Source organism: Cetorhinus maximus, chromosome 20, assembly GCF_964194155.1.
Source record: "Cetorhinus maximus chromosome 20, sCetMax3.hap1.1, whole genome shotgun sequence".
Taxonomy (NCBI): Eukaryota; Metazoa; Chordata; class Chondrichthyes; order Lamniformes; family Cetorhinidae; genus Cetorhinus; species Cetorhinus maximus.
Genome location: NC_135898.1, coordinates 60,612,869 through 60,684,957, shown reverse-complemented (window position 1 = coordinate 60,684,957; position 72,089 = coordinate 60,612,869). Strand labels below are relative to the sequence as shown.

General features: G+C 40.1%; 3 protein-coding genes across 4 annotated transcripts in view; all 3 read right to left on the bottom strand.

The window, feature by feature from the left end:
- Positions 1-19,460: 19,460 nt before the first annotated feature.
- On the bottom strand, positions 19,461-55,867 carry bub3 (BUB3 mitotic checkpoint protein). Of its 2 annotated transcripts, none has more exons than XM_078564821.1 (7): positions 55,732-55,867; positions 51,781-51,975; positions 49,159-49,228; positions 47,337-47,488; positions 33,301-33,459; positions 31,025-31,202; positions 19,461-20,411 (listed from the first exon to the last, which is right to left on the bottom strand). In XM_078564821.1, exons 2-7 carry the CDS (start codon positions 51,973-51,975, stop codon positions 20,191-20,193), a joined length of 975 nt encoding a protein of 324 aa, XP_078420947.1. In that variant the 5' UTR covers positions 55,732-55,867; the 3' UTR covers positions 19,461-20,190. The 2 variants fall into 2 exon arrangements, with proteins under 2 accessions (XP_078420947.1, XP_078420948.1); XM_078564822.1 differs by lacking the exon at positions 55,732-55,867 and adding an exon at positions 54,949-55,722.
- Positions 55,868-59,109: 3,242 nt separating this feature from the next.
- hmx2 (H6 family homeobox 2) lies at positions 59,110-61,326 on the bottom strand. The gene is given in 2 exon segments (XM_078565267.1): positions 59,110-59,744; positions 60,876-61,326. Coding segments are annotated over 2 exon segments (993 nt in total). The 3' UTR covers positions 59,110-59,202.
- A 9,252-nt stretch (positions 61,327-70,578) lies between these two features.
- Positions 70,579-72,089, bottom strand: part of hmx3b (H6 family homeobox 3b) — a 1,955-nt gene continuing 444 nt past the window's right edge. The window contains exons 1-2 of the mRNA XM_078565266.1: positions 72,064-72,089; positions 70,579-71,965 (exon numbers count right to left, since the gene is read on the bottom strand). The exon at positions 72,064-72,089 is cut by the window's right edge and continues 444 nt beyond it. Of these exons, the coding sequence (XP_078421392.1) occupies positions 71,361-71,965; positions 72,064-72,089 (631 nt within the window). The 3' untranslated portion in view covers positions 70,579-71,360. The remainder of the gene's footprint in view (positions 71,966-72,063) is intronic.

The following is a 72,089-nucleotide window of genomic DNA, read 5'->3' as shown; positions in this document are numbered from 1 at the left end:
TCTTTCATCTATGCATATTAGCCTAATAATCGTTTCCTCTTCATTGCTAAGAATTCACAAACTAAGTATTTTTCAAAGTACATTCAACTCACTTCCCAGATGAATTAGCTTATTCTGAGTGTTTATTCAAAAAAGTACTAATATGCGCTGAATTAAATTGTTCTTCATGTGGATTCAGCTCAGTCACAACTCCAAGGCCTGAATTTTTGCTCCCAGGTTGGGAGCGCAGAATTGGAAGAATTCCCAGCTCCGCAAACCCAACTGAAAAACTGCGTCGGATGTTCCGATTTTGGTTCCGAAAGTGGCAGGGGCGGGATGGGGGACGTGGAATGTAATGGGTGTCTGGCCCGCATGAGGGGACGTGTTTTATAACTTTTTTTTGGAAAACTCCCCAAATCCCTGAGGCAGCTCCGTGCCTCAAAGATTCTCAAGCGCGCACTCACGAGCATAAGCGAAGTTCTCGCTCCCCACCACCCCCCACACAGGCAGTGATGAGTGCTGCCATTCACATTTCACGCTGGGCAGGCCTTAATTGGCTCACTAGACTTTCACCTTCCGGTCTCAATCGCGGGCTGCGGTCAGCTTCCCGACCGCTATCGCCCGCCCCCGCTGAACCCGCCACTGAGGTCAAAATTATGCCCTTAGAAACAGTGTGAACATTGAGGAGGATAGCATAAAACTTCAAAAGCACATAGACAGATTGGTAGAATGGGCAGATAAGTGACCGATATAATTTAATGCAGAGAAGCATGAAGTGATTCATTTAGTAGGAAGAATGTGAAGAGACAATATAAAATAAAGGGTACCATTCTAAAGAGGGTACAGGAGCAGGGGGACTGGGGTGTCTATGTCTATAAGTCATTGAAGGTGGCAGGACAGGTTGAGAGAACTGTTAATAAAGCATACAGCATCCTAGACTTTAGTTATAAGGGCATAGAGTACAAGAGCAAGGAGGTTATGTTAAACTTGTACAGAACACTGGCTCGGCCTCAACTACAGTATTCAGTCCAGTTCTGGGCACTGCATTTTAGGAAAGATGTGAAGACATTAGAGAGAGTGCAGAAAAGATTGGTCCCAGAGATGGGAAACTTCAGTTATGTAGGTAGATTGGAGAGTTTGGGACTGTTTTCCTTGGAGAAGGTTGAGAGAAGATTTGATAGAGGCATACAAAATCATGAGGGGGCTGGAATGAATAGATTGGGAAAACCTGTTCCCATTAGTGAAAGGATAAAGAACAAGAGGGCACGGATTAAAGATAATTGATAAAAGAAGCAATGGAGACACGAGGAAAAACCTTTTCACGCAGTGACTGGTTGGGATCTGGAATGCACTGCCTGAGAATCTTTGGTATTACAACAAAAATATCAGTATAGCTAACCAAACATTTGTTCTTCCAATCCTGGAGTATACAAGTTGCGTGTAGGATCTTTATATGACGAGAGATATCATTAAGATTGAAGCGATTCAAAGGTGTGCTGCATGATTTTGCATGAATTAGTATTGGAAATACACCAGTATCACTTCCTTGGTTAAAGATTTGGAATGGGAATCACTCCAGCAAAGGAGGGAAAAAAATAAACTGACTGTGTTCTGTAAAGTACGGAATGGACTGATGAGAATTGACAGAAACAAGTATCTTGTGCCCTCCAGCAATGATAAAATGCGAGGTCGTCATCCACACAAACTACAAAGACCGTTTGTTTCCAAGACTGTTTATCAACAATCTTTCTTCCCAAGGACAATTCCATAATGGAACAAGATGCCAAAGGAAATAGTCACAGCGCCATTACTTGAAATCTTCAAGACCCATCTTCAGATTAGTTCACTTTATAAGTTTTCATTATCAGGACTACCGTTTCAGCAGGTCATGGCTGCTTTGGCTAGTGTTGCCCATATAAATGCTGGCGGAATATGGATATTAATCTGTGATGCCAACACAGCTAAAGCAGAAGCGGAAGCATGTGGTGGAGGCAAGTTCAATCAAGACATTTAACAGGAGAAGGCCGGGTAGTGCCACTAGGTAAATTACTCCTTTGGAGAGCCAGTCCAGACATGACAGGCCAAATGGTTGTAACCATTCTGTGATTCTCTTCAACATTCTATTAGCTTTGTTGACTGCTGCTCTGCATTGACTGAAGATGTTAAGTGTCAACAAATGAAAATGTAATTTTCATGTGGCATGGCAGGTCATTCAGCATCTGGGGAGAGGACAAGTCAAAGCTTTAGGTACAGGCACTTCTTAGTTGGCTTGTTTGCTTCTCTCTGCAGATGCTGACTGACCTGTTGAAATGTTTCCAACCCAAATTTTCAAGATGCAAGTAGAAAGTAGATGATCAGTATCCAGGTTCTTTCAACACCATCACATGCAGTGGATTTGTCGCCCAATTTTCCGTCCTATATACACCAAATTACACCTGCTATTCTTTTGTCCACTTACATATTTTTCCAACTCATTCTGCATTTTCTGAACTGCTTGTTTGTTATAATTGGTTACAATTGCTGGCAGTGCTTTCAGTTGCCTAAACCCCAAGCCCTGAAATTCCCTCCCTACACCTCTTTACCTCTCTGCCTCACTTTCCTCCTTTAAGACACTTCTTAAAACCTACCCCTTTGGCCAAGCTTTTGGTCATCTGAACTAATATCTCCTTATGTGGCTCAATGTCATACTTAATTTTATAATGCTCCTGTGAAGTGCCTTGGGATGTTTTATATTGTTAAAGATGCTGAATAGGTTTTGTGATCTCCAAATTTGACTATTTTGTATTAAGTTTCTAAATTCAAGTAACTGATATAAATTAGAAACAGTAGTGGCCCTTACACCGAGTCCTGGGACACCCAACGAATACCTCTCTCCCAACCTAACTCCTCTCTCAATTTGTTTTCTACATTTCAGGTGTAAGTAAACTTGCTGCCATGTTTTCCTACTTTATAACAATATCTATATTGAAGTGCAAGAACAGTTCATTGGCTATGAAACAATTTGGCTCATCCTGAGGTTGTGAAAGGTGTAATATAAAAGCAAGTTCTTTCAAATGTGGTTTCATGAAGCTCTCCATCGGTGACATCAAAAATTAGGAAAGCTGCCCACAGCTTTTCATTTGCATTCACAGTGCAACATTAGCAAAGTTCTACACAAAACATTTATTTCCAGGTTGGCTCTAGATAGCGTTTTTTAGAATACTAGAACAACAGAAAATTGAAAGGTACTTTTCCTTTTTGATATTTAGGTTTAATACAATGATTTCAGTAAGATTCACTTCTCTTTAATGATTTTTTTATGGTGCTGTGAAATGAAAGAGAAGTAAGATGGACAGATCCTACATTAATTAAATTAGATAATCCCATTGCTAGCCACTCTATAAATTCACCAGTCCAACAGGCCTCAGTAGAAAGGAAACTAGTACAAATCCGACCAATTACTGCCCCTTCAGTCGCCACCCCATCATCAGTAAAATGGTGATAGTGCTATCAAGTGGCACATATTCACCAATAACTGTTCACTGATTCTCAGTTTGGGTTCTGTCAGGACCACTTGGTGACAGACCTCATTACAACCTTGGTCCAAACATGAACAAAAGAGCTGAACTACAGATGTCAAGTGAGAGTGATTGTCCTTGACATCAAGGCAGCATTTGATGGAGTGTGGTATCAGAGAGCCCTAGAAAAATTGAAGTCAATGGAAATCAAGGGGAAAATTCTCCACTGGCTGAAGTCTTATCTAACACAAAGGAAAACAGTTGTGGTCATTGGAGGCCAATCATCACAGCCCCAGGATATCACTACAGGTGTTCGTCAGGGCAGTGTCCTAGGCATAACCATCTTCAGCTGCTTCACCAACAATAAGGTCAGAAGTGGGGACGTCACACTGTTCAGTTCCATTCGCAACTCCTCAGATAATAAAGCAGTCCGTACCCGGGTGCAACAAAACCTGGATAACTTTCAGGTTTGGACTGATAAGTAACATTTCCACCACACAAGTGCCACATAATGACAACCTCCAACAACAGAGTCTATCTTCCTTTCACCCCCCTGTCAGCATTCTGTAGGGACCATTCCCTCCAGGACACCCTGGTCCACTCCTCCATCGCCCCCTACACTTCAACCCCCTCCCACTGCACCTTCCCATGCAACCGCAGAAGGTGCAACAGCTGCCCCTTTACTTCCCCCCTCCTCAACATCCAAGGGCCCAAACACTCCTTTCAAGTGAAGCAGCATTTCACTTGCATTTCCCTCAATTTAGCCTACTGCCTTTGCTGCTCCCAATGTGGTCTCCTTTACATTGGAGAGACCAAACGCAGACTGGGTGACTGCTTTACGGAACACCTTCAGTCTGTCTGCAAGCATGACCCAGACCTTCCTGTCGCTTGCCATTTCAACACACCACCCTGCTCTCATGTCCACATGTCCGTCCTTGGCCTGCTGCAATGTTCCAGTGAAGCTCAACGCAAACTGGAAGAACAGCACCTCATCTTCCAATTAGGCACTTTACAGCCTTCTGGACTTAATATTGAGTTCAACAATGTCAGATCATGAACTCTCTCCTCCATCCTCACCCCCTTTTTGATCCCCTTTTTTCTAATAATTATTTTTTTATATATATTTTTTTTCTTTTCCCACCTATTTCTATTATTATTTTTTAAATTTATTTCCATCTATTGTTTTATCTCCACCTTTTAGCCTATTTCGATCCCTTCCCCCTACCCCAGCCCCACTAGGGCCATCTGTCACTTGCTCATCCTGCTTTCTACCCTTATTGTCACAATTAGCACATCCTTTAGCTAATATCACCACCATCAACACCCCTTTGACCTTTTGTTTATGACATCTTTGGCAATCTCTCCTTTGCCTCCACCTATCACTGGCCTTCTATCCAGCTCCACCTGTCCCATCCCCTCTTAAACAGCTTATATTTCACATTTTTATTTCTCTTTAGTTCTGATGAAGTGTCATACAGACTCGAAACATTAACTCTGTCTTCCTCTCCTCAGATGCTGTCAGACCTGCTGAGTTTTTCCAGCAATTTTTGTTTTTGTTTCAGAGTCTAACCTTCCTTTGACAGTCAATGGCATTACAGTCACTAAAATCCTCAACATCAACATCCTTGAGGGTCACCATTGACCAGAAACTTAACTGTAAGAGCAGGTCAAAAGTTGGATATTCTGCAGCAAGTGACTCATTTGATTCTTCAAAGCCTTTTCTACCATTTACAAGGCACAAGTCAGGAGTGTGGTGGAATCCTATTCACCTGCCTGGATGAATGCTGCTCCAACATCACTTAAGAAGTTTGACACCATTCAGAACAAAGAAGCTCTCTTGATTGGCACCCATCCATTACCTTAAACATTTATTTGTTCCACCATTGTGCACAGTGGCAGCAGTGTGAACCATCTACAAGATGCACTGCAGCAACTCAAAAGGTTTCTTTGACAGAAGCTCCAAAACTTGCAACCTCTACCACCTAGGTAGAGGAATAATGGAATAGGCACATGGAAAACCACTACCGTCAAGTTTCACTCCAAGTTGTGCACCACCTTAACTTGGAAATATATCATCATTCCTTTATTGCTGCTGAGTCAAAATCCTGGAATTCCTTACTTTACAGCACAGTACGAGTACCTTCACCATATAAACTGCAGTGGTTCACTTTCTCAAGGGCAATTAGGGGCAGGCAACAAATATTAGCCTTGCCTTTGACACCCTTATCCTATGAATGAATAAAAACTTCAGTATGAGGAGCTTAGTTCATAGAATATGGATTATTCTACTAGAATAATTTATTGTTTAAATTTTTAGATCCTCTACAATTTATGGGCTATTTAATATAGTGAGGGGATAATTAACTAAAGACAAAACTGGCCACCACACACTGGATCTCTGTAAGGTGAATGAAACGGGTCATGATTAATAAGTGAAAACTGCTGCTTTATAAATGTCCAAAGCTACAAAGAAGCTAATCAATGAAGTGGCTATTGTCCTTTCAACAACCTCTGCTGGATATCTCCCCTAAACTGTAAATCAGACAACACCCATCAGAAACATATGTGGTCCTACTTCAGAAATTTGCAAGAATGACTACCTGCTGCTGCTTTACATAGATCACCCAGTCTTACAGGCTAGTCAGTATCCCAAATGGTTGTCACCACTCCTGTGAAATGGTCTTTCATATGGTCAAAAAGATCTTTTCCTTTCAACAGGTGCAATATAGAATAGTTGTATATTTATTTACCAATGAGCTAATCCTTACTTAATTAAGTATTTCTTTATCAAAGGACAGTGAGGAAATCAGAAAATCTTTAGACTCATCATTCTGTACAGTTGCAGAAAACATTCCTTATAAGCTGCATAATAAAACCACCACCTTCAGGTTTGTATAAACAAAACAAAATTAGAATTCAGTAATCTCCTAGATTAGTTGAAACCCAAAATTGCACTTGAGCTAAGAAATTGGAATGGTGATGAAAGCAATTGTTTTCTCTGTGCAATATAAGGTATGGGTGGTCTATGATCAGTCAGCAGCTCACATACTCTTTAAGGTAATATCATAAGTACATCACTTATCTTTGTCCAGAGTGGCCGCAGATTCAGAAAGTGGATAGAAAAGTTTAGACAATGGAAGGCTGAAGTCTTTACATGGAGGCATTCATTTGATAGGTAGCAGAGTTTTTGTGTCCCTCAGAAAAATTAGCTGCTTATGATCTATAAATGGAGAATATGTGCTCTGATAGATAAGGGGCTAGAAGTCTGCTCTGACAGCTGCTGAAAATAGCATGTCACTTTGTTTTGCCACATAGAGCTATTTTTCCTGTTCTGATATTAGAAAATAAAAAAATTATAATTGTATTATAAAATCTTCAGGTGGGAGGTTGCTTCACAGTTATGCTTGTATTAATAAGCTTGGCAAATCCTTATTAATTTATACTTGAGTGATTATTACTGCAAGACATTCAGTTACAATGGTTTCATAGGCAGCGTAACATCTGGGAATTACAAAGATGGCGGTGGCTTCTAGTCTAAAACCCTGGCCTAAACTATTGCTATCTACAACTGTCCAGTCCAAGCTTCACTAGATTCTTATGGATATACTGAAACTGTTGAATGAGGATTCACTTGTTGTGAGACTAAAGGGTATCAAGTTTCATAAAGTCTGTACAGATAGCATTTGCGTGGAGACAACATGAACTGAGAGGAAGAATCCATTTATATTGTCGGTGTTTTCATGTCTCTTGAGAGCCAGCTATTTCAAGGCAGTTAATCACATGCCAATTGGTCTGCAGTATGACACAAGACCTTAAAGTACTACAAACATAAATTATTCTAAATCATGCATTCATCATTTACTCTGATATTAAATTTACTTGTAGCAGAGATACATATGTCAACATGCATTAAGTAGCAACTGATACCCAGGATCAAACAATATTCATAAACAGCAAATCTCATCAACTTTATATTTTGATCCTTAAAAATATTTCATCTTAGACAATCAAAATAATCACATTTTATGATCGTCTCAGAAAGAAGCAGATGTTAACTTCAGGTGTTTTTTTTTATACAAAATAAATTGCTGTACTGCAACAATGATTTGAATCTGCAAAAAAAAAAAATCCAAACTGAAATAAACTGAGTTGACAAGAACAGCATAGGCAATTTCCTGTTTCAGAATTCTGCAAAGTGCTATCTGAATTTCAAAGACGTACAATCTCCAAGTATAGGAATACTGCATGTATTGTTGTTGATATTGGGAAAAAAGTTTTCTAGAGACTGTTTACCCTACCCTTGCAAGGAGAAGCAAAAAGAATTTCATAGAAGATTTTCTTTTAGATATACATATTATATTTTAGCATTTTTTTTGTTTCATATTTACAGTCTCCATCAGAAAATACACACAAGAAGAGCAGTAATAAATATCTTTGTGCACATTTGTCTAGAATTATGCTGGCAGAAGAAGCCAAAGTGGGGGTTTTAATGCTCACTTACCACCTTGCAGAAAATCCCACTCTGAAAGAAAGAACTACAGCTGCGTCAATAGTGTCTGTGTGGCAAACTAATTGCTCAATACTACCGTCTCCAGTGACAAGTCATATAAATTACAAATTATAATTTTTACAAAAAATAGCATGCCTGTGGCTTGATGAGTATATGTGCAGCTTGCTGACACACTGAGCCATTCAGTCTAGAAGATCCCAAGTTCAGTGTCCTGTATTTTGCTGAGTTAGCTGATCTATGATCTAAGATTGTGTGGTGTAAATGCCAGACAGCTGATGATAACTCCTTATCAATTGCCATTCTCTAAATTAGAAGGCAATGGCTTATCTAAAGCCTCCTTTTGCTAGGCAAGGGTAAATGGAGTTCAGATGGAGTTAGGGTACAGATCAGCCATGACCTAATTGAATGGCAGAATAGGTTCGAGAGACTGAATGGCCTACTCCTGTTCCTATATGCCTAAGGGCAATCTATCAGTGACTGAAGATGACATCAACTGACAAGGAAAGATTGGACAGGCTAGGCTTGTATCCCCTGGTGTTTAGAAGAGTGAGACACGACTTGATTGAAACATAAAAGACCCTGGGAGGTCTTGACAAGGTGGATGTGGAAAGGACATTTCCTCTTGTGGGAGAATCTGGAACTAGGGGGTCACTGTTTAAAAATAAGGGGTCGCCAATTTAAGGCAGAGATGAGGAGAATTCTTTTCTCTCACCGGATCGTGAATCTTTGGAATTATCTTCCTCAAAAGGATGTGGAAGCAGAGTCTTTGAATGTTTTTAAGGCAGAGGCAGATAGACTTGATAAATAAGGGGTGAATGGTTATTGGTGAATGGTTATTGGTGAATGGTTATTGGGGGTAGGCAGGAATGTGGAGTTGCAGTTACAATCAAATCAGCCATGATCTTATTGAATGTTTGAGCAGGCTTAAAGGGCCAAGTGGCCTACTCCTACATTATTGAGGAAAGCTGAATCAGGGCATTTGTCAATGCTGGTCTTAAGAGATGTGCAGGTTGGATCAAAAGAGCAATGTGGTACAGCAAATTCTTAGAAATACCTATCATTGAAACAAATTATTCTATAAGACTTCATAGCAGTAAGATCACATTTATAAATATTTGCAAAACCACGGTAGAGATGCTGATTTAAGTTTTATGAACCTCAGTGGGCAACATAAGCCCTAATGTCAGAGGGTCCTGATTTGGCTGATAGCCTTTACACCAAGGTGCTGGGCAGAATAACTTTAAAGCAGGTCTCAGATAGCATTTATGCTCTTGCTCAATGGCAACAGAGCCTGCTCAATGTCTTCCAAGACAAGACTTTAGATCATGAACTGGATAAAGGCTGCTAAGATATCTTAATTGCCTGATGTTTTCTGCCTACTTGCACAAAGTTTCATTGTGGTTGCTTCAGTGTTCTCATAATAGACCCTTGCATGAACAACTACAATGCTAACTAGTGAATCCCTCTCTGACTTAAAATGTTAGTCAAACTTGGGCTGCTAACCCGATTCAAAAGGATTGGCTAATATCCAAAAATATGCAACATTTAAGTTTTTTCTTGAGATCTGGAATATTAGAAGCAAGTTTCAATTCTTCAGTTATACGTTAAATAAAAATACCAGCCTAAGTATATTTGCAAATGCAATTAGGACACTTGACAGAAGGCTACTTTTCATAAGTCCAATTTTGAAAATTGGGTTGGATCTGGTTCTCTGTATAACCTTCCTTAAATACATATATTTTGTCACCCAAGCCATGATGCAACAAAAAGGACTTATCATTAATTATTGAGCAATTACATTCAATTCTTGGGTTTAGGGTATTTAAGTTAGTTGCTGGAAACTCCTAACCCATAAAATTAATTTTTAGTTTGTTCATTAGATTCAGTTAAGTAAAAATTGTCCAAGTCGACATTTGCTCTAATGCAATGCAATTAACATTAAAAAAAATTATAAATAAGTGGTTTAACTCTGCTTTTGGCTGAGTATTACGCAGTTGCAGACTTTCCACTGGGACCAATTGTTTGCCAATAGCCAATTGCTTCCAGTCACGAAATGATGCCACAATTACTATTAATGGCTTTATTTTTGTTACCTAATCAAATTAAAATCTCAGCAATTCCCAGGAGACCAACCTTAACCATACTGCTCTGGAACAACCCAGGAAATTGCAAGCCATCTGCTACATAGTAAAGTAGCCACTTGCAAAATATGACCGTGCATCTGTAGACTAACCTTCTCAAGATGGTATTTTGCTTTCACTAGCTAATTACCAACAGCAAATATATGATCATCTTTTACAGTTAATTCCAAATCATCCCTGTGTCCTTTACCAGAAGACTCCAGCTAGGAAATAAAGACTGTGTCAAATCTGCTGAAAGTGACTAACATTCAATTTGGAAATTAAAGCACATTGCAGCTTAGCACCTCGGCCTAATTCAGGTCAAAATCTATGGGTTGCAATTGCGCTTATGTTCAGATATTAAAATGAAAATTTTATGCATGGCAAAAACAAGGTCTCAATTACTTATAGAGGCAAAACAATAGGTGACACTAAATAGTTCTAATTAGTATCTCATCTAGGTTTTGTGCATGCCAAAGTTTGAAAACTTACTGTTTCACAGAGGATGGCAAAAAGGTGTCCAACAGCTGCATATTATTTTATTTTTCAGAATCAGAAGACTGTCTTCCTCTCCATAGATGCTGTCAGACCTGCTGAGTTTTTCCAGCAATTTTTGTTTTTAAGTTATGTTGTTTGGGGGATAAATATTGGCCAAAACACCAGGGTGAACAGCACCACTCTTCTAATAGTGCCATGAAATCTTTTGCATTGACCTGAAAGGGCAGTCATTGCTTCAGTTTAACAACTCATCCAAAAGAAGGCACCTCTGACAATGCATTACTCCCTCAGTATTGCACCAAAGCTATCCCAGATTATGTGCTCAAGTTTCTGGAACCTTCTGACTCAAGTGAGCGTGACCAGCCAAGCAGAGCAAGGAGCATTTTTCATTGAAGTATATTGCCATACGCCACTAACTGGAATTCTACAGAAAACCAAACAAACACAGCACGTCAACTTCTGCACACTGCTGCAGCAAAGCATCATATAGAAAGTTCCTTTAATAGAAGCATGGAGAATATGCCCACCAATACCTGCATAATATTACCCTACAAATATCTGGACGATGTGCCAATAAATGTATGTCCCAACTTTTCATGTCAATTCATTTATTCATTCATGCCCTTGGCTCATTGTCTGCTGATGCTTCATTCCAAGCCTCTTTCTTGACCGTTTTTGTTAGTGATGGTTTGCCATTGTTTTCCACTCTCACAGGCAGGGCAAGGAGGCAGATCCCAAGTCTTTCCGTTCTATCTGACGTATCAATCCCACACTTTTGGCGTTATTTTGAACCTCACACTAGCCATCTAGCCTTGGGGGCTCTTCGCAGCTTATGCAACCATAGTCCCACTACAGTACCATACTTTGGTTGCTGGTCATGCATCCATAGCTCTGCACAGTTTTAAACAATATAATTCAATGAAGTCAGGTAGGCCACATTGAGGTACATTCAAGATAACAGAAGCTTTCTATTTATGGGTGAATTTATCACCCTTCTGTGGCACAATAAGACCAAGTTCCAAGACAGCACACCATTCTTACTTACACAAGCTGATCCTAAAAAAAATGTATATTGTGAAGTTCCCACTCAGCGCTCTCCAGATTTTGTTCCCCAGGGCTGTTTCTATGCTCTAATGAAACTACAAGAAAGTGCAATGTCTCCACGGCTTGCTCCTCTAACCAACCCAGAATTATTATTTTTTAAATGAAGCTCAACATGAAGCATGTTTTTCCATCTTGAAAGTATGCCAATCCCTATTTACATTTTGTTTCTGGACGTTGGTCCTCAAATGGAAATTACAATATGACTAAAATTGGCACCAGCTGCTTTTTAAATAGAAAATTGATTCATAAAAGCAACCTATAGGCAATTAAATATAGTAACCTAGTACCTTAGTTTATATGGTGTCTCAAAATTGCAGCTGACCAGATTTATCCATTAGTAGATATCATTATAAAGCTGCAATATTGCTACTCTCGTATCTATTGAGACTCTGGCATTTTCCTTTCTATTTGTATCTTTACTTGCATTCTCTCCCCTCCTTAACTATTGAAGCTACTCCTATGTTATTTAGTAACAGACTTGTATCCACATTCTTTTGTGTAACTCAGAATGCTCTGTCCAGATGCAGACCAAGGTTTCAAAAAGACATTTATAATTATGGCACTTGTTTTTCCAAAATTTTAGTTGTCTGAATGCTCAGCCATGAACATAACAGATGTAGCAACACATGTAGCAATCCATCATGTTTAATCTGCAAATCAAGCAAATGGAAAGTTTACAGATGCATTTCCTGCTCAAATGATAAAAAGTTCACTTCCCCCACCCAACACCACACTCCTCCAAACAGGTTCACAGCCCAGTTATCCAAGTGCAGAAAATCTAGCTGCAAACTGGCAACAGCAAAGACTCAGAATTCCTAAGTCTGTGCAAGCTTATTAGTGGTGTTTTCCAATTAAAACTGTAGTTTACCAGCAGAGACCACAGGTAAACTTATTGTATCCAACTAAGACTATCTTTCATGCATTGGCTTAAAGGATCAGTTGGAGCTAAGTGGGAAGTATCCTATGCCCAGGGAAAGACTACTCCTCTGGGTTCCATTAAAGAGCTGGGCAGCCAGGTACATAATCTTCAACAGTGCACTAAGCACCACGCAACCTACCTGGCTCGTGTTAGATTAAGTCTGCCAGAGGAATGACTTGGTTCCAATCTTCCAGCAATAGGCATATCATATTGGAGCTGATCAAAATCCAGTGAGACTCCACTTACCTCCCTCTTCACCTTCCCTTCCTCCACAACAAAGTCAATAGTTGGTCTTTGACAGATCTAGGCCAAGGAGTCCTCAAGCAGGAGTCGACATGAAAGTTTCAAGGGATCTACCCAAAACAGGCAGGAAGTAATATTTTCCCCGGTGGGGTGGAAGCAGAGAAATTTATAATAAGTATATGTGTGCTCTGCCCGAAGGTAGGTCCTTGACTCATCGTCTGCTGATACTTCACCCTGAGCCATTTCCTTGGTAGTTTGTCAGTAGTGATTTGCAATTGCCTTCCACTGTCATGAGCAGGGCAAGGAGGCAAATCCCAAGACTACCTCAGCTGGAATGAGAAGCTATCCAGTGCTGTTGGCATTATTCTGAACCACATGCTAGCCACCTAGCCAACTGAGCTAACTGGTCCCTACTTACAATTAATAACAAACACAAAACTGAGGAACTGGAGTTGGAAGCAGGAAAAACAAAAAAAGTTATGATTTAGCAAAAATTTGAAAAAGAAAGCAGGGTACAGTTGGAAATGGCAATTATTCACACATGTTTGAACTTTGAAAGAAACAAATCGGTGAAAAGTTTCGGAATTGATTGTTCTGGATAGGTGAGAAACCAGCTTTTAGCAGGTAGGGCTGCAATGCATCAAATCCATGAGTTGCCCAGCTTCGAGCAGCAAAGCAAGGAGGTATAGACGCAGCACTGACACCCAATCAAGCTCATGCATGTAGAGCTTCTTTAAAACTCTTTTACAAAGAGAATTCTCATCAGTTTCATCAACTGAAATCAACCAGCAGGGTTTTTATGGGAAGAGTTCTATTTGCCATCGCAGTCCAATCTCAGTTTGTTGAGTGGCAGCCAAGGTTCAGTTGCCTCCCAGCTACAAAGTTCTCGGGACAAGTCCCACTCAAGGCTCAAGCACAAAAATCTACGCTGACACTCCAGTGCAGTGCTGTGGAGCTATAGAGATGCTGTCTTTCCAATGAGGCTTTAAATTCAGGACATAATGTAAAACATCCATGGCAATTTTTTTTGAAGAGCAGGGTAGTATTCCCCAGTGCCCTAGCCAATATTTATCCCTCAATTAACATCACAAAAACAGATTATCTGGTCATTATCACATTGCTCTGTGGGAGTTGCTGTATGCATATGGGCTGCCACATCTCCTATATTACAACAGAGAGTCTACTTCAAAATAACTTCATTGAGTGTATGGCATTTTCAGATGTCCAGTAGCCATGAAAAGTGCCAGTTTTTAATTATTTTTTTGGTTGGTTGAGTTTGAATGAAATTAAGGGGAATGTTAATTACAATTTCATGCCTCATTTGCAAACCCACTCCTCTGAGGCAGGGAACAATTCAATCCAGGTCTGAAGGAGGATGGGGGAGGGGGAGGTGGAGGTGGGGGTGTGAAAATCAGTGTATTGATTTGGCATATTAGTTATGCCCAAAGCTGATTAATGGAGCCAGCCTGATCTGGTAACTCACACCTTGGGGGAAGACAGCGGGGTAGTGGTAATGACGCTGGGCCAGTAGTCCAGAGACCCAGGCTAATGTGCTCTAGGGACATGGGTTCAAATTCCACCACAGCAGCCGGTGGAAGTTGAATTCAATTAATGATAAAGGACAGAATTGAAAGCTAGTCTCAGTAATGGTGACCATCAAACTATCGATTGTCATAAAAGCCCATCTGATTCACTAATGCCCTTTGAGGAAGAAAATCCGCCATCCTTGCCTGGTCTGGCCTACATGTGACTCCAGACTCTTAACTGCCACCTGAAATGGCCTAGTTCAAGGGCAATTAGGAATGGGCAACAAATGCTGGCCTTGTCAGCAACACCCATATGCCAAAGAATAAAAGAAAACTGTTTGACGAATTTGAGAGGGTTAACAATAGGTATATTAGGACTGGGGAAATGAACTATTCGGTATTCCCTAGTCAGAAATAGTACACCAATAAGCTCACTTGTCTTCCCCAACATCAGGAGAAAACCCATCACTCAACAATTTATATTTATACTCAACAATATTCATTTTCTGGAACTCACAACAGAACAATCTGATGCACACCTGTAGGCTACAAACCTCTTTAGTGAGAATACTGAAACTAAACTGTCACCCTCTGTCCATAAGACATAGGAGCAGAAATTAGGCCATTTGGCCTATCGAGTCTGCTCTGCCATTCAATCATGGCTGATAAGTTTCTCAACCCCATTCTCTTGCCTTCTCCCCGTAACCTTTGATCCCCCTACCAATCAAGAACCTATCTATCTCGGTCTTAAATACACTCAATGACCTGACCTCCACAGCCTTCTGTGGCAATGAATTCCATAGATTCACCACTCTCTGGCTAAAGAAGTTTCTCCTCATCTCTGTTTTAAAAGGTCTTCCCTTTACTCTGAGACTGTGCCCTCGGGTCCTAGTCTCTCCTGCCAATGGAAACATCTTCCCTACGTCCACTCTATCCAGGCCTTTCAGTATTCTGTAAGTTTCAATCAGAACCCCCCTCATCCTTCTAAACTCCAGAGTATAGACCCAGAGTCCTCAAACGTTCCTCATATGTTAAGCCTTTCATTCCCAGGATCGTTCTCGTGAACCTCCTCTGGACCCTCTCCAGGGCCAGCACATCCTTCCTGAGATATGGGGCCCAAAATTGTTCACAATATTCTAAATGTGGTCTCACCAGAGCCTTATAAAGCCTCAGCAGCACATCCCTGCTTTTATATTCTAGTCCTCTCGAAATAAATGCCAACATTGCATTTGCCTTCCTAACTACCGACTCAACCTGCAAGTTAACCTTAAGAGAATCCAGGACTAGGACTCCCAAGTCCCTTTGCACTCCAGATTTCTGAATTCTCTCCCCATTTAGAAAATAGTCTATGCCTCTATTCTTCCTACCAAAGTGCATGACCTCACACTTCCCCACGTTGTATTCTATCTGCCACTTCTTTGCCCATTCTCCTAACCTGTCCAAATCCTTCTGTAGCTTCCCCGCCTCCTCAATACTACCTGTCCTTCCACATATCTTTGTTTCATCTGCAAACTTAGCCAGAATGCCCTCAGTTCCTTTATCTAGATATTAATGTATAGAGTGAAAAGTTGTGGTCCCAACACTGACCCCTGCGGAACTCCACTAGTCACCAGCCGCCATCCTGAGAAGGACCCCCTTATCCCCACTCTGCCTCCTGCCAGACAGCCATTCTTCTATCCATGCTAGTACCTTGCCTCTAAAACCATGGGCTCTTACCCTACTGAGCAGCCTCCTGTGTGGCACCTTGTCAAAGGCCTTCTGGAAGTCCAAGTAGATAACATCCATTGGCTCTCCTTTGTCTAACCTACTCGTTACCTCCTCAAAGAATTCTAACAGATTTGTCAGACATGACCTCCCCTTGATGAAACCATGCTGACTTTGCCCTATTTTACCATGCACTTCCAAGTATTCTGAAATCTCATCCTTAATAATGGACTCTTAAAATCTTACCAACGACCGAGGTCAGGCTAATCAGCCTGTAATTTCCTGTCTTTTGCCTCACTCCCTTCTTAAACAGGAGGGTTACATTCGCAATTTTCCAGTCCTCTGGGACCCTCCCTGACTCCAGTGATTCCTGAAAGATCACCACTAACGCCTCCACTATCTCTTCAGCTATCTCCTTCAGAACTCTGGGATGTAATTCATCTGGTTCAAGTGATTTATCTACCTTCAGACCTTTCAGTTTTCCTAGCACCTTCTCCTTGGTAATGGCCACCATACTCACCTCTGCCACCCTGACTCTCTTGAACTTTGGGGATGTTACCCGTGCCTACCACCGTGAAGACTGACGCAAAGTACCTATTCAGTTCCTCCGCCATTTCTTTGTTCCCCACTACTACTTCTCCAGTGTCATTTTCCAGCGGCCCAATGTCCACTTTTGCCTCTCTCTTACCCTTTATATATCTAAAAAAAACTCTTGCAATCTTCTTTTATATTACTGGCTAGTTTACCCTCATATTTAATCTTCTTCATCCTGATTTCTTTTTTAGTTGTCCTCTATTGGTCTTTGAGGGCTTTCCAATCCCCTGGTTTCCCAACTGCTCTTCACCACATTGTATGCTTTCTCTTTAGCTTTTATGCTGTCCCTGACTTCCCTTGTCAGCCATGGTTGCCTCATCCTCCCTTTAGTATGCTTTTTCTTCCTAGGGATGAATTTTTGCTGTGTCTCCCAAATTACTCCCAGAAACTCCTGCCATTGCTGTTCCACTGCCTTTCCTGCTAGGCACATCTCCCAGTCAATTCTGGCCAGCTCCTCCCTCATGCCTCTGTAGTTGCCTTTATTCAACTGTAATAACGTTACATCTGATTCCAGCTTTTTCCTCTCAAATTGAAGGGTAAATTCTATCATATTATGGTCACTTCCTCCTAAGGGTTCCTTCACCTTAAGCTCCCTTACCAAATCTGCCTCATTACACATCACTAAATCTAGAATTGCCTGTTCCCTAGTGGGCTCCACTACAAGCTGCTCCAAAAAGCCATCTCGTAGACATTCCACAAATTCCTTTTCTTGGGATCCATTACCAACCTGATTTTCCCAGTCTACCTGCATATTGAAATCCCCCATGATCACTGTAACCTTGCCCTTCTTACACACCTTTTCTATCCCCTGGTGTATCTTGTGCCCCACATCCTGACTACCGTTCTGAGGCCTGTACATAATTCCCATTATGGTTTTTTTTACCTTTGCGGTTCCTTAACTCTACCCACATAGATTCTACATCATCTGACCCTACGTCATTTCTTGCTATCAATTTAATTTCATTTCTTACGAACAAAGCAACCCTACCCCCTCTGCCAACCTGCCTATCTTTTCAATAGGATGTATATCCTTGGATATTTAGCTCCCAGTCCTGATCCCCTTGCAGCCATGTCTCCGTGATGCCCACCACATACCTGCCAATTTCAATCTGCGCCACAAGCTCATTTACCTTATTTCGTATACTGCGTGCATTCAGATACAACACCTTCAGTCCTGTATTTCCCGTCCCCTTTCTCATTGTCGTCCCTTTATCTGATGTGCTTGAAGTTAGATTCCCAGCCCTTTCCAAACACTCTGTCCTATTTTGTGTTCTGGAGACTTTAATAGCCTCTCCTGGGCTCTCCTTTCTTTTCAGTTTTTTCATAATTTTCCATGAAGTTGAATCCACCCCCCACCCCCCCCAACACGCTAACCTGCTGCTTTGTTTCCCATTAGTCATACTTCTTGGAGTTTTACCCTTCCCTCACCCCCCCCACTTTCTAGTTTAAAGTCCTGTTGACCACCCTATTTACCCTTTTCGCTAGAACATTGGTCCCAGATTGGTTCAGGTGGAGACCGTCCCAACGGTACAGATCCCTCCTGTTCCAATACTGATGCCAGTGCCCCACGAAATGGAACCCCTTTTTCCCGCACCACTCCTTTAGCCACGTGTTTACTTCCCTTATTCTGGCGTCCCTATGCCAATTTGCACGTGGTTCCCAAAGCTCATTGACATTTTATCAAGACAGCTCCCTCAGAACCAAGTTCATTGAAATGCCATTGGAGAGATTTTGGTGTGAACACTTGGATGAATACAGTGTTGCTTTTTCTGCAGCACTGAAAGTGATGGTCTCATTTAGTACAACCTAATGTGAAGCTGTTCTCATTGTTATTGAAAATCTAAAGTGCCAAGCCAAGATGGACATTAACCATGACACGCATGTGCTTGCCAAAGGTACATGTCTTGACAGAATTGTTGCTCAGTACAGCAACAAATTTCATATTAAATAGAACAAAATAATAAATATATGTTTAATTGTATAGCTAATCTTTATACAGAAAAGAATACTTGGGTTCCAGGGAGTCTGTATAATTTTTATAATATGGGAGGGGAACCTCAATCAAAAGCTTTGAAAACCCCTGACCAAAAGCATCAAGGTGGACTGGGATATTGAAAATTGTCCTATGCACGTCCTTCTACCTTTTGATGAGAGTGCTCAGGCTGGCCACGGCAGTTACTGAAGTTGTTACTTACAGGCAAAACGACACTCATGATTGGATTGCGGAAACACATGCAGTTGCTTCTGAAGCTATACATTTCCAAATAGTGGATCCGCCAATCAGTGGGTACAGAAGACAGGAGCAATACATTTACACATTTTGTTAGCTGAGTGGTTAAGCATCCTGCTCATGAGCAACTTCAGGTATCTGTCCACCAATAAATAAATTTTGAAATTCCAACACTGCAGACAATTTTGTCATTTCCCCCTCCTTTGTCTGCCAATTTTTTCCCCTACCCTCTGCTCCTCAAGATACCAACTCTTAATGGAGGAGTTCCATGGATGCCACTAATGATACTGGCCCAACTGGCCATTCTTCACAAGAACCCAGACAGTTAATATCACAAGTGACTACTGACCTCCACTTGTGCACTTTCCAGCAGCATAGAGCAGCTGAGCAAGATCCCTGCCCAATTTCCATCATTCTTTGTCCCAGCTGAAATCTGCACAAACTAGAAATCAAACCTGGAACCTCAAAACTCACCATATGACCCGTTACAGGAGCTGTAGCTACTTAATATTAACAAAAAAAAAACAAGATCACAATTTTTATTAATACCTTTATTGAATTTAAATCAAAAACCTGTAACGAAGTTTCAGAACATGTAAATGTATTTGACGATGATTACAATGAGCTTCAATGGAAAACAAAATATAAGTTTACCTATCAAATAACTAGAAACTGGTTATTTACAAATTGTGGTTAAAAATCCTTTGCTGATGGCAGATAGCCATATGCTATCTTTTCAATCCTCTGCCAATGCCAATTCAGATGGGAAGTTAACTGAACCAGTCAATTATGCTAAGAATCAGTATATCTAAGCCAATTAAATAGTTCACAGAACAGCTATCATATTAGTGGCAACTTATAACAAAGGAAGCAAGATCATGGCTGTTTGCAGTTTGCACAGTTATTCGCAAAATGTATTTACATATTTTCATAATCAAATATTGTTACACAGAAGAAATAAAAAAATTCTATTTGGTGAAAATAGTTTTAATATAAAGGATCAATCACTGATCCAAGCTCCATTGTATAGAAAAAAGAGTGACACTATTTGACATGCTGCCTCAGAAAACAAGTAGGCACATTTTTATCAATGTGACGTCTATCATCCAACGGATATTGAAAGCTTGGGAGAACAAGATAAAATCAATACTGGCTCTGCTGGGAACTGTGTTATCTACTCAACATCAATAATTTCTTTCATGAAATTAGGAAAATTAATAAATGTTTGGACAAATGATAAAGGATAAAACCCTGCTGCTGAGAAACTCACTTGGGCTTTGTTTCCGCATCTGTCACTTGTCGAATATAGATACTGTCTTCAGGGTGTTCAATTTCACCTTTCTCATACATGTATGATGATGCTATAGCAATTGCAGAGCCATCATTGCTGAAGGCAAGCGATGCAATACTGGTTGGGTACCGGTGGAACTGGCACAATCTTTTCTTGTTGAAGGGGTCCCAGATATTCACAAATCCATCAGAGCCACCTAAATTTAAATACCAAAAAAGGAGTTTACTGTAACTTGCCTGCTATATTTGTCTTTAAGGTAAAATAATTTCTATATTTTTGCCAATAAATCTGTTGGTTTCATGTGAAATTCACTAAAAGATAACATTTTAATACATTTATCAAAAAGTCAAATAAACTCAAGTTATGCATTTGAAGTCCATACAAATCTTCATTTACATGCATGTGCTTCAGACAAATGGAGTTTTTAAAATGGTAACAGATCAACATGCAAGTGATGAAGGACGACACTTTTCATAGATTTAAAATTTTCAAATCAACCCTTCAGTTTAGTACGTTTCAAAGTAAACAAAATACTTACTGCTTTCTATACATTAACAATCTTGCTTCTTTTCATTTCTGACTAACTACTACATTACAGAAGTAATACAAATCTATGTCAAAAGGATGAGTGCAAAGTGTACGGCAAAACCATCACTTATAAACCAAGAAAGTAGCCCAACATGACTTCCTCAAGGGTAACTAGGGGTGAGCAATCATTTCAACAACAGCCACATCCTGAGAATTTAAATAAACTAAATAGTGGCAATATTGTCTGCTATGAAGCCATTTGGGAAGTCCTTCTAACCCTTCCCTCCTCCCTACCCACCATCTCCCCCAAATCTATACTTCTTACAGGAGATTAGCATCAGGAGTCACTGTCCTTAAAATTTAAACACAAAATACTGCTTTCCAAGTCAAGGGTCTTCTGTATACATTTCAGGTGATCAATCCTCACAGTAGCAGAAACATTTTTGTCTACTTGTCCAGACAGGCAAGTTTTCAGCTTAAGCAATGAAACAGGGGCCATGTTTCCACTATGGCCTAATTGGCAAGCCAGGCACAAATCGCACTGGTTTTCAGATGTGCTTTTCACTCAAGTTTCATCTCAAAACTCATATGCATTATTGCCAGCGAAAAATTTGCCAAGTACCAGCACGATCAGGCAGTGCTTTTGTAATATAATTTTCTTAAATTTTGCTTTAAAAATATTCCCTGATAAGTTAGAGAATGGTAATTTAGTGCAGTTTTATTAACACAGCTGAAAATGGGTTTATCACAAAAAACGGCATTTTTAATCAGAATGTCTAATCCATTTGTGGGAAATAGGACTTTAAAAATTACATTCAAAAGCTTTTAAACTGTGCCCGTTAGTGTCCCTGCACCCAGAAGAACCCACTTAAATTTAAGAGCCTTCTCAAAGGTGTACAAATGGACACAACTGGTGGAAAATTGAAAAGGTAATTAGCTAGTTTTGTGGGCATGACCAGTTTATACCACAATCTTTTTTATAATCAAATCAGCCATGATCTTATCAAATGGCGGAGTAAGCTCGAGGGGCTGAATGGCTTACTCCTGCTCCTAATTTGCATTTTCATATAGATAGATTCTTGATTGACAAGGGAATCAAAGGGTATGGGGGTAGTCAGGAAAGGGGAGTTAGGGCCACAATCAGATCAGCCACAAACTTATCAAATGGCAGAGCAGGCTTAAGGGGCCAAATGACCTACCCCTACTCTTAATTCATATGCTTGCACAGCACATAAGAATTTAGAAACTCAATTTGCACTGGAAGTAATTTGGGTTTGAAATTCCACAATCCTTTGTTCCAAATGATTAATGGGATTTTGATCTGCCAGAAAACTAACGTAAAAGACTTGCACAGTCGATCTGGCAGGATCCCCATTCCTGCTACAAAAAATGTATCAAACATGGTCAAGATTCTGAACAAGTGTATTTACTGCTACATTGTTGTCAGAACTAAAATTCTGTAGTACAGAAAGAAACTTATTGTAACAAAATATACTTTTCATAAAAACCAGATCACTATTACAACATTTTTTAAAAAAAAGATGCTATTACAGCAATTTGGTTTTTACTAGATTCGTGTAATGGATCAATGAGTTAAATAACCCAGTGCTGTTTATTACTCTGCTCCAAAGCAGTCTAGTTGAAGAGCCTGACTGACTTAAATAGAGCTAAATTCTCCTTTTATATTCAATCCCTTGCAGAAATTGGAGTTACCTTCAGGTATATTTTGAAGACTCCCAGCTCAACTCCAATTGTTCTGCTTCCAAATACCACCTTCAAGATTCAAGGTTCCATTATCGCCCTGCCTCCCCCCTCTTCCTGGCTTCAATCTACTATTCTGTTTCTCACCAGTTGTTTCCTGGCGCTAACTTGATTCCAGCACCCATCTACAATTCCATACATATATTAGTTGCTCTTTTTCTGTATACCATTCTGGAAAGCAGAAACAAGTCTAAGCTTCTTTTCTTCACCAAAATGTTTGCTCCAACATGACAGCCATCAGCTTCATCTTAAGGCATCCAATGTCCAATTGTGAGGAATTCAATTTATGCCCAAAATAAAACCAGCTGTACATTTGCCTTTGGCAGCTCCCATCCAGCCCCTTTAACACCCAATCCCCCCTCCATCTGACAAGCTTGCATCTGACCCCAAGTCCTAACAACCCAACTACTTCAGAGCCCATGTTATCCTCAGTCTTCAGCACCTCCAAGATCAATGATACAACCCATTCTTCAAAAAAGATCCTCACACCCAAGCCCCACTATCTCTCACTACTTTTCCTTTCTCTCCAAAATCCTGTAACATTGTTTTATCCTGATATCCTGTCGGACATCCTTCAATCCAGCTTCTACTGAGCCCTCAAATAGCACTGGACGGATTCAAAAATGGCACTTTGTGACTAACAATGGTTCAGTTTCCTCATTCTCCTTCCACCTTTTCACACCGACAATCCATCCTTCTTTAAGGTTTCTCAGCAGTCTGCTTCCATGATGCATTCTTGTATCTATACATATTTAGTGCAATGTAATATCACCTCTAATAGTTTCTTCGCCCATAATCACATCCACACCTCTGGGATATTTCATAGCTCCACCTGTTCTATATACGTCATACTCTCAAGTTTATCATTCAAAGAACAAGATCAACTTCCAAACGCAAATCAACAAAACAACATGCTCAAATATATACCACTCAGATTCTTTATAAAAGGAGATAAATAGGTGAAAGGACAAACTATAGCAGAAATTAGGGTAAAACTAAAAATGACTTCACTTAACAGATGGTCACTAGCAGAGAAGAGGCACTTGGGAAAGTGCTGAGAGAGTGGCACCAAGGAAGCTAAAGATTCTACAACTAATGGTGCGGCAAAAGAAGGGGGAACAGATTCAAAGGGCCCAAGAACATAGAATGAGTTTGCAGAAATGGGAGGTAGTGGAAAGATTTAGAGGGAGATTCTAAAATGGGCTGGAGGACAAGGAGTCAATGTAAGTAAATGGATTTGCGTAATTGATGATTATGACTTTGTTAGGATAGAATCTGGGTTGCTGCATTTTGGCCGCCAGTACCAGGTTTGCCTCTGCACTGATCCAAAGGATGTTGCTACACTGGGCTGAGCCAAAATTTCTTCCAGTTTAATGCCAGCAACACTTACATCCTGACTTTCCCTTAATTAACCCAGCAGCTGCTACTTTACGTCCACAGGTTTTGAAGCATAGGAACATTAGAAATAGCAGGAATAGGCCATTGAGTCCATCGAGCCTGCCCCACCATTCAACTGGATCATAACTAATCTTCTACCTCAATGCCATTTTCCTGCACTCTCTTTTCCCTTAGTATCTTTAAATAACTAGAAATCTATCCATCTCTGTTTTGAACGTACTCAATGACTGAGCCTCCACAACCCTCTGGGATAGAGATTTCCAAAGATTCACCACCCTCTGAATGAAAAAATACCTCCTTATCTCAGTCCTAAATGGCATACCTCTTCTGAGACTATGTCTCCTGGTTCTAGATTCCACCCCACCACCCCAAGCTAGCAGAAACATCCGTCCCACATCTATCCTGTCGAACCCTGTAAGAGTTTTGTACGCTTAAATTAGATCACCTCTCATTCTTCTAAACTCTGGAAGAATATAGGCCCAGTCTCCTCAATCTCTCCTCATACAATATTCCCACCACCCCAGAGATCAGTCTGGTGAACCTTCTTTGGACTCCCTCTATGGCAAGTTTATCCTTCCTTAGGTAAGGAGAGTAAAGTTGTACACAATACTATAGGTGCAGTCTCACCAAGGTTCCATACAATTGCAGCAAGACTTTACTCCAGCAAATCCTCTTGCAATAAATGCCATCATACCATTTGCCTTCCTAATTGCTTGCTGCACCTGCATGGTCAGCTTTCAGTGACATACGAAAAAGGTCATCAACACTTCCCAATCTCTCACCATTTAAGAAATACACTGCATTTATGTTTTTCCTACCAAAGCAGACCTCACATTTTTCACGTTATATTCCATCTGCCATGTTCTTACCCATTCACTTAGCCTAAAATTCCTTTGAAGCCTCTCTGCATCTTCCTCACATTCTCACCTAGTTTCGTCATCAGCAAAATTGGAAATTGGTCCCCACATCCAAATTACTGACATAGATTGTGAACAGCTGTAGCCCAAGCACTGATCCTTGCGGTATCCCACTAGTCATGGCCTGCCAACCTGAAAATTATTCCTACTCCACTTTCTGTCCGTTAACTAATTCACAATCCATGCCAGTATATTACCCCCAATCCCACGTGCTCTAATTTTGCTTTCTAATCTCCTGTGTGGAACCTTATCGAAAGCCTTATGAAAATCCAAATACGCCACACCCACTGGTTCCCCCTTATCTATTCTGCTAGTAACATCCTCAAAATAATTCCAACAGGTTTGTCAATCGCTATTTCCTTTTCATAAATCGGCCTAATCCTACCAGCATTTTCCATGTGTCCAGTTATCACATCCTTTATAATAGATTCTAACATTTTCCCTACTACAGATGTCAGGCTAACATGTCTCTAGGTCCCCGTTTCTCTCTCCCTTTCTTAAATAGTGGGGTTACACTTACTACCTTCCAATCTGCAGGCACCATTCCAGAATCTATAGAATTTTGGAAGATGACCACCAACACATCCAATATTTCTACAGGCACCTCTTTCAACACTCTGGGATATAGACCATCAGGTCTAGGGAATTTATCAACTTTCAGTTCCATTAATTTCTCAATTCTACATTTTCACTGATACTAATTTCTTTCAGTTCTTCATTCTCACTAGCCCCTTGGTCCTCTAGTATTACTGGGGGGTTTTGTGCATCTTCTCCTGTGAAGGCAGACACAAAGGGCAAAATTTCTCATTCTGGAGTCTAAGTCTATGGCGGGCAGGAAAGTCAGCGGTGAACATACGTGATATTCCATTTTTCAGCTCATTAATTATGCATCTGCAAGCAGCTCAGCGAATTTCATGGTGGGTGTGGACAGAAAGTCACCCCCCATGCCATTACCTCATGAGGTCAAGGCCCTGGCACCATATTTAAAGGACACCCGGACGGATATTCACTCAATGCAGGGCAGGAGCTCCACACTATTCACTCAGAGTCCTTGTGACAGCAGCTCATACTGGAGAAGCTCGCAGATGTGTAAGCAATCATATCCCAGGACATGGCGGGCACCTCCAGCATTGCTTTTCGCTCATCTCTAGATAAAAGCACCAGCTGCGACACATCTATGGTCAGACCAATGCTTGCTATTGCAGTGTTCCACATTCACCAGCATCTTGACATTCTAGAGGCCCTGCTGTCTCTTGCTGCTCAGGCCTTTGCTGCTCCTGGCCCTGTGCCAAGCTGCAATGGGTCCTCCTTCTCCTCATCTGGATGAGCGCCATTACCAAGGCAGGTTGACTGCAGCATTGACGCCTCAGTGGATGTGTGAATGAATTGAAGTGATACATTTAGTGAACATCCCCTTTACCAGTTTCCCTCCATCTCAAAGCCAACAGGCAACCTTTCACCTGGCCTCTGCATCCCCATCCCACCCCTTGCAGGTAAAGGACGTCCTGGGGACCAGGGATAGGTGTTCCTCCCATTCACAAGTAAATGCGTATGGAGACATTGCTCTTTGACCAAGGTAATGAGAGCCACATGCAAGAAGCCTCAAGCGGATACTTATCCTCTCATCTCCATTACCCTCGAAACTCTTGAGACCACTGCCGTGGCATCATAGAAAGGCCAACTGGATGAACCATTCACCTGGGAAGACAGAGGTTTGGAGTCACGAGTTGGCTGCCCACCACCCCCACCTCCCTCCCTCTGACTGCTGCCAAAGACAAATGACACAGAATGAATGTCAGTTCCACACTTTGCTGGATCTCAATGTTATAAGGCCCAAGAGTTGGGAACAAACATATTGCAATGCGGGTTTAACCATAGATAGGAGAACACAAGTGAGCATCTTTGATATCCAGTTGCCTCATCATTATTAAAGGTGCTCCTTTAGTTGGCCACATGTGCTGACCTTGAACTCCACCCACCTGAAAAGACCCTCCTCCCACCTCGAGGGATCTCACTGACTAACTGCCTGGTCAAGTCAGTTTGGAAAAATGATGCGTGAGACCTTTCAAACTCGCTCCACAATCTTCTACCCTTCCCTCTCACCCTCCAACTTGCCCCCCTCATTGCCACCCCACCCAATATCACCTTTTATCTCCCTTCTGTCACCCATGAAGCTCTCCCCGCCCCCAGCCACCGACCCCATCACACATTACCCTGGACCTTATCACGATCCACCTCCACATCCCTTTCCTTCTCTTGGAGCTGACACCCATTTCGCCTCATGCCCACCCTAACCCTGCCCCCTCCCATTAACCAAGCCACCTGTCTTGTCCCCCTCCATGCCCCACCTAATGAGACCTTAACCTACCAGACTCCCACCCTGGACCTGCCACACTACTGAATTCCACTCCCCACTCTAATTGTGTTCCCTCCTATCACTCGTACCCAGAGTTCTCCACCCAGGACCCCACCATCTATGCCATTGACCCTGCCCCTCTAAGGCACACTCACCCTTCCCTGGGCACTTAACAACCCCCTCCCCCACTGCCACCCAAACCTCCCCAGGCACTCTCCCCACCCTCCTCCTGTGTGTAGCCTTCACTCCACCCTACCGCTGCACCTTGCAGTCTTTGCATGCCTCCCTTGATCAGCCTTGGCGTTGTGTTTGCTGACGGCAGTCAAGTGAAGTTATGCGAGATCTCCAAGAAAAAAAAGCAACATCTACAGATCTCAAGGTTGTGGAAGATGTGAAGCTCGCCAGGTGCATGCCACTTATGTACAGTCGTAAAACTGAATGTTCTAAATTCGCACTGGCAGGGAACTTAATTTGGAGGCAGAGCTTAATTCCAGTGAGGTGGCATTTTAATGAACATCATGAGATACTAATGCACTCAAATGGGGTTCCTAACATTGTCCACCAAGAAGCTTAATCTGCCTTGAAAGTCAGGGGAACAAAATGCCAACAGTTTATTTTGTACCTCCTGCCAATTTAAGTGCTCCTGGCAACAGCAGGAAAACTCTGCACAAAATATTCATTCAGTTTTTCTGCCATTTCCTTATTACCCATTATCAATTCTCCTCTCTTCCTATAGTGAGCCCACATTTATCTTTGCTAATCTATCTATGCTAATCTTTCCCTTTTTACGATCCTTTAGAACTTTTGCAGTCTGTTTTTTAGATCTCTCACTGGTTTACATTTGTATTCCATTTTCTTTCTTTATCAATTTCTTGGTCCTCTTTTGCTGAAATCTGAAATACTCCCAATCCTCAGGCTTACTACATTTCTTGACAACTTTATAAGCCCCTTCCTTTGATCTCTCACAATCTTTAACTTCTCATTAGTTATGGTTGGATCAGCTTTCCTGCTGGGTTTCTATACCTCAAAGGAATGTAAATTTGTTGTAAAACATGCATTAATTCTTTAAAAGCATTGCCTGTCTACAGTCAAACCTTTTAATGTAGTTTCCCAATTACCACAGCCAAGCCGCTTACCATCCTGGCTTGGAAATAGATTACCGTTCCTTCACTGACGCTGGGTCAAAATCCTGGAACTCCCTCCTTAACAGCACCATGGGTGTACCTACACCACGTGGACCACAGCAATTCAAGAGGCAGCTCACCACCACCTTCTCAAGGGCAATTTGGGATGGACAATATATGCTGGCCTAGCCACAGCCCACAAATGAATTTTAAAAAATTTACCCCTCTTACCGTCATATTTTCCTGTGTTTAGATTTAATGTTAGATTTAGTTTCAATGGAAGTATATCACTTTCAAACTTAAAGGTAAAACTCTGCCGTACTTTATTCACTCTTCCCTAGAAGCTCCTTTACAACGAAATCATTAATTAGCCCTTTCTCAGTGCACAGTCATAGAGCTTGACCCAAGTTGTATTTCTTCTCTCTTAACTGCTGTTTACAAGACCATTTTCTTAGCTTGCAGCAGACAAAATTTTACTCTTTTTTTTACATGGGAAGCTTAATCCTATAAACATTATTCAAGCTTCATCCATGTTAAAAACCAGCTGTTTTTACCAAACGTCACAATGTACTCTAGCTGAATATTCTTGTACCCAGGAGAGAAAATGAGGCAATTTATGTTTTTTTTGTAAAGCATACAAAAGAGTCAGAGAGCGTAGCTTCAGGAGATGCACTGATCAATCATAATCAGGAGATTATTTTACCTAAAATGCTCTTTCCATCTCAAATTTCTAGTGTAAATTTGAATCTTCCAAGCTGCAGAAAAAAATGCCATTGTAGTGCTCCAATGGCAATCCATTAACCAAAATCTTGCATCCGTTTCATACCCATATAAGATCAATTCATTAATTTGCTCTATTAATTTTAAATTCACCCCAATTTTAAAGCTCATATCTTTTTAAATGGTCCTTGGTTTATTATCTGCTTCTGTAGAAACAGGATTTTTTTAAATTCTTTGTAATGCGGGCAAGGCCATCATCATCCCTAACAGGATGAAGTGATGGTGAGCAACCTTCTTGGACTGCTGCTATCCATCTGGTGCAGGTACACACACAGGTGCTGCTGAGAAGAGAGTTCCAGGATTTTGATCACACGACAGTGAAGCAATGGTATTATAATTGCAAGTCAGGATAGTGTGTGGCTTGGAGGGGAACTTGCAGGTGATATTCCCGTGCATCTGTTGCCCTTTTCCTTCTAAATGGTTGAGATCATGGGTTTGGAAAGTGCTGCCAAAAGGTGCCTCGGTGAGTTGAGACAGTGCATCTTGTATATGGTACACTGTGTTGGCGGTGGAGGGAGCGAATGTTTAAGTTGGTGGATGGGGTTCCAACCAAGCAGGCTGCTTTTTTCTGGGTGGCACTAAGCTCATGTTGCTGAAGCCACACTCATCCAGTCAACTGGAGAATATTCCATCACACTCCAGACTTGTACTTTGTAGATGGCGGGCAGGCTTTTGGGAGTCAGGTGGTGAGTTACTCACCTCAGAATTCCCAGCTTCTGTAGCCACAGTATTTATATGGCTGATCCAGTTCAGTTTCTGGTCAATGGTGGGCCACAGGGTGTTGTTAATGGGGGATTCTGCAATGGTAATGCCATTGAATGTCACGGGGCGACGGTTAAATTCTCTCTTGTTGGAGATGGTCATTGCCTGGTACTTGTGTGGCGCGAATGATATTTGCCATTTATAAGCCCAGTCCGGAAAGTTGTTAATGTCTTGCTGCATTTGGCACAGACTACTTCAGTATCTGAGTTGTCGCAGATGGTACTAAACATTGTTCAATCAGTGAACATTTCCACTTCTGACCTTATGATAGAAGGTTGTCATTGATGAAGCAGCTGAAGATAGCTGGGACCAGGAAGCTATCCTGAAAGACTCCTGCAGCAATATTCTTAGACTGAGATGACTGGCCTCCAACAATGACAACCATCTTCCTTTATGTTAAGTATGATTCCAACCAGTGCTGAGTTCCCCCGCCCCCAACTTTCCATCACTTTGCCAATGATCGCAAGAAGGCTGATGGGACAATAACTGGCCAGATTGGCTTTTCCTGCTTATTGTGGACAGGACATACTTGGGCAATTTTCCAAGTTGTCAGGTAGATGCTAGTTTTGCAGTTGTATTGGAACAGCTTGGCTAAGGGCACAGCTAGTTCTGGAGCACAAGCCTTCAGTACAACTGCTGGGGTGTTGTCAGAGACCACAGCCTTTACAGTATTCAGTGCCTTCAGCATTTCTTGATATCACGTGGAATGAATCAAATTGGCTGAAGATTGGCTTCTGTGATGCTGAGGACCTCAGGAGGAGGCCAAGATGGATCATCCACTCTGCACTTCTGGTTGAAGATTCAGCCATCTAGTATGGGCACCAGTAAGCTCATTGATCTGACCATATATATCAGCACTACCTTAGAGGTAGCTAACACTGTCATCTTTCAGTTTGATGACACCAGCTTCAATCATTTCATGGTGTAAACCACTGCCCTCATCAATCCTCATTGTGCTCCTATTCCAGCAAACACAGAGTAGCCACCATGGGCCTTGGTAACATTGTTAATAAGTTTCATGATAAGTATGGTCTTACTGACACCAGCACCGCCAAAGAGAACAATTTTTCCACCCTTGGCATTTATTTCAACTGGAAATAACTGAAAATATAACTAGACCAAAATAGGATTCTTTCTGGAAAGTTAATTAATTCTGAATTTTTAAAAAAAAGTTATACCTTACCTGTAGCAAACGTGTTGTGAACACTGTGGAAGGAAATGGCATTGACTGGATAGATTTGTTCAAGGTTGTTTTCTTTTAATCGATGACATTTAAAAGCATATTTTTTCTTCTGCACTTCTGGGTTCGGATCAAGGTACTCCACTGCAACACGTCCTTCAATGGAACTCAGAACATAACCCTAAAAAGTGTAAAATTCTGATCACATGAAATCATCCAGAAATTACACAAACTAAATTAAAAACCCCTTTCCCATAAATCAACAGCTGTTGTTCCTCACAATGTCCTAATAATTCTTCATTAGAAGCAAGACAGGAGAATCAATTCATAATTTAGCTCTCATTTGCCACTGTTCATAACCTATTCTGAACATAGACTGACACCTTTAAATTGTCTAGTAGAATTGACGAGAGCACACACAGATCCTTAACTAATAGACCAAAGTAACATCGGCAGCTGTGTCTTACATTTGGCAAAAAGAAAGCATTCTTTACATGCAATTTTGCATGCACCTACAGACCTTCATAACCCTGTGAAGTACTGCTTTCTCTCAGAACAAAATATTTCAAACCATGTTTAAAAAGATACCAGTCCAATGAATCACCTGGGCAACATTGCTTTTCACCATGCTGGAACTCTATTACACCGGTGCCAAGCTGAAGTCATGATTTAATGCCAACTCTAGATTTTCCCTCTCTTTCTTTGCCTGGCTTCAGTGCAAAGAACCTTGAAGACAGAAATAACATGTACATACACTGTGTCTGTTTCAGCTAAACAAAAGAAATGACAGCCATTTTCCGACATCCCTCAGGGCAATGCCTTGACCAGAGTCAAGCTGCCCAATTTAAAATTTCAAACAATGCTTAGCAGTTAACTGTCAGTCACCATCACTGATGCTTCTCCATGGCAACGTCACTTGCCAACCAATCAGCACTCTCTTCACATACAGTATAAATTGTTGTTTTCCCCCTTTTATTGGTATTCTTGTATCTTGATGAGTGCGAGACGAAAAGCTCAGACATGCCTCTTTTTTTTCAGCAATACTCAAGTTCTGCACTACCAAACGACTATAAGTTATATATTTTTAAAAAGTGTCATATCTCTTTTAAAATCAACTCACCTGCCATTGAGCTAAAGACTGGCCTCAAGGAGTATGTCTTCAGCTTGTGACATCACAAGGGGGTGCGGTTTTACCAGCAATGTGCCAGTGCTGAAAGACCTCGCTGTTTCTCCTGATGCTAGGCCCTGCTGCAGCGAGAAAAGGGAGTTCGCGCTGCAGCCAATTAACCAGGTAACTTCATTTATCTTGTGCATTCAGCAGCAAACACCGCTGACCACAAAATCTGGGCCAGTTTTAGCTGGTACTATTAGAGCTACTGAATATAACACTGGACTATACAAAGTTTTTGTACAAAAGCAAAATACTGCAGATTCTGAAAATATGAAATAAAAGCAGAAAATGTTGGAAATACTTAGCTGGTCAGTGGGCATCTGTGGGGAGAGAAAGATTTTTGTACATTTGCAGCTGAAATTTTGTTTTGGTTTGGTTCCCACAGCTGGTGAAGAATAGTGAGACTTTGGAAAAGATGTAAAAGACAGTCACCAGGATGAGACCAAGTCTTAGATCTTTTGAAAAGTACGAGTTCAAAATGCTGAAGTTATTACTTTGGGAGTGTAGGCTTAAGCAGAATACTTTTGTCTGATCCCTTTAGTTTAGAAAAGTTTGGTTAGATAGTATCCAAATACATTTCAATGATCTAAAACCAAAGGCAAGCATGTGAAATAGATAGACAACAAAAGTAGATACAACATGTATTTAGTTTAGAATCATAGATGTCTGGAACCAATTTCTATAATTCATGAAGTATGAGGTTGCTACAATCATTCAAGGTGAACTTGACAAGTTCCTAAAAGAAGAAAACATTGTCAGTCAGATGGTAAGTAATTAGTTAGCTCAAATGGCAGTGTGTGATGGGCAACAAGTCTCTTGAAGCTTCCTTGATTTCCTTCATAAAGTTCATTTTGGGCTAATTTTTGTGCTTCTCAGAAAAAGAATTATTGGGGAAGTTAGAATGGTGCGTACAATTGCATGCAATAATCTTAATGAACCAAGTGATCTTTTCTAATCCTTTTCCAAGGTACTAGATGTTTTTCACTATACATTGTTGTAGTGTGTACAATCAACCACTGAAATATATAATTGAACTAATTATAAACAAATTGAATGCAGTGCACAAAGAAATAGTACAAATATTGCCAAATATGAATATGTTAAATACCTGTTTATTTGGAAATGCTCTAATGCAGCGGGTCTGATATTTCAGACTAGACTCTCTCCTTTGCTGTACATATCCCATGTTCCTCAGGTCCCACACCAGCACACGACGGCTAGCAGTTCCCACAATTAGACGATCCCCAGACACAGAAAGAGTGTACACCTGAAAAGGAAAATAAACAACTCTAAAATTTTATCTTAAAATTGCATACATGCAAGAGCAAGCTTGCAAATACCTATGCAACTTTCCAAATCCTGATTTATCTTGGAAAATACTAGCATCAAGAAAGGTGGAAAAGTCGGTTTTTAACTTGATAATGGTGGCAACCATCTTAAGTAAATTAGCATGTCATATAATAAAAAACATCCAGTATGTAAGTAAACTATACTTTATACTCTCTATTAAACAATTACTTAGTATAATGTATTTCTGAGTTTGAAAAGCCACTTGAAAATTATGTTCAGACAAAAACAGGTACATTTCAGGGCACATTCAACCGACATTTTAAGTTACACACTGCAATGTAAGCAAGCCTTTAAAGAACCTAAAGTTGATTGATGAAGTTCTGATCAAAGCAAAATTTATTACCAGTTTACAAGTGCTCAAAATACTTACGGCTTTTGCCTTGTGCATTAAACTCACCAGAAAACAGTTCAATATTTTCAAATGAAAGCAGTGATAGTTTATACTGTATTAATTTCTCAGACAAAATTGGTGTTTCTTTTCCTAGAGGATTTTGCATCATTTGGTTTATTTTACAGGTTTAATTTTACACCTTCAAGTGGGAACTGGACCACTCTTTGACTAGGGCAGAATTCACATTACATAGCTGTTAAATAGCTTTATAAATAACACTGGCCTGGGACTGGTTTCAAACACCCGAGGGGGTTGGGAGAGTAATTTTCCAGAATATTCTTTCCTTTATTGATCCTGGATTTTCTGCCTCTCCTAGGAGATTACGTGATTGCTTGGGGGTGGTGGTGGGTAGAACGTCAAGTGTTCAGTCAGGATGTCCCAGCCATCATGAGACGTGTGACAAGCTTGATAGACTAGTTGGTCTTTTGCTGCCCATCAGTTATGTATGCTTGTCTGCAAATCAGAAGGTCCCATAATTCATGGGAAATGGATGGTTGAGGGCATCAGGCCACATATGAACCAAACACTAGCAACTTAACTTTTGTTCCCCTGCCCATTAAGCAAGAATAGCACAGTTCACAAGATAGTATTCCGACTGCACCCACTACCCCATCCCTTTTGGCACTTTCCTTTCACCCTTTTGAACACATTTTCCACAATGCACATTGAACTTTGGGATGGTCAAACAGTGTGCTGACACTCTATGAAATCACAATCAAACCCATTCTCACCCAACCTTCTCTATATTTCCGGTAGAAATAATTAGGATTATCCAATGGGTGCAACATCCAATCGATCCCTCATAAACCTGGGTTGAGGCTGAAGCCAGCTAGGACTAAATCTGGGATCTTGCTGGTCAGTATGTCTTAGTTATGATAAAGTACTCAAAAAAAAGTAAAGATTCTAAACAGTCCCACTCATATTCCTGACTGTCATACAATTTGGTGTCATCAGCAAAATTAATAATGTGCTGCTAGTGCTGTGCTCCAGATCATTAAGGAATTTGGGGAACCCTATTTATTACTAAATGCCATTAGGGACATAATTCCCATTCAACCTTCTACACCATGATCCCTAACTTTCTCAAACCATCCTTCACATAGTACCTCATCAAATGTATCCATTTAATTTCAAAGAAGTACACGTGGCATCAATTCAAACGTGCATTTCAATGGAATTCTGTCAGCAAATTCAACAATGAAAAACAGCTAAGCTGCCTGTTTGGAATCTGCAAGCTCCATGTTTCCAGCCTGTAATGCTCAGATGCTGAACCAAAGATCAGCATGCATTCATCTCCCAAATTAGAACTGGGAACATCCCACCCAAGCCTCTTCCCTCCCTCTACAGCACCTTCAGCAATCCCTATCAGCAAAGCTCCAAATACAAGTCAGTGCCAACCCTATCTTGCGGAAAAGAAGCAGTGTTAGCCTATGTCAGCCTAACATCTATCATAGGGAAATTGCTAGAATCCATTATCAAAGAGGTTACAGTAGGATACTTAGAAAATTGCAATTTGATCTGGCAGAGTCAACAGGTGTTTGTGAAAGGGAAATTGTGTTTAATTTATTAGGGTTTTTGAGGAAGTAATAAGCAAGGTGCATAAAGGAGAACCTGTAGATGTGGTGTACTTGGATTTCCAGAAGGCATTTGATAAGGTGCCACATCAAATGTTACTACACAAGATAATATTACATTATGTCAGCATGGATAAAGGATTGGTTAGCTAACAGGAAACAGAGAGTTGGGATAAAGGGCTCTTTTTCAGGTGGGCAAGCTTTAACAAGTGGAGTGCCACGGGCAACAGTGATGAGGCCTCAGCTAATTTCAATCTACATCCATGATTTGTATAAAAGGGCTGAATGTATGGTAGCTAGATTTCCTGATGATACCAAGATAAGATTGAAGTTGTCGAGAGGGCAGGCGTGCGAGAGTGTGTCTGCAAAGTGATATAGACAGATTAAGTGAGTGGGCATAAAACTGGCAGATGGAGCATAATATAGAAAAACGTGAACTTGCCCATTTTGGTAGAAAGAATAGAAAAGAAGCACACTATTTAAATGGAGAGTGATTGGAGAACTTGTTAGTACAGAGGGATCTTCATGTCCTGGTACATGAATCACAAAAAGTTAGTATGCAGGTACAGCAAGTGATTGGGAAGGCAAATGGAGCGTTGGCATTTATTGCCAAGGGAATGGAATATAAAAATAGGGTAGTTTTATTGCAGCTGTACAGGGCATTGGTGAAACCACATCTGGAGTACTGTGTACAGTTTTGGTCTCCTTATTTGAAAAAAGATATAGTTGCATTAGCAGTTCAGAGAAGGTTTACTCGACTCATTCGTGGGATAAGGGGCTTACCTTATGAAGCAAGATCGAGCAGGTTGGGCCTATACCCATTGGAGTTTAGAAGAATGAGAAATGATCTTATTGAGATATACAAAATCCTGAGGGGATTTGAAAAGGTAAATACCGGGAGGATATTTCCACTTGTGAAAGAGACTAGAACCAGGGCATACAGTTTAAGAATAAGAGATCTATGGTTTAAGACTTATATGAGGAGAAACTTCATTTCTCAATGGGACATCAGTGTGTGGAATTCTCTCCCCAAAAAGCAGTGGAGGCTGGGTCATTGAATTTATTCATGGTGGAGTTAGACAGATTTTTGATAGACAAGGGAGCCAAGGGTTATGGGGGGCAGATAGCAAAATGGAGTTGAGACCATAACCAGATCAGCCATGATCTTATTGGATGGCAGAGCAGGCTTCAAGGGCTAAATGGCCTACTCCTGATCTCAAGTCCTATGTTCCCATGTTCAGCATCCACTGCTCCAACGCAATATCTCGAACAAAACCAATTACTACTGAAGACAGGTTGCATATCTTCCTTCCTTTTCTATCCTCTTAATGATATCCGTGCCCTATGCAGCACTGGAGCAAAGATTGACTTGATTTGTCCTGGGAACCACTTACTTTTTCATTTGTACAACAACTCTAATGAAAGGAGGTTTCAAAGGTACTTCACGAAATGGTGTCAGGCATTCAGCAATAATGTGGCAAGAGGAACTAGTTGTGGGAGGTGAGTGAAAGAGTGGGTAAAGACATGGTTGTTAAACAGAGATGCAGCTAGTTTGAGGGATTGTTGTGAAGGATGGGCCTTGCCACATGGCCACAGAACACTCCATTCAGCTGCACTGTGCTGTATGGCCTGCTCCTCATGGAAAAGTGTGTGAAAAGAAAAACATCTTTGACCACACGTCTATCAGGCAGCGGTCCACGTTAACATCCTCAAGGCCCTGTGTGAAAAGGAGATGATGGATCCTGTCAGATGGTCCCCTCAGCTGGCTGTCAAAGTTATTTGGCAGAATGCTTCTTCAGAACTTTCAAGCAAGCACTAAGACGTAGCTTGGCTGCTGGGGCTGGGGCCTTCTGGTCAGATTCTGCCTGCACACCCACAGTCTCAATGCCTCTTCACACTGTCCTCAAGGCAGCTACATGGGGAAAAGCAGGCCTGGAAAGTGATGCACTGGTCTTTGTCAAAGTTCATCCCAAGCAGCTCTACGGGCAGTTCCCATGGGTGCACACTGAGATAAACATAAACTGCTGCTGGAGGACGATCAACTTGGTAAGACGCTCTCTGCTCAGCCTGAAACTCGTGTAGTGCAAAGGCCTGTCAAAGGCCTAGTCTTGCAGACTGGCACATTCCAGGGTTACGTGCTGAGGGATACACTGAAGCTTGGGGCAGCCAAAGGTTTCAATGAGGAAAGGCCGCGCCCACATACCATACGAAGTGACTTGAAACTGTTATAAAACCCCTCGGGCTGTATGTATCAAAGAGAATGTTTGATATGAAATGATCTTTTGTAAATATAACGCATAATGGAAAGTATAGTGAAGCTCCTCAAGAACTATATTGAAATAAATTGATCTGTATTATGCTTTATGTAATATCAAATTGGAACTGTTTTGTAATATACTTTTACAAATTTTATGAATAAAGTATACGTTCGAAAAATAAGAAATACATCTAGAATGCAAAGTTATGAAATCTGAAGGCTGTGTCTTCAGCAAAGTGAGTAAAGTGTACCTTCTGCTGAAAGACAGAGTGACCAAGAAGAGGAATAAATTTATGGCAAGAACGCAATGTGACTTGAGAGAGAGTTGGATGATACTCAAGAAGCTTGACACTGACCAGGACAAAGCAGCCCGCTTGATTGGCATCACATCCACAAACATTCACTCCCTCCACCACCTAGTAGCAGCAGTGTGTACCACCTATAAGGTGCACTGTAGGAATTCACCAAGGCTCCCTCAACAGCACCTTCCAAACCCATGACCACTACCACCTAGAAGGACAAGGGCAGCAAAAAGATGGGAAGACCACCGCCTGGAAGTTCCCCTCCAAGTCACTCACCATCCTGACTTGGCAATACCTCACCATTCCTTCACTGTCGCTGGGTCAAAAGCCTGGAACTCACTCCCTAACAACACGATGGGTGTACCTACACCTCATGGACTGCAGCGGTTCAAGAAGGGAGCTCAGCACCACCTTTTCAAGGGCAACTAGAGATGGGCAATCAATGCTGGCCCAGCCAGCGAAGTCCACATCCAGTGAAGGAATTTCTAAAAATATTGTAAATATGGAAGGATTTATACACAAGGTTGTGAATTTTGAAATGAATTAACTGATCGACAGGGATTTTGTATAGGAAGTAAAGAGCTGAATTTTAAATAAATTGGAGCTGGTGTAAAATGAAGCTCGGCAGCATGGCTTGGAGCTGGGCAAGGAATCCATTAGAAAACTAGATTTTAGAGCTGACAAAGACATGACTGACTCTTTCAGCAACAGTGAGGGCAAGATACAGATAGATAGACAAACAGACTTGTCTCCAAAGTGCTTTATAACTCCAAGTACTTTTGAAGTACAATCAATGTTGCAATATAGGAACCACAATGGTTAATTTGCACGCAGCAAACTTCCACAAAGAGTAGTGGTAACTGATAGATAATCTGTTTTTTGTGACATAAATATTGGCCAGGATACCAGGGATAACTCCTTTGTGACAGTGGCATGAGATCTTTTGCATCCACCTGAAAGGACAGACGGTGGTTCATCACCTCATCCAAAGGGCAGGTTTGATGTGGAAATAGCAGCGGATATAGGCTGTGAAACTCATGTCAGAATCAAACACAGATTGAACATTCAGATGACAGAACACAGCAGTAGAATGCAGGACTCCAAGCTTGTGGATGCTAGCGAGGACAGCATGCAACCTATAAATTGGAGTAGGGCAAGCATGAAAACCTCAGGTGCATCCCTGTGGCTGCAGGACAAGAACTGTGGCAGGAATTGTGCTAGTTATGCTGCAAAAAAGAGGGAATTATGAGAGCACAGATTCGCAGTGTCAGCAAAGATTTAAAAGCACAAGGAATAAATAAATAATGGACCTGATGGGCCGAATAGGCACCTTCTGCACCCTAAATGACTAATTTACCTTGGCTGCAATCAAGGGACAATCACAGGTGACCTTGCCAAGGGAAGGGTGGGTCTATTTGAGGATGGAAGCCATACTGAAAGGATTCAAATGGAATTTGGAAGCAGAGCACTACAAAGTAGATAGATGTCACACAAATCACCTTTTATTCCTACGTCCTAAACACACAGCACTTGTGTTACTGGTCCATTTCATTTTGAAGCAATAAAACCCGACTGGACAAAGAACTGAATTAAACCATCCATTTAGCTACTCCTGGTTGGCCACTAGCTTAACTCGTGCCTTTGAACCATAGCAAACAAACCTCTGAAGATTTCTGAAATTACTCTTTACTTGAAAGATAAAAATCAACCAATGTAACAGCTGAAAAATCAATGGAAATGGCACAGAACAGAAATCTCCAACTCAGCCATTGAAAATCTAAAATTTCTTTCTCTGCCCCATTGTAGGAAAGTTAGCTGGTTGTCCAAGAAATTGGCTGATAAGCACATTTCCCACCACTACTCCTGTCAACCTCAAGAATCAACAGGACAAAAGGTGACAGCAGACCTTATGACACTGCTATTAAACCAGTCCCTTCAAACAATGGAGAGGAAGAGCCTTTTAATGGGCTCCTGTACACCTTGAGACTCAACATTAAAGATTTACTCAGGTCAAAAATAGCCTTTTTAGACTGTTTTTTTAAACAGCTGCAGGCAGCTGAAGTTTTCAGAGCTGAGTTTCTCCATGAACAGCTCCTGCTCCTCCTTTTGGTGCTGCCTGCAGATGGTGCCCCACTAACTTGCCAGCACCAGAATCCAACTTGCAGGCAGTAATGCCACTCGGAGTCTGCCCTCAATACTGAAAAAGCACTGACACAGAAAGAAGAGTTAGGATCGCAGCAGGGTGGACTCCCATCCAGACACACTCCAGCAAAACTGCCTGAGAAAATTCCAAGCCACAGTAACTTGGGATTCCCAAGATACCTACACAATAAAAATTATGCTTCCATCCTGACTGATATGGTGATGGACAAATTAGTGGAACAATTACTTTGCCCAAAATAAGCTGGGAAGCAGGTTTTGGTAAGAACTCCAGATGATTCTCAAGGGCCACATGTCAGAATGCCAGATCAAATGTTCTGATCTAAAGTAAGTGCTTTTATTTCTATAGGACTGCAAGTCAAAACTAATGTTAACAGTGTAAACTTCCAGATAGGAATCTTTAGATTACAGATTGAAAGAAATAAAAAAGGATAGATATTTTAAACTTCTGTAGAACTAAATGAAGTTCCCACATGGGAACCAATGAAAGTCTACCTGCAGATGCTCAGGCATCGAGTATATTCAAGGCAGAGATTAATAGATTTTTGAGTACCAAGGGAATTCAGGGGATACAGGGATGGTGTGGGAAGATGGAGTTGAGATAGATCAGCCATAATCATACATGGTAAATATATAAATACATCATATATATCATAAAGGCTCTTATTTCTTGTTTTCATTATATTTTTTAAAAGCCTGCCTAAACAGGACACTAAGAAACAGCCTCCCAACAAAAAGACCAAAATAGCTTCAACCTTCCCATTTAAAACTGGGTGTTAAATCAATTTCAAAATTAAGTATTAGAGTTACCCTGCAATGTGAATGGCATCTCTGAGAAGGAACTGACGTTGTAACAAATATTTCTCATTTTTAATACTTTAATGCACAACCCAATTGACCTAATCAAGATATCCTCTACTGAAGGTGAAAGGCTTTGCTCAAACAGTCATAACTTTCAATAAATTAAAACTGAAATTTATTATCGCCAATTGTGGAGGAGGTTCCCTCTGCACAGTCTTTCATTTAAGCTCGGTCATATCCTGGCATCCAAGAAAGCAGTACGCTGAAACTATTGACTGAGCACATTTAGCAAAGTGATTCTCATTCTCTACAAGCATACAAACTGGAGGACACCAGCCCCTTTATCTACCTTCAGTTCTACCTCCCTCCAGTACATCAAGTACCAAGAGCATATTGATCCCCATAAATTATCTACGCCATGATGTGCAAACTGTAGTCATTCAGCCGTGGCAATTTGGTCTTACAGCCCAGTCAACTGCTTTCAACTTGCACTCAATACTTAGTCATTGCTTGTTTTTGCGTAAATTGTGCTACCTGGAATTTGGAAAGGATCAGTTTTTGTGAAATTCTCTCATTAGTGAATAAATCCTAAATCACTTAGTGCCGCACAGTACCAACAATTTGTGACATGAAAATGAATAAGAACAAGGTAAACTGTGGCTGCAGATAAAAATCTTGGGCAAATTGTTGAGAGCAGCAAATCCTGATTTATTCAGATTAAAATTTGTCCAAATGTGAGGCAAAAACATTATAAAACAACCCCTTCCAAACTTTCACACCCACAAAACCTGGACATGCTAGAGAATAATAAATACCATGCAAATAGGACCGAACTGTCCAGGCTTAAGAGTCAATTGACATATCCCAAGGGTTACATGTGGCCCATAAGACTGCACACAATAAGGGTGTTTCACACCACCTCCAGCCAAATGCATTAACACAATTCATAAATCAAACCCATCAATATTATGTGAAAAAATGACCATTTGAGAAGCACATTATTCTCAAAGCCATGGAGATGTAAAACATTGCATACTTGATAAAGGCATGAAGCATGTACAAATTTAAATTAAGCTCTTTCTGAACTAATGTCTCATAACAGACAAAAATGCTTACAAATGCGATATATTAAAAAGTAAGATCCCAGAAACAAAATTCACCAGCCCAATGGAAGTCTAAGCTGCACTGACTGTTGTATTCTCTGCAGCATTACTTTTATCATCAACTACAGGTAGCTAGATTCATAAAAAGGGAGAATCTTAAAAATAAACTAGACACAACAGCGCTGAAGTATAATTAAAAGCACATAAAACATGATTTTACCCAATGGCGCACATCAATTAAATGAAACAGCACAGATAAACCCTTTTAAGTTGGGAACCCCACCTGTAAGTTTCCCTCCAAGATACACACCATCCTGACTTGGAACTATATCGTGGTTCCTTCACTATCACTGGATCAAAATCCTTGAACCCCCTTTCATACAGCACTGTGGGTGTAATTACACCACAGACTGCAGCGGTTCAAGAAGGCAGCTGACCACCACCTTCTCAAGGGAAATTAGGGATGGGCAACAAATGGTAGCATAGCCAGCGACGCCCACATCCCATGAACGAATAAAAAAAGTACTGAATGTCTTTTGGAATTTGCATATTTGTTAACTGCCAAAAATTATATTTCCTTTTTGGTGCCATTATGCAGAAAAATGTCAAAATAGTTATTTAGCAAGCTGAGATATTAGATGGAAGCATTGCTAAAGATGATAGCCCAGAATTTGTGGTGAACAACAAAGTAAGGGCGCTCCCCGCTGACCGCAAAGGAAGCCTCAGAGACCTGATCTCAGTGGCAAGAACTTTTACCTCTTGATGTACAATTGATTGCAATATTGTTTAATGGGAATCCCCAGTGCTGGGCTGCAGTGATGTTATCAAATTATATGAGCAGCAAATCACATTGAAGAATTCTCAGACAGCCAACCAGGAAATGAAAAGCACTAGCCAGCAAATCATTTTTAAAACAGCAAAAATAAAGATTGAGACATTCACATAGGCTAAGCCTGAAGCATCATCATGAACAAAACTGAATTTTTATTTTAAAAATCTATTAATGAATCATAATGGAAATATTTAACAGCATTCCACAAATATAAAATTATCTTTTCAGGGTCAAATTGCTGTTCTTTAGAAATACTGGTTGTCAGGTACTTTTTGCACTGCAAGTGTGATCTTCCCAACTCCTAAGCACTCATAAATCAAGCAGCAGAGCTGATGGGTCATGCAGATTCTGCCAGTCTACTCTTGTGCACACATTCATCAGGAGAAGTATTACTCACTCAGATAAAAAACCTGATGCCATAATGAACCCCAGTGAACCAATAAACAGCTCCATCGACAATGCCTGTCTGTTCCACTCCATTCTGTCACAGATTCATCACTAGCTCTTGCTTGCTAACATGCTATAAATCATACTCTCATTCACCACAACCTATTTTCTTTAAACTAAGATCTTACTAAAAATTAAGCAAGAGTGATGGGGTGGCTTCACGGCCACTTAGTAGATAATGCAGTAGATAATACAGTAATAATAGGGTGCTTAAGGTGAGAATTATCCAAGATATACCTACATTACCATATAAGCCTTATATCTACAAGATTTGAACCTCACCTATATACAACTTGGCAAATCAAATGTTAAAATTACTTGGTCAAAATCAAAGACCATGAAAATGCAACTCTATGTTGGTAATGTTTTTTGTTCCACAGTGAAAATGCCTTTCTATTTTTCACAATATCAGACCCCGTTTGAAAATTTCCTATCCAGGCTTGGAAAATAATGTAGCAACATACCTGCATACTCAGCTGCCTAGAAGTACATAATCTACTTAAAATGACAGAGGGCTGAAGTTCAACATCCCCCCTATCCTCCAAAGCAAAGACATAGATTTTTCTCAACTCGTTAAAATGGCTATAAAAGCAAAAATGCATAGAGAAAAACACTTTAATCTTTTAGATACAATGGCCTTCTTCAGCACACACCAAAAGCATTTACTCTTAAGATGTTGAATGACTATGTATTTTCTGTTTTTACAGGCAGTCCTTGGACTTACGACACAATTGATTCCTGAAAACCATGCCTTAAGTCGAAACATCGTAACTCGGAACCGTTTTTCCCTTAAGAGCGATGTTATAAATGGGGGATTGGTCCTTCAACCAAGGCCCAAAACCCTATTTTCACCAAAATAACACAATTTTGTACTCAGATCAATTACAGACAAGTAATATAGCAACATTAATGTATTTACGTTAAATAACTATCATTGATATAAAATCAAATAAGCTAAATACATATAGCAATATAGTACAGTACTATACATTATCCCTACCTACAAATGATCTAAAATGCATGGACAAATTTTAAAGCCTTAATTTTTTTTTAAAAACATAGCTTGTCTTCAGCATGGGTGCGTCTGACTGGGTGAGGTTTCCAGGGGTTTTTGAGGTGATTTGGAAGGACTTCTTTGAGGTGGCTTTGCTGGACTTTTTGAAGGGCTCTTGGTTGGACATTTTGAAAAGGTTCTTGGCTGGAGTCTTCAGGGTTTTTGGCTGCAGGCTTTTCCGGAGTCTTGTCTGCTTTCTTAAAGAAAGTATCCAGGAATGCTTGGACCAGATGTTCTCCTCTTTCCCTTGTAAATTTCTCTGTATATGTTGTATATGCCCCTATTTACTGATGCACTGCGTTCAATGTTGGGGTCATGTTCCTCAAACAGGGACATGGCAGCTTCCAAATATTGAAATGCCTCAGCCAACACTTGTATTATCAAGACTTTACGAGGAGGAGGAGCCTCATTAATAGTGGGTGCATCTTCCTCCTCTGCTACTTTTTGCTGTTCCAATTCAATGAGGTCTTTATTAGTTAATTCTTCAGGATGTGATGCCAGCAACTCATCAACATCCTCTGGTGCAACATCCAAGTTGAGCTCTTTGCTCATTTCAACAACATTTTTGGTCACCTCTTCAACAGTGTCTGTAAAACTCTGGAAGTCAGACACAAACTCCGGACACAATTTTCTCCAAACGCCAATCAAATTTGATTGTTTGACTTCATTCCATGCCTCGCCAATGTTCTGCATGGTAAATGTTGAAGCCCTTCCTGAATTCCTTCAGAGTTGGTCCACCTTCCTTCTCAGTTGCCCTGATGGCCTGGACAAATGTGCACCTAAGATAGAAGGCCTTGAAGGATGGTCCATGGGTTGCAGCAATGAGGTGGTACTGGGGGGCAGAAACACCACTTTGACTTCAGGATGCATTTCATCAAGGGTAGGTGGATGACCAGGAGTACTGTCGAGGGTTAACAATACTTTAGCTGTAAAATTGTTTTTGCTGCAATAATCCTTGACACTTGGCACAAAGCGATGATTAAATCAACCCTCAAAAATGATTCTATTGGCCTACGCCTTATGATTGGATTTCCATATCACTTGGAATATCCCTCGAATACCCTGGGGTTTTCCAAATTGTACACAAGCAAAGTTTTAAGTTTAAAGTCATCTGCAGCATAATTTCACAATTTTGCTCAGTGCCAATCTTTAGGCAGCTTTGTGCCCTGGCATGGATTTCTCCTCTTTAGCAATATAGGTTCTTGACAGCAGTTTTTTCCCCCCCAAGAGCTCAGTTTCACCAACATTAAAAATGTGCCGAGCACAATACCCACCCTCTTCAATTAATTCAGCCAATGTCTCAGGAAAAGCACGAACTGCCTCCTCATCAGCATTGGCAGCTTCATCGGAGATCTTGATGTTATGCAAATTGGCCCTGACTTTAAAATGCAGAAAGCACCCCCGACTCGCATTAAAAGGCTCAGCATTAGAATTCTTCCCATTATTTCTTTAGATCATCACAAAGACTCCTAGCATTTTCCTGAATTACACCTAAACTCACAGGAGCAAAGCACTGAATTTGGTCCTCCTGACAAATGATTAAGTTTCTCAGCCGGAGCAATAAGTCCAACACACTTAGTTATCACAAGAGCCAAGCCCTTAACATATTCCTGAATTCTTAGCTGGTCTTTCAGGATGGTCACAATAATCATTCGGATTATCCAAAGTTCTACCAATTTCAGTGTGCATCTCACCTTTCTCAGACCTCTTACTTATTTCAATTTCTGTTTCCATAGTAATTGTTCTGTGTTTCTTAGAAGAAGCAACGCCACTTGCATGAGATTTACACTTTTCTGCCATTATTATGGCAAAGAAATGCTTAATGTTAAGAAAATGTTTGGAAACAAAGATTCACCAAGTAAAAATGGTGTCAGAATGGCAACTGAGGGTCTTGGGTCATGGAGATGGGTGGCATAGAACGTCAAGGTTCGAAGGCCTGGCGTCGTAGAGTCAAAACCGACGTGGGAAAGTCAAAATTCATAAAAGTCGTTAAGTGCCGTTTGTCGTAACTTGAATGCCATAAAGTCAGGGGCTGCCTGTATTTCAAATACGTAGCATTTTCCCTCATTTACAAAATTATTCAGCCCAAGGAGACAGGACTTTCTTATTTTGAAATGGAATTAGGTAAGTAGCTCTGGAAAAAGTTTGTCTTTATCTAGACTTACATGTGAGTACATTTAATTATACTCGTGTTCTTTATTTGATATAGGCATATGGATGCTTGCCAACGTAGCAAAACAAAACGAATGTCAACATCACTTTACGTAGGAACAAGAGTCGGACAAATCTGTCTCTCTAGCCAGTTTCACCATCCAATTAGATTATGGATGATTTGTTTTGCAAAGGAACAAAGGTTATAGGAGACAGATGGGAAAGTAGTGGAGGCCACAATCAGATAAGCTGATATATCTTATCAAATGGCAGAGTAGGCTTGAGAGGTCAAATAGCCTCCTCCTACCCCTAGTTCGGAACTGCATCTACCTGCCTTGGCTCCATAACCCTCATACCCTTGCCTTATGTATTAATCTTGGTTTTAAAATTTTCCATTGACCCAGCCTCAACAAATTTCTGGGGGAAAATGAGTTCCAGGATTTCTACCATCCTTTGTGTGAAGAAGTGCTTCCTGGCATCATTTAATCAACTTAAACATCTCAATTAGATCACCCCTTCATCTTCAATTACTAGCGATCACAACATAGTTCATATAAAATAGTTAATAATTATCCAATCCTACCTTACACTTTGAAAGGTAGGCCTTGTGAGATAACAGCTAACATTGTGAACAATGCCAGTAGCTTGTACAATTACAATATATTTCTGTAAATTTATTTAGTCAATTTGAGCATTGGTTTATAAACAGTGGTAATGCATACCCTTTCTGGCTGTGCGAATGTTCCAGCATTGCAAGGTGTTCTAGGGTCCCATAGCTTGACTGTTTGATCCCAACTTCCTGTGACCATAACATTCACTTCCGGACAGTATTCAACACAACGAATTGAAGCATCGTGCGAACCCACAATAGATTCTATAAAAAAGATAAAATTAACTGAATTGTGCCTTACATCTAGAAAAAGCTGACTGTTTGCTCCTTATAGGAATAAAGTGCAGCTCCTTTATTGTAGTATAACTATCAGTGGGAAGATTCTTGGGATACATTCTTCAAAGTATGGGTGAGTCTAATGTGGGGTGCCCATGTTTTCCAACCCTTAGGCCACACAGATGCATACCATGGAGTCTCAAATGCCAGAAAAGATCTAAATTGTTATATATTTTCATCTGTCTTGCTGGATATCAAAATGTTCAAATGCTCATTCATAATTTATGCAGCAACTTAACTGAGCTAACAAAAACCGTTCCCAAGGCTCAAAGCTCACATTATCAAATAGAACAAAGCAGCAGGTAAGAATTACCATGGTAAATAGAATGAAATCACTTAGGCTTCGACGTTACCAAGTGTCCCATGAGTTGTAAATAAAAACCCCTCTGGTTTAAATGCTTCTTGCTTAAAAACTCCTCCCTTTTTATTTAAATTAGAGAATAATGTGATGTGATTTTTAATTACTGAACTTATTTAAAAACAATGAACTTTGTTGCCCTAGGCCATTTCAGTAGCATCAATAATAGGAAGCGTCAAATGTAAACCAGGGACAGGAGTTGGAATGAGGTTCAAACTCTAGGATTACCCCCCTCCAAAGCACAACCCTCAGACCAGAATTAAGTCATGACATGTCACCCCACCACCCCCTCACCCCCAAGTATTTGCAATGCAACCTATCTTCAACATACCAGGGTTTTCTTCTTAAAGTGATTTAGGCTTGATTGGTTCACCCTTCAACTTACTTCTCCTCCAGCATAATCTGAATATGACCCCACTTAATCAATCCTCAGCAGTTCTTCAATCAGGAAATTTTCCCATTAGATTAAGAAAACCTAGGGCCTTTAATCCTAACTTTAAAGAATACACAAGATAATTTTTAATGAGTGAAATTAGGTACCATCATTACCCCTTGATCTTTCAATACAAAAATCTTCCCATTACAAGCTCACCAAAGATTCCTAGACAAATGAGGTGCACTTCTAAACTGCAACTGGAAGCAGGGGCTACCAATCAAATTATAAATCAAAAGACAAGAGGAAACGTCAAAGGTGTTTAAAATTATGAAGGCATTGCAACGAGTAGATAGAAACAGACTGTTCACGATGTTTAAGAAGTCTACAACAATGGGACATGGATGAGTAAATGCAAGTTATTGAAGAGAAAGAAAACATAAAACTTTTACATAGAGAGTTGTGAGGCTATGCAGCGCAATCAAAGTTAGTTATTAAAGCAGAGACAATGTCAACACTGATTGAAGGAAAGAGAAATAAAGGGATACTAGAACTGAATGGGCATGAGATTAGGATTCACACACAGGATAAACATCAGCACAGGCAGTTTGAGACAAATAGAAAATAGAGCACAATATTAAGATATATTAAAAAGAAACAACAGGCTATAGGCTTTATTTATGCTAAGTTTAATATACTCTGCTGTCAGGCTTGGTAGATCACTAAAACAGAGTTCAAACAACAGATGAAATACTTTCTTTGAGCTAAAGACACCTTCACAAGCTTGGGAGCATAATTTATATAAAAATATTTTCAAGAACATCATGCAACTCCTTACACAGCATGTTTAATACAAGCATTTCTCACCCTGGTCTGTGTTTAAATCACGCATTTTCAGAGAAAGGTCCAATCCGCCACTCCATGAATGTGTTGGATCCTATTTTGGGGGTCAGGTGGAGTAAACACGGTTACTATATAGCTTACTTTGGTACTTTGATAAAAACAAATATTGGTCCAATATTTACAGTGAAGTAGCAACATCTGGCCTTGTAGTTCTCCTGGACTTTTAAAAGTATGTTTCAAAAGAAAAAATCCTTCTTGACTCTACCAAAAAAGTACAATATTGCAGAATAACTATAAACTATCATATTCTGTAAAGAATTCATTTAAACTCTGCACTTTATCCTTCAAAATGAAAACTTTGGGTAGCTCATTCCTAACTCATGAATTTAAGAATCCAAAAAAAATGATTAACAATATTAAATTACTGCTCCAAATGCTGAAAAATAACTGACCAAGAAATACAAAGGACTCTATAACTTCTTGAAATCAGATGTCAAGTACAGTGGTGTTTCAGTTTGCTTCACATATTTCTAAAAGCTGTATGACTTGTTACAAGACCATTTTAGGGTCACAATGCAGTCAGCTGGAGGTGTACTGGAGCAGCCCAGAGATTAATTTAATTCCTAATGAAAATAAACGTTCCAAAATAGACTTTGCAGCACAGCAGAAAGAGACCTGATACACAATGGGGCGATGGAAAAAGAAAATTAGGAGTGAAGCCATGGTATCCCTGTGCCTACAGGAGTTTAACTAACTTATTCCATGCCTAAGATAGATGCTAAGATCTAGGATACAAGGTCACAGTCTCAGAATAAGGAAATGAGGAGTAATTTTTTTACTCAAAGAGCTGTGAATCTTTGGAATTCTCTACTCCAGAGAGTGGTGGAAGCTCAGCTGTTAAGTATATTCAAGACAGGTTGATAGATTTTTGGGTGGTAAGGAAACCAAGGGATATGGGCACAGTGCAGGAAGGTAGAGTTGAGATAGAAGATTGGCCATGGTCTTATTGAAGAGCAGAACAGGCTCCTATTTCTTATGTTCTCTTAAATTGGCCATGTTTGTATTCTACCTTATAATAACTACATGCATAATCCATATGACCACCAAAACCAACATACGTTTGTCAATTTACTAATGAAAATGGGGAGATCATGAGAGACAGGCGATGCAGTAAAAGAATTGCAGTAGCTTTTCAACTGGGAAATAAACAGCAAATCACATTCAATATTGATAAATGTAAATCTTTTGCACAGCAGTTAAGTTACACATCATAAATGTGTACTGAATGAAAATGAATTAGCATGATGGCTGTGTGTTAAACAGGATAATAGCTGACTACTTACAATGTTCAGGCAATGCATCTAAGCACTTTAATATTAGCAGGACACAAGAACGGTACAAAACAAATCCCCAATTTATACTAAGACTTTTCGGTGCATTAGTCAGACCCCATAAATATATCGTATGCTATCCTGGCAACTTCATGAACACGTATATGCATTGGAGATTGTGCAGATTCCTGTTAGGTGAGCAAACACATGTTTTGTAGCTGCAATCAAGAGTCATGAATGGTACATTGTCATTCGGGTTCAAGGGTTAAAAAATAGAATGGAGTGCAAAAGATTTGAGAAGGTAATGGAGCAAGTTTTGATTCATATTGGAACCCATAACACAAAACAAATAGAACTGAGGCCCTGGAGAGGAAACTTATGTAACTACAAAAGGAAGAATTGCATTTATATAATGCTTTTCATAACCTCAGAACCCAAAGCACTTTTCAGCCAATAAAGTAACTTTTTTAAAGAAGTGTAGTCACTGCTGCCCCCAAAAACAGCAGTGTGATAATGACCAAATGATATGCTTTTAGTGCTGATTGAGGGATAAATATCGATAAGAACACCATGTCATGGGACATTTTCACAAAATATTTGTGAAAACACCTGAAAGAGCATACAGAGCCTCGAATTAAAGTTTCATCCAAAAAGACAGCATATTCCCTCAGTACTTCACTGAAGTGTCAGCCAGATTTTTGTGCTCAAATCTTTGATGAGATACATTAAAGAGTAAGATCTCAAGGGGAATAAATCTCGATTACTCCTGATGCACATGATTATCTATATAGGAAAAATAAGAAAAAAAGTTACATTTTTGGCTAGAGAAATTGGAGAAAGAAAGGATTTAGGTTCCTAGGACATTGACATTGTGACAGCCTAGACTGGAGTGACACAAAGCTGAGACCGATTGCTCATACTGGAAGCGTAACCAATGCTCTGGGGAGAAACTGAATGAATGTGGCAGGAGAAGGGAAAGCACACAAAGTAGAAAGGAAAACAGAAGGAATGAGGAAAATAAGAATAAATTAAAAAGCAGAATGAAAATAGGATCATCAAACTAAAATTTGCTCCTATCAGTTTAATTTATATACATGCACAAAGTATTGCAAACCTATAGGCATAAATTCCTATATGGAGTACAGTATACAAACAGATATGGCTTAGGCTAGGGCTGATTTCGGAGATGTTTGGGAGTGAAGTCTAAATGGCAATGTTATTCAGCTACTTAAAACAAATATTCATGTCACTACTAGGTAAAATGTTTTCAGACTCTGGAAATCACAATTGAGCAACAAAATAAATTCCTACTTACATGAAAAGCGCAGTCCAGGACAGCTGCTGAATGCTGGTACTTAAGGCGCATGTTATTTGATGTGATGTCATATAAACGGACGGTACAGTCCCAGGATGACACCAACAGGAATTGAGAGGTGTTTGGACTGAACTTAATGGCAGAGATCCCATCTTCAGGGCACTGGTTTAGTTTGAATTCATTTGAGCCAGTCATCTGAAAATAAGCAATATAATATTTCAGTAAAATCTGTACTAATCATTAACAAACTTAAAACATTGATCAGAGAACTAGGAGACAGGATTGATTTGTTATAACCATCAATAACAATTCCTACTGGTCTAATGTAAATAGACTCAGTACGGGGGGGGAAGCAAGGACAAGGTGTGCAATAAGTTCAACCAAGCACACCAGCTTCGTGTTCTCTCCAATTGCAGTATCAACTACAATGACTACTATACGTTTCCCTTAAACATGAAGAGTCTTTGGCCTTCTTTCTTCCAAAAATAATAAAATCCAGTGATGACCTACTGAAAATGGCTCCCTCACATACAACCAGCCAACTGCCAGAGCACAAGTGAAATGAAAGCTGAATCATACTTAATAAATGTCAATTCCAATGAAAGATGAAATTACCAATATGTTGTGAAAATGCACAACCGTAGGGACACCACCCATACCTGTCAATGCAGTTACATTGTTAGTAGCATAGTCTTACGATCTAATATCTTTAACTTTAGACCTCAGAGTCGTGCAAGGTACAGTAACATCAATTGGCTTGTATGGAGCATCAACACCAGTATGGACCTGTTGGACTACTTCTGTACTGTAAATACTTCATAATTAATCCTGTCTGTAACAAGCTATTCAGGCAAATTAAGGCAATTTGCTTAAACATGTAGAAGTGAATAAAATGCAACTCATTTTGTTCTACAAACTACGTAATTCAAAAAATCTCATCTAAAATGACTGGAAGCTTTCTCATCAAAGATGGGTACAATAATGCTCGTGTCCTGTGCTTTGTCACACATCCACAACATTTAACCTGGTAACATGACTGATAATAAAAGCAACAGGTCATAAACCAAGCATGTAGGTGCCAAATAGTAGTAACTACATGTAGCTCCAGAAACATGAAACCATTTTCCTGACTAAATGCACAAATTGTTTTCAAGAACTATATACTTATTTAAAAAACGAAAGGCTGTGTTACATTAGCAAACGTGACCCTGAGCTTCCATTTGCTTGCCATTTAAGTCTCCATCTCACTCAGCTCTCCATGCTTGGTTTCCTGAGCTATTTCAATGAAGTTCAACACAAACAAGGAACATCACCTCATCTTTCTACTAGGCACTTTACAATGCCTTACTATTAGATTTTGACCACCGCTCCCATTTTCTCTCACACAGATGTTGGTAATAAAGGATTGCACCAAAGGTCTGAGAGTGGGTTAGTGCGTGGAGTGGGGACCTCCTATTGGTACACAGCAGTGCGGTGGTGTGCACTTCTGAGGCCTACCCTGCCTTTCCTCAGCCAAGCAAGCCTCTCTCCACATTGACAGACTTCCCATGTTTCTCTGCCCCTCTATTGTTATAATTTATACCTATTCTGGATTCATCTTTTGTTTCTATATTTGTCCCATTATTATCCCCCTTTGCCTGGGACCCTTTTGTCATTTAATTACTCCTGCCCCTCACCCTATCACAGATCTTTCCCTGGATATAATTTCCAGCGGTTTCAGACAAATTTTGCTTAAAGCTGTTCACTGGAAAGCAATCACATCCATTTTTGGGGTGTTAATGGCAGCAAAGCACTCCCTCTATATGAGACCCCCTACCTATAAATCACAGTTACATCATTGAGCTTGTCATATCCCATAGTCTACTATTCAAGTACGAGCCGGAGCACTACCGGGGATGTGTAATAACCACAATATCCTATACAACACTGAGCCAAGCATCTAAACCCCATAACCTTTCATAAGGACCACCCACTGTAATATCACCAACCTCCATCCCTACATCAGACAATCTGCTGTTGAAACACTCATTCATGACTTTTACCAATGCACTCTCGATCCGCTTCTCCCTGCCCCCCAACCACAAGCCACAGCTCATCCAAAACTTTGGTGCTTGTATCAAATCCCACATCCAACCCACTTGCTCACCATCCCCATCCTTACTTAATCTTCAAACGCTCCCTTCCCCAAAGCCCAATTTAAAATCCTCATACCTCCGTTCAGATCCTTCCATGGCCTCATCCCTCCGTATCTCTAACTTTCTCCAGATCTATACCCCCTCCAGCCTCCATTTCACCTCATGGCTTTCCAATAACCTTATAAATTTTTATAAAACATTATAGATGGCTCTCCCACTTACTAAGAAATATCCTATAGCAGGCAGCCAGGATGACAAACCTAGGACAGAGTAGGCCTGTTATATTTGGAAAGGACATGATTCTAGAACAAGGCATTCCTAAACCTGATAAGGTTGGATTTCATGACCAAACCAAATGAGTAAAGGTTAAACAGTATCCTAGCAAGCGATAAACCATGCCACAAGATGGCTTCGGGCAGAGTGGGGTTTTCCCTGAGTATCCATCTCTCAGTGATTGGATAAACGGGATCGAACAAATGATCGATATAGCATATCCAACAGCCTCCAGAAATATGGTATATGAAAAGGTGCTCAGAAAGGAAGTCAACAGTCTTCTTCAGATGGAAGAAACCCAGAGAAGAGCTGCATAACTCAGAAGACAAAGCCAAAAAGATGCCACCACCAACCACAGAGGTCATTATTCCCCTGCTTCCCCACCCCCTTGACTCATCTGATCAGAGACTAGCAAAAATTCTCACCTGTTACATGCTGTTTCTACCCATCTAGCTTATGCCTCTTATCTCTAAACTGTTGTTTTTAATAAACTGCTTTAAATTCACCTATGACTTTGACCCCTTATCTTACACTCCATCCGTTGGCAGCCACCTTTTCAGTTGCTCAAATCATTCTTGCACCTCTTCAGCTCCTTCTCCACCTTTAAAACCCACTTCTTTTGCTAATTTTTGGTCGCCTCTTCAAATATCACTCCCCTTTAACTTGATGTCCTTGCATCCTTTTGAAGCAGCTGAGAATTATTTTCTACGTTAAACTAATGCGAGCTGTCGAATCTATTTGCTTAGTTATCTGGGCTCACCTCACTCCAGGTCAAATAGGGCAGGGATATTAGTCAGGCTAAATTGTACCAGTGTTCCACTCTGCCTGGGAAACAGGCAGGGATGCTGTCTGCCCATAAACAAAATGGTGTCAGTGGAAGAAAAGAAATATTAATACACTAAGTTGTACGCTTCCCTTTTATTAGATTTATGGAATGATTGCCAGGTTATCAATGACCGAATTAGCCATATGATCACCAGTAAAAGCTGATTGATATGGCAACTTTAAATATTATAGTATAAAACTATTGAAGGGATTGCTGCTTGAAGAAAGGCATCAATATTTGGAAATTGAATTTGAACAGCGCCTGACAAATAAAATGGCCGCCGTGCCAAATTGATTTGCACGTTGGCGCTGAATTCCGGACTGAATCCCCAAACCCGAAGCACATCCTCTCATTTCGTCGGCCATTTATTTGACGGAAGCGTTAAAAGGGGATCGCATCGCGATAAAACACCGCATACTCTCCCCGTCAAGCCGAAGAGTCCGAGCGGACACGCACTGGAACTGAGCCGCATGCGCCAGCTCAGGCCTATGGCCTGCCCGCAGCCGGAGGTTCGGGGGGCGGGGGGGGTGCGCGCGGAGGGGGTGGTGCGATTCGCTAGCCGGACTGTATAGCGGTATAGCCCCGGCCTCCAGCACAAACACACTGGGCTGGGTGGGAGAGACAATGCCAGTGCTAACCAAGAGGGTAGCCGTTGGTCATGCGGCCTATACTCCCACACCCGCACTAAATGAGATACCAGCCGTCTCCATTGCCTACCTCCTCTTCCGCTGTTTTCTCTCTACTTTGAACCAATAACCGAATTCAAACCGACACTGATTCCGCTCCGATTATTCCAGAAGGCGCTGCTGCTTCACTCGCGCTGCCGCCGTCACTGTTCACAATCCTTTCTCCTGATTGGTCAGTTTGAACCCGGTCAGCTTTCGCGCCTGTTTGGGTTGACGATGTGACATCACTGCGGCCCGGGGGGGGAGGGGGGGCTGGCTGAAATAAGTCACGTGATGCTCCGCTTTGCCCAGGTTCATTCCTTAAAGCTGCAAAACTTCAACTTGAACGACCGTGGGCCCCTTTTAAACGGGAAACTGCAAATCAGGAGAATGATTGCAATGAAACCCAAGTTTATTTTTTTAACAAAAGGAAAGCCCTGTAAATTGAAGATTAATTAACAATTTATATTTGAGGTTTGCCTGTAGGGCGAGAATGCCACTGCGTAATGTTTTGCAACTTTGGAGACCTACACAGTTCAACTACTTTGTAGACATAATATTAACGTAAATGTTAAAATATTGTGAACCGCTACATTAAACTGAACCACTATGGTTTCGATTTTCGACCACGGAAGAAGTAACTCTTACAGTTTTAATGACAATGCAATACAGAAACGTGTATGCGTGGAGAATATATTGAGGGTATCAGTACTGTTAAAGTAATTAAAATATAACATGTATACATAATGGATGAATGTTACTTTGGTGGGTTGTTAGCTAGTGCTTTCCGGACATTCAATACCATGAGTTAGTTACTAACCATGCATGTTATTCAAACTGTTACTATTATTAATACGATTGACGCTATTCATAAATAGACATATATGTTTGCATTGCTGCTGTTGACATTTAATCTACATTTAGTCTACATCAATTTTTCTGTAATTCAATTTGTGATTTTTATTTTATATTGAAGAAACCAATGTACCCGTAGGACCTTCTGTTATTTTTGTTTAAAAATGCGTATTCCTCCAAAATGTTCCAACGAATTAATGCTAATGTAGATGTTCGAATTGTTCTCAGTTCGTAATAATGGTTTGCTTGTTCCAAAATACCCGTCCCATAATTTCAAAGCATTATTTGCGTAAGCCACTTTTCAGGATAGCATCAGTTCTGATGAACATTCTTGTTTAAATGCAATAAAATGTTATATAAAGATATCTTAATAAATTGCATTCAATTGGAGTTTGATTCTAGTGCGGAGCCCACTTTCGGTGTTTAGTAATTCGCATATATGCAGGTAGAAAGTACGTTATATTTGACCAACAGTATATAACGGAAAATGAAAATATCATAACGTTTCTTCTCTCATTCATCATATTGCGTAGATGTTACCATCTTTAAACATAATTTATTTAACAAAAATAATAGATTTCATGTATTACCGCTTTTAACCTTTTTGTGACAGATCTATTGAATGCCTTATTACCCAATGTTTTTAGAAACCGTGAGTAAAGTTCGCAAATACGCTCTAAAATTCTACCAAGAAGTTTAAATTCAAATCAGATCAAGTTAGGTCTTGTTATTTTGAACTGCGTCGTTATGCAACATGTGGATATAAGTTCACAGTACATATTTATAGCAGTGTCATTAAAAAATCCATATGCACCTTTCAAATACAAGACCTATTTCTGTTGTTACATCAGTTAACGTTCAATGGAGTAGAAATAGAACGTAGATGCAGTATTTCATAATAAAGGTAAGAATTTAGAAGAAATATGTTACTCTCCGCAAGTTTTGATAAAAGGTTATAGAAATACAAATATTCATATCACAACAAACCCCTGCGTTGCAGTTCATTCTTCTGAACTGTTGATTAGACTATGTTACATTTATTTTAGGCAATAGCTGTTATCGTAATTTGGTTTATGCTGACAGATGACACATATTTCTATGTTCAACTGAAGGGCGTGCAGAAAATATGGAGTTTCAAGCTGGAAATATGGGCTAAGCATCACATGATTAAACAATCGTGTATGTTGATCGCCAGTTAATTTCAACAATAGTTGATGGTATTGGTCGTTCATTTTATATACGTTTAGGTAAAGTAATATGTCTGTTAACTCGGGAGAAATGGCAATGTACGCTTTGTAAAGTGCTGCATGACCGTAATAAAAATAAAAACACGCAAACCATGTGCATTACCCTTCCAACTTTTCCTATTCTTTATTACTTTACATCAAAAATTTATTAATGCGCCTATACTTGTTATAACGTATACCCTTGAAGTTAAATTTTAAGAGATATACTACGCTATTTTGTCTCTGATAAATGTAAGTTTCGACTAGTGGTTTCAGTCTACATAGTTCAAAAATGCAGACTTTGCCCTTTTCTATTATTTAAGATTGTCATTCTGTAGGAGTGAATAATGACATGCGTTTTAACATTTTTGCAACTGTGTTGAATAGCTCGAAAGGGTGCCTTTACAGATTATTTAAATTAAAAATACTGTCTCCCAAGATTTTAATTAAATACTCTGAATTAACCTTACCTTTGCCCAATGCATTACCCTGAAAATGCCAACCTAAATTTATTCCTCATATCAAAGGCACTAAATTTAAGAATAAGCAAAATATTTGAAGTATCCATTATTGTACCTTGTAATTACATTATTAACTTTTTGTTAAGGTTTGTGTGTCAATTCTTTGTGACAACTTGTAAGACTCGGAAGTACTACTTGTCAGAATTGCGAACTATAATCTTTTGCAAAGGAAATTTCAGGTTTAGCTAATAGCAACCCATTCAAATTGCTTTGGACGTACAACCTTCGGGCAACATTACTCACAACGTTCTACTTATACTGTTTTATCCAATTTCAGATTTTCATTTAATTAATTTACCATATGAACAACGTATCCTTAAATTATGTTTGACATATAATACACATCTGTTTGCATTTCCTGCTACAAATGCCATTATGTCAGTGTTGCTTTCGATGGCGAGTGAAATAGCTCTCAATGTAAAAAAAAAGAACCGTGTGCATAGTAAGCCTGTGTATTATTCCAATGAATAGTCATTGTTGACTATTCATTTCCCTTGTCAAAACTTTGCTTCTATGTCAACAATGAATTCCTATCACAAGTCGAGCAACATCCGCAGATCAGATGTATACCTCGTGGTTCCTTGTCGGCCATTAAGAAATATTCTTAAAATCAGTACAGTACTTCATTTTCTTCATGTGTGTTTTGCATATTCTGAAATATCTATTTTGATGTGAACATTTTTAGCATAATGCACCCATCTTCGATTGTAGGAATTAAATGAGCCTTATTATCAAATAAGAAACTGCAAAATAATCCATATATACACTGTATATTTAATACAATTTATAGAGAAGCACATTGTCTTTATAATTATGCAAGTGGCTGCATATAAGAAAGATATATTTTAAACAGATACGGATATTATATAAATATACAATTTAATTGTTAAACAATTATAAAGAGACGTGGAGCAGAAAATGTCAGTATTCGATTTTGTTGTAGAGATTGTAGAAGGGAAGAGCTGTAAGGTTGTTGCCTGGATAGTACAAAGGAGCAGGGAACGCAATTGATCTGGGGACTGGAACCCTCAAAAGGGAATTGTCTCTGAAAACTACAGGCATTCCTACTAGAGTCTGCGCTGACGCGTGGGCCATGTTGGCCGCCTCGAGTTCTGCTGAGAGCTGTCGCTTCCACTTGTTCCTGCGGTTCTGGAACCAGGTTTTGACCTGGGTCTCTGTGAGTTGGAGGCTGGTGGCGAGGCAGGCTCTTTCCGAACTGCTCAGGTAACGTTTCATGTCGAAGGTGGATTCTAGCTGGTAGACTTGGCTGCGAGAGAAAACCGTACGAGTCTTCTTCTTGGTCGGATTCCCTTGTCTGTCTCCCTCCCTCTGTCTGTCTGTTGATGTCTGCATGCAGTTTTTTTCTTTTTCCTCTTTGTAAACCTGACCATCTTGCGAGAGGTATTGCTGCTGCCTTCTCTCCGTAGTTTCCTCCCCAGCGGTGCCAACTCCTTTAGTATTACCTAAAAAGCAGAAAAATAAGGCATTTCTCAGATATATTTTTGCTATTCTTTGTAGTCCTCATCTTTTCACTATCCCTCTCCCTTTATATATTAAACAAAACCTCACTTGCGGTATCTATACGGCGAGAATAAGGGACTGACACATATAGTGCACATTTATTTTGATATTTTTTATTCCTTCTGGAGTGCATGACATGCATCATTGCATGAAAACTTGATGTGAGAAACTACTTTTAAATATAATGAAAACTATATTATAAGGTGTCAATGGGCAGCAGGAAAAATGAAGATATTTAAGGTTGGGTGATAAGGAAACATATTTCCAACTCTGCAGCTATCTATACGAATTAGCAAACAACCTTTAATACGCCTCGCCTGTATTTTCTGCATTTACTGTCATAATTTTGCTAAATGCCGCTGCTTGCCTCGGTTATTCAGGCTTTGTAAACGCCGAGTTAAAGATGAGCAGGAAGCGCATTGCCTAATTTGTATCATAATTCGCGATATTAAATTTGATCAAAATAAGTAGTCATGTGAGTGGATTATAATCCAGAAGCAATGTGGTGCGAATGATGGCAGGAGCAGGATTGCTGTCGTAGTCTCTTACCTGGGGTTCCAGTCATAACGTAACTGTTAAACTTAATTCCTCGAATTCTATTTATTAAATGGCTGTGTTATTTTATGAAATGCCAAGCTGCTGGTGTCAAAGGAAAATAGTGCGAGTGCTTTCTGTCCGCAGTAAAATATGGAATTCCTTTATGTTTGTATCAAGCAGCTTCACCGACTAAACCCACCCAAAGTATTAGAGTCCACAGATGTTATCTGATCTGCCGAGAGTTTTTAGCAGTTTCGGTTTTCATATAAGAGTCATTGTTGACTTAAAATGGATTATAAATGTTGGCATTTGGGTGTTAGCGACAATCGAGTGAGAGACATTTCTATACGATAGTACCGAACAATGTATAGAGAGCTATATAGATAAAAACAGTTTAAATTTAATTTAAAGTTAAACGTGTTATTAAGGGCAGACGCATTGTGTTTCTCAAATAAAATTGTTTCTCCAAACTATACACAAAAAAGGATTTGAGGATAATGGTGCACGATAAATAGAAAGGATTTTTCTTTACTTACTCACACAAGTGTAGCTGATAGTCTGGTGTCTGCGACAGGGCTGTGTGGGGCCAGAGTCAGAACAGAAGCAGGCTAGGTCTTTGTATCCTTCCTCGGTTAACTCTTCGTCCGAGGAGTCGGATAAACAGCGCTTCCTGGCATTTACTTTTGCATTATCTTTGCAACCTGTGCGTTCTTCCTCCGACGAGGTCCCAAGTATGGACTGTATCGTAAAGCTGGAGATCGGAGCTGGAGAACACTTTGTGATGTCGTCTTTGTTACTCATTCTGTGTTCATAAAAAAAGAAAATGAACTTGCTTACAATGGTTTGCAGAAGTGTTAGACGGCGTATATTGTTGTGGCTTTGTTCTGCAGTCGCTTTCCCTGAACATGCACGGGCTGAATGCATTCTCTGCGTCCCGTAAACCTGTATTGATCTGCTGCCTAGTCAGTGGCGTTGGCTGATTTGCATGTAGGTTTGAGTTGCTGCAGCCAATCAAAAACAGCTTTCAGTCCCGGAAATTTTGAACTTTACACAAGCTGAAGGATGATTAGGTTAACCCAAGAATTTGATTGATTGTCGATGTTTGTGATGTTAAAACATATTCTCGTTTTGGAGGAAGATGATGCAATACTGTGTGACAATAGATGCGGCCCTAATTCGCGCACGTGGTGACTCTGGCTTGTTTGGTTGTGTTAAGTTTTAATGAACGATAGGCTGTGGTACAGGTCACTTGACAGTGTAACCGTCTGACTAGATATAGGGCTCAGAGGAGGCTGGCTGTTGCTCATCGAAAATCAGGAACGGGGCTCCTCGTAGTGACAGGCTTATAAAAATAGTTTAAATTGGTAACGGCTTTGTACTTGGGTTCTGTGGTGATGTTGCTTTTCCCGGGCGGAGTATGGGGAGGGGGTGGAATAGCCATGAATCTGAATGTTCACTATTATAAAATGTTATGAGAGAATTTGAAAGAAAAGAACACAAATCGAGTTGGAAATTAAATAGCAAAATTCATTTTGTTCGCCTTGTTGGGAGATGTTGAAAATGGAGAATAATTCTTCAGTCCATTCTAACTAATTTGACCCGATTTGGTGCAAGGTTTTCTCTGTTTTTACATGTAGTTGTGAAGATTGGTGGTGTGAGCAGTCACTGGGCTGTGACTGGAGCAACTAGCGATACAGTGATACCAGCAGAATGTTGGGTTCTCTTTCAATAGTGGAACTGATTCATGAAACATTCATTTCTGCAAAATGCAAATGGCACTGCAGTTGAGTTTTATTATTGTGTTTAGATGGGATGGTGTGGGGGGAGGGGGTGGGGGGATCATGATCTCACCCGGAGCCTTGTAACACCGTAGTGGAATCTGGTAATAGATTCAGCAAATAACAAAAGGCATTCGAGATTTGGAATGAGTTTGAGTTTGGTGTCTGATGCCCCTAATGTACAGTGGCTGCATATCGAGTTCGTCACTGATTGGGATTTTGGATTAAATCCGGTTACTAGTCTGTGGGAGATTAAGCGGTTAAATTTGGGTTGCGAACAGGTTTAACCTAGTTACAAACCTTGAATGAATTTGGCTAATGATGGTTTCTGGTTGCTGAAGCTACATTTGGCTGCTAACGGCGCCAATAAATACTTACACCTTAGATGGTGCTTGTTTTCTTAACCGAAGACTGAATAAATTTGGTTAGTTAACTACGATCAAGTTTAGTACATAGCTAGAGAAAACGTTGGGTGCCATATTGATTGGAAACTCAATACGGTGAGCGAATCTGGTTGAGGTTGGATTATTTAAACTTTACCAAAATTTGACTGTTGACGGGAAGAAGGGCGGGGGGTGCTGTGAGTTGGTGTAAAAACTTGGTCACAAATCTGTACTATAATTGGAGCTGGTCACAAGACGCAACTGATATTGGAGGCCGAGATTTGAGCAACTAAAGGGTGCTCCTCTTTCTTTTGGGTGGGTTTGGCAATACAGTGTGTTAGCACACGACTGATTTATGAGCGTTTGATTTTGTAGTTGTAAACTGACTAAAAACGAAGGTTAAGTGCGGTGAGAGGGTCATGTACCAGTATCAGCAATTACATTGGATGCACATTTCTTGGCGTCAGGCATCATGGCGACGCTGGGAAGATGCAATAGGAGATCGCAACAGACATTCAACAAATTATTGATATGACAGGAGGGAAAATAAGATAAACAACTTGGTAAACGGAATTGATGTCAGTATTTTAAAACTAGTATTCAATTGGACTGAGATTACCAATAGCCAGATACAGTTACTTGACTTTCCTATTGGAATGGACGATATTGAATAATTTATGTTAAATGAACCCTCTTTTATGCTTGGATCGATCATTAATTCGCCACGGACTTTATAGTGTTTTGGCCACTTCATCGTTCTATTCTTGAGATGAGGGATAGAAACAAACTGGGTGGAATTAAGTTTCCGGAACTTGAGTTCCATAAAAGCACTTGAAGATATGTCTAGTTGTAGAAATAAAATTCAAGACTTTGAACCAAATAAATGGAGGGGTGAAGCTAGATATTCCTGGTCTTGTATCCAATGTGTATTTAACAATTTAATAAGGAATACGGAGTGGAACGAAGTATTCAAGACAAAGTGTATCAAGCATAGAAAATACAATTGTTAATTATCCACATAGAATAACAGTCTTAAACACAATGTATGTTCATTCACTAAGATAAAAGCTAAATACTGCGGATGCTGGAAATCTGGAACAAAAAGGGGCTGAAGAAGGGTCATACGGATTCGAAACGTTAACTCTGTTTCTCTCTTCACAGATGCTGCTAGACCTGCTGAGTTTTTCCAGCATTTTCTGTTTATGTTCATTCACGCCGCGCTATAAATGTTGTATGGATCTGATAGAACAGCGAAGTCACGCAACATGGGCAGTTGTCAGGACATGGAAAACCTCTACAATTTATTTACTATCAGCAACAGATGTGCAAGTGTGAGTAACACACGATGTATTTAGTGCTAAATGGACAGTCCGTTGATTAGTGAATAAATTAATCAGTTCCTTGATCGATGACAAAATTTCTAACACCGCAGCTAAATTAGCTGAGGTAGATGTACCATTAAGAAATGCATTAATTTATGACTGTCTAATTGAATCCTAGGTTTAATTAAGAAACTAGCTGGTTAGCCGGTTGATCGAATAAGATACACCTATCCCATAATCTGAGTATTTCATGATGTACAGATATGTGAACCATTAAAATAACGCACTAACCGTGTTGAACAGGCAGAGTTTGTAGGATGACATGATTTTGATAAATGATAGTGATGGCCGGTTAATAAACACAAAGCTAGAAATTTGGTGATTAGATTTAAATCGCTTTCTAGGTACATTAACTCCTCAAAGTATCGCATTACTGATTTGACTGACAGTTCTAGCTTCCCCATAAAGTTAGTAGATTGTCGAAAGATTAGCATGATCTCCTATCGATTATCTCATTACATAGTTGAGCATTGTAAGCATAAGATTAATTGAAGCTAACTTTTGAGAGGGTGGTAATGATCAAATGCTTAAAATTTCACTGATTTAATTTAATGATAAGCAGAACTTTGCCACTAAGGTTTCCACCCTATTTACATTCACTTCCCTCATAAATAACAGATCTCTGCGACTCTACTTTAGTTGATTGTCCTGTATATTAGTAGTTGCAAAAAAAATCTCGATTAATAAATACAGTTCGATTGACATATATAAAGAAAGAGCCTTGTTCCAAAAGCGAGTGTTTTACATTATATTAATTCCACTGCAGTGCTATTTTGAGGCCATCTCTTTGCATATCACCAATTAAACATCAGCACTGCTGATACTTCGTTTCTAAAATTGAAGCTTTCTGTGACAAATCTGAATCGATCTTATTGGAGTTCGACTTTGTTTACTTGATTATTGTGCTGGCTCCTGAAAGCTGACTGCGGAAAGGGCTTGGTTCATTGATTGATTGACAGGGGCTGCGCTCTTGCCCTGCTCTGGGCGGCAGGTGTGAGAGCCCTGCACCGTTCTACCACATTAACCTTTTCATGCTTTCACGGGGTCGCGACACATTACAAATGGTCAGCTTTAATCATTGTGTCAGCTCGTTAACGTGGCGCGCCCTTGCAAACAGCGCTGGATGATCAGTCTTCATTCCGCTCTCAGTCAGGCTCTGGGGCTGCAGCCGGTATTTAAACTACAAATAGAAACTGTAGCAGCTCCAGAAAGTTACAAACCGAGCCTACTTATCCACGGGGTTCCTTATGTAGATACTAAACATGAATATCATACAACTCGTTGGGACATCACACAATTCATCTGGAAATTTCGAACAGTGTGATTTGTAATACAAATACAAAACATACTTCGCCAAAAAAAAAATACGTTTCCATATTTTCCAAAGCATAACAAGGCTTCATTTGCTGCAAACGTTATATTGGGAGCAAAGTTACCATTACTCATACTTGAGTTGCTATAGTACTGTATTAAATTATATTTTAAAAAAATGTACGTACACCGTGTATAACTCCTAATAATTAAGTTTCTCTTTAAGTTACTCAACTAAAATCCAAATTCGGTAGCCATATGTGCTCATGAGCAAACATTTTACCATGTGATATATTGCCTACAGCTAAGCAGAGAACCGTGTTTGAATGGAGTTTGGAGGTAATAAAGAAAAAGCGTGAAATCTGCATTAACATATTATATAGGCACATTTTGTGAACCTTTGCTATTCAAAATCCCGTTAAATGCGCACATCTGCTTAAAGAGAGCGCCCAAAATCACATTTTATTTTGAAAAAAGGGTTCGTATCTGCTGTCCTTAGCTGTATAGCTTTGTGAGGTGTTTTTCTTTCCCGGTGTTTTCTTTTGTATGCTGGAGGAAGCGTACCTAGAATAAATCTGCTCTGTAATCACTGCTACTGTATCACGCCTGTTAAGCTCTAAGCACAGATTGCAAAAGCACAGAAAATGGAATCCTCCCTCCTCCCTCCCCATCCCCAAAAAAGTATAGAGGATGTCAGGCGCGCATTGTCACTAATGAAAATTGATCTTTAGTAGGTTTATGCTGCTGGAAATAGCCTCCTGACCGCCTATAATATTGCAAAGGTTCCACCTGCAGTGACAGATGAAGTCATAAACAAGTTTGATCTGCGAATCAAGCTTCGATAAATATTAAATACAGTCCTTTACACGTGTGTATTATGATGTATGGCGCGTCGAACTTTAAAATAAGGAAATTACCGAAGAAAATGATATCAATAAATTTTCTAAGTATAAACGTTGATTATGTTTCGATTTTCATTCAAAAGCTTGCTGTTCCTGGTACAAATGACATCTCACAACGGGCTGCAAAAAGGCTCCCTATTCCACGGGAGCCTGGAGGTGTACAATTTATGTAATCGGGGCTGGAAAATGAATTGTGTAATTTATTGGAAAACAGAAGTCGTCGAGATTAGATCAGCATAGCCTATCAAAGGGCTACAATCCATCAAGTTCCAATTAACAACCTAAGACGCGTAAACCATAGAGCGTTAATGGGTTTCCAATCTACTGGACTGATAGACTCATCAATTCCTCGGGGATGAATTAAGAAAATCGACCGCCCCGTAGCGTGTAGTGTCATTCTTTTCAGCAACTATATGTCAAATTAAAAACACAATTAAAATTTAAACTGTTTCAATCAGAGGTGCCCTGCAACCTATGTTTCACTTAATAGAACTTTGATGAAAATCTGATGGTTACACTCCATCACTGAGGCGAATGGGACTCGGAGGTGCAAAGGATTCTTTAAACTGCGGATCTAAAAAATAATAATAATGGGCCCGGGTGATGCTTGGTAGGGCTCACACTTAACACCTGGTAGAGCAAGGTGCTAGTTCCCAACCGAACAGTAGATACTTCAAACCTGCTGTTTATCTTTGTATCTCTGATGATGTTGTTCTGCAGAATAATAAGCCGGGCACGGCCACGAAGCGCGAATCACGGTTAATTACTAAGTAAACCTATTTGAGAGATGCCTTTACAAGAGGCAAGGTTCGAAATGCATACAGCGAATGAAGACATGTTATCAGCAGTAGCAGTTAAAATGCGTTCGGATTTTCCTTTTTACCACATATGGCGAGCATCACAATATATTTAGAGTTTGGAGATTAAGTTTGAAGACACCCTGGGTATCCTGTGCTCATTTTGACTCCCCCTTTTCCCCTCTGTGCCAACAAATCAAGGTCACAACATTCCAACAGCGTACGATGAGCAGTGCAACTCATTGAAACAATATTTTACAGACATTTTGCGATCAATACCAACTAAAGCATAATGCTATGCCAATCTATTAATGCTCTTTAATGGCCCCTCGCAGAGTTTGCATCGCACAAGTCGATACAGGAACGTGATTACCTCGAAGATGCTTTGTATCTCGTCTCTTTTAATACAGTAAACACATTTTATGCAGAAATAAAGTTTGTAAACAAACATACTGACCTATCAAATGCCACCGTTTCCCCCCGGAAAGTCGCTAAGTGTTTCTGAGAGATAGGCAGAGATTAACGCCAGAGTTAAACAGATATTTTGGAGAGTTCGACGCAAATTAGTGCAGTTGTTAAACTGCAAAATACCCGCAGGCCGCTGAAGCTGAACTGAGCTCACTACAAATGATCTGCATGGTGGTTCGGAAGACTGTTCTGGAGAGTGATGGAAAGGTTATATCTGTTTGGAATTATTGTAATGTTTGCTATACAAAAGTTCCCCGTGTTTTGCACCAAATAAAAGAAATACATGTGTGTGTAAGGTGCAAACATGACAGCGGTGTATGTGCAGCCATATTTACAGAAATGACGATGTATCAAACAAAAGCAGGGATTTGGAAACCGGAACGCTTTAAGTGCTAAGCAGGAGCTGTTCACATTTTGTACATATAGCGCCTCTTATTTCTGAGACGCCACTCTGTGTAACAAAAGCAAACCTTTCTCTAGACGCAAACCAGTGCTTTGCAATTAATGTAAATGTTGTTAGTCTATAAAAAGAACTGTATGTAATTCGTGTATACTTTCCCATTATAATGACGATCGTGTAAATACAGATGAACATAGGAATAGAGGAACAGGAGTAGGCCATTCAGGCCGTCGAGCCTGCTCCGCCATTCAATTAGACCATGGTTGATAAAGTAATTATTCACATGCTTAATAGAATTGAAACAAGCATCCTTAAATTATATTTTACACAATAATTGTTTGCCGAATAACGGAAGAGAGAAACTGTTCATACAAAATTGGTGAATATGGTGGTAATGGTGTAAAGGCTTAGCTACATGTCCTGAGCAAGAATCATTTCATTTATGCAGGATTGTGAAAGTGACTTTGAGAAACTATTTTACAATGCAATTTTCCCTCAACAGTTCGTGTTGTCTGACCATTAATTCAGACACCGAGCGAGAAAATTATTTACGTGAGGAAATGAGTGACAAGTAAAATTGGTGGTTGAGATAGCTAGGTTGAGGAGGAAAAATAACATGAAGCCAAAGGATGAATGATAGAAAGTCGAGAACAAGAGACCAGCCTCCATTTTTCTCAAGTATTTTAATTGGGTCAGTAACCATTCTAGTACCACTGGCATAAGGACATCGGGTGTAAACAAATTGTTGTTAAGTTGTGTAGAAAGTTTGAAGAAACACCAGTCTGTTGTTGTGAATAAAACCTGGAAAACTGTGATGCAATCGAATGGAAAAACTAAGTAACAGTGAAGCCTGCAAATTGACTAAAAAGAACACTTTTGAAGAGGGAGGATTACTGCAATCTTAAATCTTCAAAGTGGAATTATACTTAAATCGTTTACATATATTTGGAATGACTCCCATGTTCAAAGGCGTGACTATATTTTGTCATATTATCGGAGTTAACAAACTAATTATAGTTCTAAATCTTATAATTTTAATGGAGATACATTTGATTTGCAAATGTAGAATTATGTGGGTCACACAAAGCCAAAAGATCCAAAAACTGACAGGAAGCAATTTAAAAAAAAATTTTGATGTAAAGTTGAATTGATTATTGAGGTGAGGTAAATTTCTACAGGTTGCTAATGAATCATATACAGCACAATTACTGTATCAGTGAAGCTGTATCAGTAGTAGGGCACCACGCCTTCTTCGTACAAGAGTATCTTATGGTTAGACAACGCTTTACAACTTGATCAATTTTAAAATGCAAGCAAAGTGCAATATATTAAGCATAACCTTGTTTTTATCGGTCAGCTCTTGATAGTGTAGATTAGGTCAGGCAAGGTACTTTTAGGCCACTCAATACAAAATAAAAGTACTTTTACATATTTGTAGTCGTTGTTTTCTGTTGGTTAAACTGTTGTGTGTTTACTATATAAACGTCTTAAAAGTTCATGCTGACACTGTTGTCATAAAGTTAGTACCGCCAACAATACAAGGCACAATTTTGTTGTTACTTCACACAAGGGGCAACATGTTTTGGCTTCTGTGTTGTGTTTATTTTCAGCCATGACGCATAACAAATTAAAACACAATCAAAGGCACAGAGCCACCTAGTTAGCGCCTTGTCACTTGTGAATCATCTGACAACACTGTTGACAGCTTTCACGCGATAAACTAACAGCAATACTATCTGAAAATCAGAACACGGCGCTGCTGGTTTCTAGGATGTCAACCATAAAAATACACACTGAATAACCTAGAGTTGTTCACCTGTAAAGGACTTTAACCGTGACCTTCTGCAAAAATAGGAATGATTAAAATATATTTTCAGTATACAAGCACCGGCACATATCTGTGCGTTCAAGGGCTTACTAAACTCGGTTGGTCTGTACTTGATCCAGCAACGGCATCTGACTGGTTTGCGGCCACTATTTAAATATCACACTGCTCACAGAATAGAAACTGTCCTCCTACTTGCTGGAACTCTATTTTAAAATAAGAAGAACTGTCACTTAACATAGAGGTAATTCTTTAATTCGTAATTAAATATGTTCCTATCCTGTGTGTACAACCACTTGCATGGTGCTGTGCACTGTAACTGAGCCCTCCAGCCATTGCGAAATACGTCTACAGGTTATACCTTTAACTGTAAGTAGTTTCAATTCCCTTGGAGAATCAGTCAGTCCTCCCAATATCCTTCACTATAAATTAAAAGGACTTTTGAAAAATAAAGCATTGATTGAAAAAGAATCAATATGCAGATCAACCATTGGTTTCATAACTGTTTCCTAACTTGTATTAGTTAGTTTAATTAACCACTGTCTGAGGTTTCAAAGCTAACGTGAAGGGAGACATCAGATATGATCGTATTGCAAAATGTGACTCACAAAATAAACACTAACCTCACTACAAGGAACATGAAACATAATACACCATGTAGCAGATAATAGTTGGCTAAGAATGCTTCAGAATAATTATGGAAAAGCTGAGGTGACATTTTCTTTGCTATGTAGAATAACGTATTCCTCCAGATTAGATACACGGATGCATTGTATAAAATACCAATCCAGCTAGTTTCCCGCGAAATGATTATGCCTTCAAGCATGGACGCCATGAAATTTTAGGCCTCTCAACTGATGGTGGTTCGGTATCAGCAAATTACGTGTCGTTTTTGGCCACAAATGGTACTTCATTGGCAAAACAGTGGCTTCCCTGTTTCTAGAACTAATGTTTGGATGAAACTACACATTTGAGTAACAAGGAATGCTTACATTTTATTTTAGTTTACAACAAGTCTGTTCAACAAAATTCTGCATTACAATATCAAAAACGCCAATATTTTATTTCATTTTTTTCTAAAACATACAGAACACCCATTATTCTCGCAGTAAATAACTATGTTACATCTGGAGAAATCATCAGAAATAATAAACACAATAGTATTGTCTGGAAAAAAATTAGAAACTTTTATCTTTTGACCTCTGTCAATAAATTTACAATCCAGGCAAATGAAAATACGTTGTCACCACGTAAACAGTACATTCATTAAATAAATAAACAGAACCTTAAATATTTTTTTCTGATTGTCCTTCAGTTAAAGCGCCTTGACATTAGAAACTCGATAGTGTTCAGAATCGCCACACGCTACTCGTTACACGTTATTCCAGTTTAGACCAATGTAAGTTGGGATTTCGACTTGCAATGATTTTCCTCTAAACTCCAAAACAGTGCTTTAACTTCTTTAGTACAATATTGCACAGATACGTGAAACCATAATAAAGAACAACATTTTCACCACTCCTTTTAGTACTTACAAAAAGACATTTACAGCAGATCCTTTCAAAACTACATGGCTTGATCGTACAAAACAAAAATGGTCAAATCAAATGGGAATAAATTGTTAAACCCAGACTGGCCTTAAAGGGGTACAGATGATGCTAGAGGATGTGAGCAATGTAGAAATTTACAGCTGGTCTTCTGTGGCTCGTTGCTTCAAAACTACAAGGTCTAATCTTACAAAAGAAAGTAAATGCAAGTTAAATATTTAAATAAAATCAGACTGGCCGCAGGAGGGGTACGGATGTGACTACAGGATGTGAGTAGTAGGCTGGATGTGGGAATGTTAGTAAAGGCTGGGTGACTGGTGCGTTACCCGGGCTCCCAGATTCCGAAGCCGAGTTCTCGTGGTATAAGATAGGCACCCGGACTATCCTCTGAGCCGCGTGGCTCATGTTGGCCGCTTCCAGTTCGGCAGCCAGCTGCCTTTTCCACTTATTCCGGCGGTTCTGGAACCAGATCTTCACCTGGGTCTCAGTCAGGTGGAGAGACGCGGCGAGCCCTGCTCTCTCCGAGCTGCTCAGGTAACGCTTCATGTCGAAGGTGGACTCGAGCTGGAAAACCTGACTCCTTGAGAACACCGTGCGAGTTTTCTTCTTCCTACATGGCTTTCTTTCGGGACTTTCCGCCCTCTTTTTCCAGTCCTCGCTATTATTATCTTCCTTCTTTTGTTCCTCTGCGTCGCTAGATTCCTCCAGTACGATCTCTTCCAGGCTTTTGGAGTCTACCTTCTCTTTGCGATCCGACTCGATTTTGAGCGCAGGCTCGGGAGAGTCTCTGTCTGGAGACGAGTCTCTGGCACATCCGCTGCTCTTCTCTACAGCTGGCATGAGAGAAAGGATTGCTGTTAGACACGCTGCAGGCCATAATGATTAGAGGACAGTGCATTAGAAAGGGTAACGTGCTTTAAAGCTCCCTTACCTTCTGTCCTCGGCAGATGAACCCCT

What these genes read in the sequence shown, in the direction of transcription:
- bub3 (XM_078564821.1), bottom strand. Translation starts at nt 51,975, where the DNA reads ATGACTGGCTCAAATGAATTCAAACTAAACCAGTGCCCTGAAGATGGG. An exon ending in TCCTGGACTGCGCTTTTCAT is followed by an intron (nt 49,229 to 51,780) that starts GTAAGTAGGAAT and finishes CCCCCAAAATAG; the next exon opens with GATCCAACACATTCATGGAG. An exon ending in GAGCATTTCCAAATAAACAG is followed by an intron (nt 31,203 to 33,300) that starts GTATTTAACATA and finishes TACACTTTTTAG; the next exon opens with GGTTATGTTCTGAGTTCCAT.